Source organism: Ylistrum balloti, unplaced genomic scaffold (assembly GCF_031769215.1).
Source record: "Ylistrum balloti isolate Yb309-2 unplaced genomic scaffold, AGI_CSIRO_Ybal_v1 Utg372514, whole genome shotgun sequence".
NCBI lineage: Eukaryota > Metazoa > Mollusca > Bivalvia > Pectinida > Pectinidae > Ylistrum > Ylistrum balloti.
In genome coordinates this window covers 1-72,089 of record NW_026783116.1, presented here as the reverse complement: position 1 = coordinate 72,089, position 72,089 = coordinate 1, and the positions used below count along the sequence as shown (strand labels likewise).

The 72,089-nt window shown below is 37.5% G+C and overlaps 1 protein-coding gene across 1 annotated transcript; it reads left to right on the top strand.

Moving 5' to 3' along the window:
• Positions 1-19,828: 19,828 nt before the first annotated feature.
• Positions 19,829-61,405, top strand: LOC132564683 (sushi, von Willebrand factor type A, EGF and pentraxin domain-containing protein 1-like; the record flags this gene model as incomplete). The annotated part of the gene is made up of 25 exons (XM_060229317.1): positions 19,829-19,855; positions 19,946-20,201; positions 20,419-20,595; positions 21,354-21,515; positions 21,886-22,065; positions 22,199-22,378; positions 22,698-22,898; positions 23,028-23,276; positions 23,543-23,779; positions 24,378-24,569; positions 24,878-25,002; positions 25,374-25,446; positions 36,898-37,122; positions 37,433-37,594; positions 37,960-38,121; positions 38,609-38,770; positions 38,895-39,053; positions 39,406-39,519; positions 39,702-39,815; positions 40,041-40,242; positions 49,570-49,727; positions 50,601-50,799; positions 51,178-51,350; positions 51,609-51,842; positions 61,151-61,405. Coding segments are annotated over exons 1-25 (4,378 nt in total), but the record flags the coding sequence as incomplete, so codon positions are not given.
• Positions 61,406-72,089: the final 10,684 nt, after the last annotated feature.

Sequence of the window (72,089 nt, the reverse complement as noted above, 5' to 3'; positions counted from 1 at the left end):
GTGAACAACACAAAATGTACATCTCCTGATGTCTAATAAGCTGCACCAAAAGGCCATCTCCTGATGTCTACTAAGCAACACAAAATGTCCATCTCCTGATGTCTACTAAGCTACACAAAATGTCCATCTCCTGCTGTCCACTAACAATACAAGCTGTCAATGTCCTGAGGACTACTAACAACACAAAATGTACATTTCCTTATGTCTACTAAACAACAAAAAATCTCAAATTCCTGATGTCTAATAAAAACACAAAATGTCCAACTCCTAATGACTACTGAGCAAAACAAAATGTTTATCGCCTGGTGTCTACTAACAGCAAAAAATGTCCATCTCCTATTGTCTATTACACAACACAAAATGTCCATCTCCTGATGTCTACTAGACTACACAAAATGTCAATCTCATGATGTTTACTAAAACAAAATATGTCCAACTCTTGATGTGTACTGAACAACACAAACTGTCCATGTCCTGATGTCTACTAAAAACACAAAATGACCAACTCCTTATGTCTACTGAGCAACACGAAATGTTAATCGCCTCATGTCTACTAACAACACAAAATGTACATCTCCTGAGATCTAATCTACAACACAAAATGTACGTCTCCTGATATCTACTAAACAACACAAAATGTCCATCTTCTGATGTCCACAAGACAACAAAAAATGTCAACCACCTGATGTCTACTAAACAATAAAAAATGTCCATCTTCTGATGTCTACAAGACAACAAAAAATGTCAACCACCTGATGTCTACTAAACAATAAAAAATGTCCATCTCCTGATGTCTACTAAACAACATTAAGCGTACAGTACCTGGTGTCTTCTAAACAACAGAAAATGTCCATCTCCCGATATCTACTTAACAACACAAAATTTCCACCTCCTAATGTTTACTAAACAACACAAAATGTACATCTCCTGATGTCTACTAAAACACAATATGTCCAACTCTTGATGTCTACTGAACAACACAAAATGTCCATCTCCTGATGTCTACTAAGCTACACAAAATGTCCATCTTCTGATGTCTACTAAGCTACAAAAAATGGCCATCTCCTGATGTCTACTAAGATAAACAAAATGTCCATCTCCTGATGTCCACTAACAACACCAACTGTCAATATCCTGAGGTCTACTAAAAACACAAAATGACTAACTCCTTATGTCTACAGAACAACACAAAATGTTCATCGCTTCATGTCTACTAACAACACAAAATGTACATCTTGTATCTACTAAACCACACAAAATGTACATCTCCTGATGTCTTCTAAATAACAAGAAATTTCGTCTGCTGATGTCTACAAAACAACAAAAAATGTCCAACTCCTGATGTCTACTTAACAACAAGAGATGTTCGTCTCATCATGTCTATTAAACAACAGAAAATTCCATCGCCAAAGGTCAATTAAACAACACAAAATGTACATATCCTGATGTTTACTAACAACACAAAATGTACATCTCTTGATGTCTACTAAACAACAAAAAATGGCCATCTCCTGATGTCTACTAAGATAAACAAAATGTCCATCTCCTGATGTCCACTAACAACACCAACTGTCAATGTCCTGAGGTCTACTAAAAACACAAAATGACTAACTCCTTATGTCTACAGAACAACACGAAATGTTCATCGCCTCATGTCTACTAACAACACAAAATGTACATCTCCTTATATCTACTAAACCACACAAAATGTACATCTCCTGATGTCTTCTAAATAACAAGAAATTTCATCTGCTGATGTCTACAGAACAACAAAAAATGTCCAACTCCTGATGTCTACTTAACAACAAGAGATGTTCGTCTCATCATGTCTATTAAACAACAGAAAATTCCATCGCCAAAGGTCAATTAAACAACACAAAATGTACATATCCTGATGTTAACTAACAACACAAAATGTACATCTCTTGATGTCTACTAAACAACAAAAGATGTCCAACTCCTGATGTTTACTAAACAACTCAAAAGGAACATTTCCTGGTGTCTACTAAACCACACAAAATGTACATCTCCTGATGTCTTCTAAATAACAAAAAATTTCATCTGCTGATGTCTACAGAACAACAAAAAATGTCCAACTCCTGATGTCTACTTAACAACACGAGATGTTCGTCTCATCATGTCTACTAAACAACAGAAAATTCCATCGCCAAAGGTCAATTAAACAACACAAAATGTCCATCTCCTGATGTCTACTAACATCACAAAATGTACATCTCCTGATGTCTACTAAAACACAATATGTCCAACTCTTGATGTCTACTGAACAACACAAAATGTCCATCTCCTGATGTCTACTAAGCTACACAAAATGTCCATCTTCTGATGTCTACTAAGCCACAAAAAATGGCCATCTGCTGATGTCTACTAAGATAAACAAAATGTCCATCTCCTGATGTCCACTAACAACACCAACTGTCAATGTCCTGAGGTCTACTAAAAACACAAAATGACTAACTCCTTATGTCTACGGAGCAACACAAAATGTTCATCGCCTCATGTCTACTAACAACACAAAATGTACATCTCCTTATATCTACTAAACCACACAAAATGTACATCTCCTGATGTCTTCTAAATAACAAGAAATGTTCGTCTCATCATGTCTATTAAACAACAGAAAATTCCATCGCCAAAGGTCAATTAAACAACACAAAATGTACATATCCTGATGTCTACTAACAACACAAAATGTACATCTCTTGATGTCTACTAAACAACAAAAGATGTCCAACTCCTGATGTTTACTAAACAACTCAAAAGGAACATTTCCTGGTGTCTACTAAACCACACAAAATGTACATCTCCTGATGTCTTCTAAATAACAAGAAATTTCATCTGCTGATGTCTAGAGGAACAACAAAAAATGGCCATCTCCCGATGTCTACTAAGATAAACAAAATGTCCATCTTCTGATGTCCACTAACAACACAAACTGTCCATGTCCTGTGGTCTACTAAAAACACAAAATGACTAACTCCTTTTGTCTACTGAGCGACACAAAATGTTCATCGCCTCATGTCTACTAACAACACAAAATGTACATCTCCTTATATCTACTAAACCACACAAAATGTCCAACTCCTGATGTCTACTAAACTACACAAAATATCCATCTCCTGAGGTCTACTAGACAACACAAAATGTACATCTCCTGATGTCATCTAAACAATACAAAATGTCCATCTCCTCAGGTCTACTAAACAACAGAAAATGTCCATCTCCCGATGTCTACTAAACAACATCAAAATGTACATCTCATGACGTCTACTAAACAATACAAAATGTCCACCTCCTGCTGTCTACTAACAACACAAAATATACATTTTCTTATGTCTACTAAACTACACACAATTCCATCTCCAAAGGTCTACTCAACAACAAAAAATTTTACTTTCATGATTTCTTCTGAACAACACAAAATTCGTCCTTTCATGTCTACTTAAAACTACACAATATGTACATTTTTGATGTTGTTTCAAACAACGGATATGTACATTTCTGTGTAGTTTACTATCCTTACAACACAAAATGAACATCTCCTGATGTCTACTAAACAATACAAAATGTACACCTCCTGATGTCTACTAAAAATAGAAGAATGTCCATCTCCTGATGTCCACTCATAACAAAAAATGTCCAAATCCTTATATCTACAAAGCAAAACAAAATGTTCATTTCCTGTTGTCTACAAACATCACAACATGTACATCTTATGATGTCTAGTAAAACAGGAATATGATAACTTTTGATGTCTATTGAACAACACAAAATGTACATCTTTTGATGTCTAATAACATCAAAAAGGCCATCTGTGTTGTTTAGTAAGCAACACAAAATGACATTTTGTGATGTCTACTAGAAGACATCACAAAATGTCCATCTCCTGCTGTCCACTAACAATACAAGCTGTCAATGTCCTGAGGACTACTTACAACACAAAATGTACATTTCCTGATGTCTACTAAACAACAAAAAATCTCAAATTCCTGTTGTCTAGTAGACAACACAAAATGTCCATTTTGTAATGACTACTGAGCATTAAACAGGTGGAATGTTTGTCGTGGTGTCTACTAACATCAAAAAATGTCCATTTTTTAATGTCTATTACACAACACAAAATTTACATTTTTTGTTATCTACTAAACAACATAAAACGTACAGTGTGTTGTTTCTAAACAACACAAAATGTCCATTTTGTGTTGTTTAACACAAAATGTCCATCTTCTGATGTCTACAAGACAACAAAAAATGTCAACCACCTGTTGTCTACTAAACATCAAAAAATGTCATTCCTGATGTCTGTTTAGTAGACATTAGGTGCGTACAGTTTTTGGTGTCTTCTAAACATCAGAAGATGTCCATTTTGTGTTGTTTAGTAACAACACAAAATGTCCATTTTGTGTTGTTTACTAAACAACACAAAATGTACATTTTGATGTTGTTTAGTAAAACACAATATGTCATTTTTGTTGTCTACTAGACAACACAAAATGTCCATTTCCTGATGTCTATAAAGCTACACAAAATGTCCATTTCTGATTTTACTAAGCTACAAAAAATGGCCATCTTGATGTCTACTAACATAAACAAAATGTCCATCTCCTGATGTCCACTAACATCACCAACTGTCAATTCCTGTGTTGTTTAGTCTACTAAAAACACAAAATGACTAACTCCTTATGTCTACAGAACAACACAAAATGTTCATCGCCTCATGTCTACTAAAAACACAAAATGTACATCTCCTTATATCTACTAAACCACACAAAATGTCCAACTCCTGATGTCTTCTAAATAACAAGAAATTTCATCTGCTGATGTCTACAGAACAACAAAAAATGTCCAACATTTTGTGTTACTTAACAACAAGAGATGTTCATTTTGTGTCATGTCTATTAAACAACAGAAAATTCCATCGCCAAAGGTCAATTAAACAACACAAAATGTACATATCCTGATGTTTACTAACAACAAAAAATGTACATCTCTTGATGTCTACTAAACAACAAAAGATGTCCAACTCCTAAGGTCTACTAAACAACACAAAATGTCCATCTCCTGATTTCTACTAAACAACACAAAATGAACATTTTGTGTTATCTAGTAAACATTAGGAGGTGGACATTTTGTGTTACTAAGTAACATCAAAATGTACATTTTGTGTTGTTCTGTGCAACTCAAAATGTCCTTCTCCTGATGTTTACTTAACTACACGAAATTCGATCTTCTGCTGTTTACTCAACAATATCAAATGTAAATCTCCTGATTTCTTCTAAACAATAAAAATATCCATCTCCTAATGTCTACTCAACAATACAAAATTCCATCTCCTAATGTCTACTTAACAACAAAATACATTTTTTGATGTCGTAAAAAACATCAGAAATGTCCATTTCCTGATATCTACTTAAGACACAAAAGGACATTTTGTGTTGTTCTAAACAACAAAAAACTGTACATTTTATGTTGTCTACTACATCAATGCTAATGTACATTTTTAATGTTAGTAAAATACAAAATGTTCATTTTGAGTGTTGTCTTAGTAGACATAAAATGGACATTTTTTGTTGTTTAGTAGACAAAAATTTTTTGTCCATCTCCTGATATCTTGTAAACAACACATTATGTTGTTCTACTGAAGTAGACATCAGGAAAAAATGTCAAACTCATTTTGTGTTGTTCTCCTAACAACACAAAATGTCCATCATTTTATGTGTCTTCTAAACATCAAATGTCCACATTTTGTGTTGTTAGTAGACAGCAGGTGGTTGACATTTTGATGTTTTCTAAACTAGACACAAAATGGACATTTTGTGTTGTTACTAGAACACAGGAAATGTACATTGTGTGTTGTTTATTAGACATCCTGATGTCATTTTAACAATACAAAATGTCCATCTTCAGGTAGAAACAACAGAAAATGTCCATCTCCCGACATAAAGAATTTTGTGTTTTTACAACATCAAAATGTACATGTGTGGTTTAGTAGACATGATTAGTTGGACTTTTTTGTGTTAGTAGACATCAGGAGATGTACATTATGTGTTGTATAGTAGACCTCGAGAGAAGTAATTTTGTGTTGTTATGAATACATCAGGAGATGTACATTTTGTGTTGTTTAGTAAACATTTGGAGGTGGATATTTTGTGTTGTTAAGTAGATATCTGGAGATGGACATTTTGTGTTATTTAGAAGACATCAGGAGCTGTGCGTTTTATGTTGTTTAGTAGACATCAGGAACTGGACATTTTGTGTTATTTAGTAGGCCTTAGGAGATGGAATTTTCTGTTGTTTAGAGACATCATGAGATGAACATTTTTTGTTGTTTAGAAGACATCATCAGATTGACAGGTTGTGTAGTCTAGTAGACATCAGGAAATGGACATTTTGTGTTACTCAGTAGACATAAGCAGTTTGTCATTTTGTGTTTTTAGTAGACCTCAGGATATGGACATTTTGTGTAGCTTAGTAGACATCAGGAGATGGACATTTTGTGTTGTTTAGAAGACATCAGGAGCTGTACGTTTTATGATGTTGAGTAAGAATAAGGAGATTGATATTTTTTGTTTGTTTATTAGACACCAGGTTTAGACACCATCAGGGTGACATTTTTTGTTGTCTTGTAGACATCAAAAGATGGACATTGTGTGTTGTTTAGTAGATATCAGGAGATGGACATTTTGTGTTGTTTAGAAGACATCAGGAGATGTACTTTTTGTGTTGTTTAGTAGACATCAGGAGATGGACATTTTTTATTGTTTAGTAGACATCAGGTGGTTGACATTTTGTGTTGTTTAGAAGACATCAGGAGATGGATATTTTGTGTTGTGTAGTAGACATAAAGAGATGGACATTTTGTGTTGTTTAGTAAACATTAGGAGGTGGACATTTTGTGTTGTTAAGTAGACATCATGAGATGGAATTTTTTGTTGTGTTGTAGACATCAGGTGGTTGACATTTTTTGTTGTCTTGTAGACATCAAAAGATGGACATTGTGTGTTGTTTAGTAGATATCAGGAGATGGACATTTTGTGTTGTTTAGAAGACATCAGGTACTGTACGCTTAATGTTGTTTAGTAGACATCAGGAGATGAACATTTTTGTTGTTTAGTAGACATCAGGTGGTTGACATTTTTGTTGTTTAGTATCATGTAGACATCAGTGTTGTGTAGATGGACATTTTGTGTTGTTTAGTAGAACATCAGGAGATGGACATTTTGTGTTGTTTAGAAGACATCAGGAGTGTGTACGTTTTATGTTTGTTTAGTAGACATCAGGAGATGGACATTTTTTGTTGTTTAGTAGACATCAGGAGATGTTCATTTTGTGTTGTTTAGTAGACATCAGGAGATGGACATTTTGTGTTGTTTAGTAGACATCAGGTGATGGACATTTTTTGTTGTTTAGTAGACATCAGGAGATGTTCATTTTGAGTGTTTTAGGACATCAGGAGATGTTTTTTTATTTTTAGTAGACATCAGTTTGACATTTTTTGTTTTCTTGTAGACATCAGACATTTTGTGTTGTTAAGTAGATATCAGGAGATGGACATTTTGTGTTGTTTAGAAGACATCCGGAGCAGTACGTTTTATGTTGTTTAGTAGACATCAGGAGATGGACATTTTTTATTGTTTAGTAGACATCAGGTGGTTGACATTTTTTGTTTTCTTGTAGACATCAGAAGGTGGACATTTTGTGTTATTTAGTAGACATCAGGAAATGTACATTGTGTGTTGTTTATTAGACATCAGGGGATGTACATTTTATGTTGATTAGTAGACATCAGGAGATGAACATTTTGTATTGCTCAGAAGACATAAAGAGTTGGGCATTTTGTGTTTTTAGTGGACATCAGGAGATGGAAGCTTGTGTGGTTTAGTAGACATGATTAGTTGGACATTTTTGGTGTTAGTAGACATCAGGAGATGTACATTATGTGTTGTATAGTAGACCTCGAGAGAAGTAATTTTGTGTTGTTATGAATACATCAGGAGATGTACATTTTGTGTTGTTTAGTAAACATTTGGAGGTGGATATTTTGTGTTGTTAAGTAGATATCTGGAGATGGACATTTTGTGTTATTTAGAAGACATCAGGAGCTGTGCGTTTTATGTTGTTTAGTAGACATCAGGAACTGGACATTTTGTGTTATTTAGTAGGCCTTAGGAGATGGAATTTTCTGTTGTTTAGTAGACATCATGAGATGAACATTTTTTGTTGTTTAGAAGACATCATCAGATTGACAGGTTGTGTAGTCTAGTAGACATCAGGAAATGGACATTTTGTGTTACTCAGTAGACATAAGGAGTTTGTCATTTTGTGTTTTTAGTAGACCTCAGGATATGGACAGTTTGTGTTGTTAGTGGACAGTAGGAGATGGACATTTTGTGTAGCTTAGTAGACATCAGGAGATGGACATTTTGTGTTGTTTAGAAGACATCAGGAGCTGTACGTTTTATGATGTTGAGTAAGAATAAGGAGATTGATATTTTTTGTTTGTTTATTAGACACCAGGTGGTTGACATTTTTTTTTGTCTAGTAGAAATCAGAAGATGAAAATATTGTGTTGTTTAGTCGACATCAGGAGATGTACATTTTGTGTTGTTTAGTAAACATCAGGAGATGTACATTTGATGTTGATTAGTAGACATCAGGAGATGAACATTCTTTGTTGTTAGTAGACATCAGGAGATGGACATTTAGTGCTGTTTAGTAGACATCAGGAGATGGAAGCTTGTGTGGTTTAGTAGACATGATAAGTTGGACATTTTGTGTTGTTTAGAAGACATCCGGATATGTACATTTTGTGTTGTTGAGTTGATCTTTGGAGATGGAATTTTGTGTTGTTTAGTAGACATCATGATATGAACATCTCTTGTTGTTTAGAAGACATCAGGAGATGTACATTTTGTGTTGTTTGAAGACATCAGCAGATGTAAATTCTGTGTTGTTTGTTTAGTAGACCTTAGGAGATGTAAATTTTGTGTGGTTTAGTAGACCTCAAGAGATGTTCATTTTGTGTTGTTACTAGACATCAGGCGATTAACATTTTGTGTTGCTCAGTAGACATAAGAAGTTGGTCATTTTGTGTTTTTATTAGACATCAGGAGATGTACATTTTGTGTTGTTTAGTAGACATCAGGAGATGGAAGCTTGTGTGGTTTAGTACACATGATTAGTTGGACATTTTGTGTTGTTATGAATACATCAGGAGATGTATATTCTGTGTTGTTTAGTAGACCTTGGGAACAGGAAATTTGTGCTGTTTAGAATACATCAGGAGATGTACATTTTGTGTTGTTTAGTTGACCTTAGGAGATGGAATTTTGTGTTGTTTAGTAGACATCATGAGATGAACATCTCTTGTTGTTTAGTAGACATCAGGAGATGGACATTTTCTGTTGCTTAGTAGACATCAGGAACTGAACATTTTGTGTTATTTAGTAGGCCTAAGTGGATGGAATTTTCTGTTGTTTAGTAGACATCATGAGATGAACATTTTTTGTTGTTTAGAAGACATCATCAGATTGACAGGTTGTGTAGTCTAGTAGACATCAGGAGATGGACATTTTGTGTTGTTAGTAGACATGAGGCGATGAACATTTTGTGTTACTCAGTAGACATAAGGAGTTGGTCATTTTGTGTTTTTAGTAGACCTCAGGATATGGACAGTTTGTGTTGTTAGTGGACAGTAGGAGATGGACATTTTGTGTAGCTTTGTAGACATCAGGAGATGGACATTTTGTGTAGCTTAGTAGACATCAGGAGATGGACATGTGTGCAGCTTAGTAGACATCAGGAGATGGACATTTTGTGTTGTTCAGTAGACATCAAGAGATGAACATTTTGTTTTGCTCTATAGACATAAGGAGTTGGACATTTTTTGTGATTAGTGGACATCAGGAGATGGACATTCTTCTATCTTTAGTAGACATCGAGAGATGTACATTTTGTATTGTTTAGTAGACACCTGGAAATGTTCATTTTGAGTTGTTTAGTAAACATTAGGAGCTGGACATTTTGTGTTGTTAAGCAGATATCAGGAGATGGACATTTTGTGTTGTTATGAATACATCAGGAGATGTATATTCTGTGTTGTTTAGTAGACCTTGGACATTTTGTGTTGTTTAGAATACATCAGGAGATGTACATTTTGTGTTGTTTAGTTGACCTTAGGAGATGGAATTTTATGTTGTTTAGTAGACATCAGGAGATTTTTCTATTGCTTAGTAGACATCAGGAGTTGGACTTTTTTTGTTGTTAGTAGACATCAGCAGATGGAGTTATTTAGAAGACATCAGGACATGAACATTTTGTGTTGTTTAGTAGGCATCAGGAGATGTACATTCTTTGTTGTTTAGTAGACATCAGACATTTTGTATTGCTCTGAAGACATAAAGAGTTGGGCATTTTATGTTGATTAGTAGACTCAGGAGATGTACATTTTTTGTTGTTAGTAGGCATCAGGTGATGAACATTTTGTATTGCTCAGAAGACATAAAGAGTTCGGCATTTTGTGTTGTTTAGTAGACATCAGGAGATGGAAGCTTGTGTGGTTTAGTAGACATGATTAGTTGGACATTTTGTGTTGTTATGAATACATCAGGAGATGTATATTTTGTGTTGTTTAGTAGACCTTGAACAGGAATTTTGTGCAGGTTTAGACATGTACATTTTGTGTTGTTTAGTTGACCTTAGGAGATGGAATTTTGTGTTGTTCAGTTCATGAGATGAACATCTCTTGTTGTTTAGTAGACATCAGGAGATGGACATTTTCTGTTGAGTAGACATCAGGACATTTTGTGTTATTTAGTAGGCCTTATCATGAGATGAACATTTTTTGTTGTTTAGAAGACATCATCAGATTGACAGGTTGTGTAGTCTAGTAGACATCAGGAGATGGACATTTTGTGTTGTTAGTAGACATTGAACATTTTGTGTTAGTAGACATAGACATAAGGAGTTGGTCATTTTGTGTTTTTAGTAGACCTCAGGATATGGACAGTTTGTGTTGTTAGTGGACAGTAGGAGATGGACATTTTGTGTAGTCTAGTAGACATCAGGAGATGGACATTTTCTGTTGCTTAGTAGACATCAGGAGTTGGACATTTTGTGCAGTAAGTAAACATCAGGAGATGGACATTTTCTGTTGCTTAGTAGACATCAGGAGATGAACATTTTGTTTTGCTCTATAGACATAAGGAGTTGGACATTTTTTGTGATTAGTGGACATCAGGAGATGGACATTCTTCTAAGTAGACATCAGAGATGTACATTTTGTATTGTTTAGTAGACACCTGGAAATGTTCATTTTGAGTTGTTTAGTAAACATTAGGAGCTGGACATTTTGTGTTGTTAAGCAGATATCAGGAGATGGACATTTTGTGTTGTTATGAATACATCAGGAGATGTATATTCTGTGTTGTTTAGTAGACCTTGGGAACAGGAATTTTGTGTTGTTTAGAATGGAATGTACATTTTGTGTTGTTTAGTTGACTTAGGAGATGGAATTTTATGTTGTTTAGTAGACATCAGGAGATGGACATTTTCTATTGCATTCAGGAGTTGGACTTTTTTTGTTGTTAGTAGACATCAGCAGATGGAATTTCTTGTTATTTAGAAGACATCAGGACATGAACAGTTTGTGTTGTTTAGTAGGCATCAGGAGATGTACATTCTTTGTTGTTTAGTAGACATCAGGTGATGAACATTTTGTATTGCTCTGAAGACATAAAGAGTTGGGCATTTTATGTTGATTAGTAGACTTCAGGAGATGTACATTTTTTGTTGTTAGTAGGCATCAGGTGATGAACATTTTGTATTGCTCAGAAGACATAAAGAGTTCGGCATTTTGTGTTGTTTAGTAGACATCAGGAGATGGAAGCTTGTGTGGTTTAGTAGACATGATTAGTTGGACATTTTGTGTTGTTATGAATACATCAGGAGATGTATATTCTGTGTTGTTTAGTAGACCTTGGGAACAGGAATTTTGTGTTGTTTAGAATACATCAGGAGATGTACATTTTGTGTTGTTTAGTTGACCTTAGGAGATGGAATTTTGTGTTGTTCAGTAGACATCATGAGATGAACATCTCTTGTTGTTTAGTAGACATCTGGAGATGGACATTTTCTGTTGTTAGTAGACATCAGCAGATGGAATTTCGTTTTATTTAGAAGACATCAGGACATGAACAGTTTGTGTTGTTCAGTAGACATCTAGAGTTGGACATATTTTGTTTTAGTAGACATCATGAGATTGACATTTTGTGTAGTCTAGTAGACATCAGGAGATGGACATTTTGTGCAGCTTAGCAGACATCAGGAGATGGACATTTTGTGTTGTTATGAATACATCAGGAGATGTATATTCTGTGTTGTTTAGTAGACCTTGGGAACAGGAATTTTGTGTTGTTTAGAATACATCAGGAGATGTACATTTTGTGTTGTTTAGTTGACCTTAGGAGATGGAATTTTATGTTGTTTAGTAGACATCAGGAGATGGACATTTTCTATTGCTTAGTAGACATCAGGAGTTGGACTTTTTTTGTTGTTAGTAGACATCAGCAGATGGAATTTCTTGTTATTTAGAAGACATCAGGACATGAACAGTTTGTGTTGTTTAGTAGGCATCAGGAGATGTACATTCTTTGTTGTTTAGTAGACATCAGGTGATGAACATTTTGTATTGCTCTGAAGACATAAAGAGTTGGGCATTTTATGTTGATTAGTAGACTTCAGGAGATGTACATTTTTTGTTGTTAGTAGGCATCAGGTGATGAACATTTTGTATTGCTCAGAAGACATAAAGAGTTCGGCATTTTGTGTTGTTTAGTAGACATCAGGAGATGGAAGCTTGTGTGGTTTAGTAGACATGATTAGTTGGACATTTTTGGTGTTAGTAGACATCAGGAGATGTACATTATGTGTTGTATAGTAGACCTCGAGAGAAGTTATTTTGTGTTGTTATGAATACATCAGGAGATGTACATTTTGTGTTGTTTAGTAAACATTTGGAGGTGGATATTTTGTGTTGTTAAGTAGATATCTGGAGATGGACATTTTGTGTTATTTAGAAGACATCAGGAGCTGTGCGTTTTATGTTGTTTAGTAGACATCAGGAACTGGACATTTTGTGTTATTTAGTAGGCCTTAGGAGATGGAATTTTCTGTTGTTTAGTAGACATCATGAGATGAACATTTTTTGTTGTTTAGAAGACATCATCAGATTGACAGGTTGTGTAGTCTAGTAGACATCAGGAAATGGACATTTTGTGTTACTCAGTAGACATAAGGAGTTTGTCATTTTGTGTTTTTAGTAGACCTCAGGATATGGACAGTTTGTGTTGTTAGTGGACAGTAGGAGATGGACATTTTGTGTAGCTTAGTAGACATCAGGAGATGGACATTTTGTGTTGTTTAGAAGACATCAGGAGCTGTACGTTTTATGATGTTGAGTAAGAATAAGGAGATTGATATTTTTTGTTTGTTTATTAGACACCAGGTGGTTGACATTTTTTGTTGTCTAGTAGAAATCAGAAGATGAAAATATTGTGTTGTTTAGTCGACATCAGGAGATGTACATTTTGTGTTGTTTAGTAAACATCAGGAGATGTACATTTGATGTTGATTAGTAGACATCAGGAGATGAACATTCTTTGTTGTTAGTAGACATCAGGAGATGGACATTTAGTGCTGTTTAGTAGACATCAGGAGATGGAAGCTTGTGTGGTTTAGTAGACATGATAAGTTGGACATTTTGTGTTGTTTAGAAGACATCCGGATATGTACATTTTGTGTTGTTGAGTTGATCTTTGGAGATGGAATTTTGTGTTGTTTAGTAGACATCATGATATGAACATCTCTTGTTGTTTAGAAGACATCAGGAGATGTACATTTTGTGTTGTTTGAAGACATCAGCAGATGTAAATTCTGTGTTGTTTGTTTAGTAGACCTTAGGAGATGTAAATTTTGTGTGGTTTAGTAGACCTCAAGAGATGTTCATTTTGTGTTGTTACTAGACATCAGGCGATTAACATTTTGTGTTGCTCAGTAGACATAAGAAGTTGGTCATTTTGTGTTTTTATTAGACATCAGGAGATGTACATTTTGTGTTGTTTAGTAGACATCAGGAGATGGAAGCTTGTGTGGTTTAGTACACATGATTAGTTGGACATTTTGTGTTGTTATGAATACATCAGGAGATGTATATTCTGTGTTGTTTAGTAGACCTTGGGAACAGGAAATTTGTGCTGTTTAGAATACATCAGGAGATGTACATTTTGTGTTGTTTAGTTGACCTTAGGAGATGGAATTTTGTGTTGTTTAGTAGACATCATGAGATGAACATCTCTTGTTGTTTAGTAGACATCAGGAGATGGACATTTTCTGTTGCTTAGTAGACATCAGGAACTGAACATTTTGTGTTATTTAGTAGGCCTAAGTGGATGGAATTTTCTGTTGTTTAGTAGACATCATGAGATGAACATTTTTTGTTGTTTAGAAGACATCATCAGATTGACAGGTTGTGTTGTTAGTAGACATGAGGCGATGAACATTTTGTGTTACTCAGTAGACATAAGGAGTTGGTCATTTTGTGTTTTTAGTAGACCTCAGGATATGGACAGTTTGTGTTGTTAGTGGACAGTAGGAGATGGACATTTTGTGTAGCTTTGTAGACATCAGGAGATGGACATTTTGTGTAGCTTAGTAGACATCAGGAGATGGACATGTGTGCAGCTTAGTAGACATCAGGAGATGGACATTTAGTGCTGTTTAGTAGACATCAGGAGATGGAAGCTTGTGTGGTTTAGTAGACATGATAAGTTGGACATTTTGTGTTGTTTAGAAGACATCCGGATATGTACATTTGTGTTGTTGAGTTGATCTTTGGAGATGGAATTTTGTGTTGTTTAGTAGACATCATGATATGAACATCTCTTGTTGTTTAGAAGACATCAGGAGATGTACATTTTGTGTTGTTTGAAGACATCAGCAGATGTAAATTCTGTGTTGTTTGTTTAGTAGACCTTAGGAGATGTAAATTTTGTGTGGTTTAGTAGACCTCAAGAGATGTTCATTTTGTGTTGTTACTAGACATCAGGCGATTAACATTTTGTGTTGCTCAGTAGACATAAGAAGTTGGTCATTTTGTGTTTTTATTAGACATCAGGAGATGTACATTTTGTGTTGTTTAGTAGACATCAGGAGATGGAAGCTTGTGTGGTTTAGTACACATGATTAGTTGGACATTTTGTGTTGTTATGAATACATCAGGAGATGTATATTCTGTGTTGTTTAGTAGACCTTGGGAACAGGAAATTTGTGCTGTTTAGAATACATCAGGAGATGTACATTTTGTGTTGTTTAGTTGACCTTAGGAGATGGAATTTTGTGTTGTTTAGTAGACATCATGAGATGAACATCTCTTGTTGTTTAGTAGACATCAGGAGATGGACATTTTCTGTTGCTTAGTAGACATCAGGAACTGAACATTTTGTGTTATTTAGTAGGCCTAAGTGGATGGAATTTTCTGTTGTTTAGTAGACATCATGAGATGAACATTTTTTGTTGTTTAGAAGACATCATCAGATTGACAGGTTGTGTTGTTAGTAGACATGAGTAGACATGAGGCGATGAACATTTTGTGTTACTCAGTAGACATAAGGAGTTGGTCATTTTGTGTTTTTAGTAGACCTCAGGATATGGACAGTTTGTGTTGTTAGTGGACAGTAGGAGATGGACATTTTGTGTAGCTTTGTAGACATCAGGAGATGGACATTTTGTGTAGCTTAGTAGACATCAGGAGATGGACATGTGTGCAGCTTAGTAGACATCAGGAGATGGACATTTTGTGTTGTTCAGTAGACATCAAGAGATGAACATTTTGTTTTGCTCTATAGACATAAGGAGTTGGACATTTTTTGTGATTAGTGGACATCAGGAGATGGACATTCTTCTATCTTTAGTAGACATCGAGAGATGTACATTTTGTATTGTTTAGTAGACACCTGGAAATGTTCATTTTGAGTTGTTTAGTAAACATTAGGAGCTGGACATTTTGTGTTGTTAAGTAGATATCAGGAGATGGACATTTTGTGTTGTTATGAATACATCAGGAGATGTATATTCTGTGTTGTTTAGTAGACCTTGGGAACAGGAATTTTGTGTTGTTTAGAATACATCAGGAGATGTACATTTTGTGTTGTTTAGTTGACCTTAGGAGATGGAATTTTGTGTTGTTCAGTAGACATCATGAGATGAACATCTCTTGTTGTTTAGTAGACATCTGGAGATGGACATTTTCTGTTGTTAGTAGACATCAGCAGATGGAATTTCGTTTTATTTAGAAGACATCAGGACATGAACAGTTTGTGTTGTTCAGTAGACATCTAGAGTTGGACATATTTTGTTTTAGTAGACATCATGAGATTGACATTTTGTGTAGTCTAGTAGACATCAGGAGATGGACATTTTGTGCAGCTTAGCAGACATCAGGAGATGGACATTTTGTGTTGTTATGAATACATCAGGAGTTGTATATTCTGTATTGTTTAGTAGACCTTGGGAACAGGAATTTTGTGTTGTTTAGAATACATCAGGAGATGTACATTTTGTGTTGTTTAGTTGACCTTAGGAGATGGAATTTTATGTTGTTTAGTAGACATCAGGAGATGGACATTTTCTATTGCTTAGTAGACATCAGGAGTTGGACTTTTTTTGTTGTTAGTAGACATCAGCAGATGGAATTTCTTGTTATTTAGAAGACATCAGGACATGAACAGTTTGTGTTGTTTAGTAGGCATCAGGAGATGTACATTCTTTGTTGTTTAGTAGACATCAGGTGATGAACATTTTGTATTGCTCTGAAGACATAAAGAGTTGGGCATTTTATGTTGATTAGTAGACTTCAGGAGATGTACATTTTTTGTTGTTAGTAGGCATCAGGTGATGAACATTTTGTATTGCTCAGAAGACATAAAGAGTTCGGCATTTTGTGTTGTTTAGTAGACATCAGGAGATGGAAGCTTGTGTGGTTTAGTAGACATGATTAGTTGGACATTTTGTGTTGTTATGAATACATCAGGAGATGTATATTCTGTGTTGTTTAGTAGACCTTGGGAACAGGAATTTTGTGTTGTTTAGAATACATCAGGAGATGTACATTTTGTGTTGTTTAGTTGACCTTAGGAGATGGAATTTTGTGTTGTTCAGTAGACATCATGAGATGAACATCTCTTGTTGTTTAGTAGACATCTGGAGATGGACATTTTCTGTTGTTAGTAGACATCAGCAGATGGAATTTCGTTTTATTTAGAAGACATCAGGACATGAACAGTTTGTGTTGTTCAGTAGACATCTAGAGTTGGACATATTTTGTTTTAGTAGACATCATGAGATTGACATTTTGTGTAGTCTAGTAGACATCAGGAGATGGACATTTTGTGCAGCTTAGCAGACATCAGGAAATGTACATTTTGTGTTGTTCAGTAGACATCAAGAGTTGGACATATTTTGTTTTAGTAGACATCAGGAGATGTACATTTTGTATTGTTTAGTAGACACCAGCAGATGTTCATTTTGAGTTGTTTAGTAAACATTAGGAGGTGGACATTTTGTGTTGTTAAGTAGATATCAGGAGATGGACATTTTGTGTTGTTTAGTAGACATCAGGTGGTTAACATGTTTTATGTCTAGTAGACATCAGATGATTGACATTTTGTGTTGTTAAGTAGATATCAGGAGATGGACATTCTTTGTTGTTTAGTAGACATCAGGTGATGAACATTTTGTATTGCTCAGAAGACATCAAGAGTTGGGCATTTTGTGTTTTTAGTGGACATCAGGACATGGACATTTGGTGTTGTTTAGTAGATATCAGGATATGTTCATTTTGTGTTGTAAGTAAACATCAGGAGATGAACATTTTGTATTGCTCAGAAGACATAAAGAGTTGGGCATTTTGTGTTGTTTAGTAGACATCAGGAGATGGACATTTTGTGTGGTTTAGTAGACATCAAGAAATGTACATATTCTGATGTTTAATAGACATCAGAAGATAAATATTTTGTTTTGTTTAGAAGAGATCAGGAGATGGACATTTTGTGTTGTTAGTAGACATCAGCAGATGGAATTTCTTGTTATTTAGAAGACATCAGGACATGAACAGTTTGTGTTGTTCAGTAGACATCTAGAGTTGGACATATTTTGTTTTAGTAGAGATTGACATTTTGTGTAGTCTAGTAGACATCAGGAGATGGACATTTTGTGTAGCTTAGCAGACATCAGGAGATGGACATTTTGTGCAGCTTAGCAGACATCAGGAAATGTACATTTTGTGTTGTTCAGTAGACATCAAGAGTTGGACATATTTTGTTTTAGTAGACATCAGGAGATGTACATTTTGTGATGTTAGTAGACATCAGGAGATGGACATTTTGTGTTATCTAGTAGACCTTAAGAGATGGACTTTTGTTTTGCTCTGTAGACATAAGGATTTGGACATTTTTTGTTATTTGTAGACATTAGGAGATGTACATTTTGTATTGTTTAGTAGACACCAGGAGAGGTTCATTTTGAGTTGTTTAGAAGACATCAGGAGCTGTACGTTTTATGTTGTTTAGTAGACATCAGGAGATGGATATTTTTTGTTGTTTAGTAGACATCAGGTGGTTAACATTTTCTGTTGTCTAGTAGACATCAGATGATTGACATTTTGTGGTGTTTAGTAGACATCAGGAGATGTACATTTTGTGTTGTTTAGTAGACATCAGGAGATGTACATTTTGTATTGTTTATTAGAAACCAGGAGATGTTCATTTTTAGTTGTTTAGTAAACATTAGGAGGTGGACATTTTTTGTTGTTAAGTAGATATCAGGAGATGGACATTCTTTGTTGTTTAGTAGACATCAGGTGATGAACATTTTGTGTGGTTTTGTAGACATCAAGAAATGTACATATTCTTTTGTTTAATAGACATCAGGAGATAAATATTTTGTTTTGTTTAGAAGAGATCAGGAGATGGACATTTTGTGTTGTTAAGTTATATTTATTATTGTTAGTGCTTAAAATAAACCAACTTCATGTATATATGTTTGATGAATATCTGATTAATGATTGATGTTATCTATGTGATATAATGATAAAATAAATTTGCATGTAAACGTGTGTATATATGATGATTGAATATCTGATTGATGATTGATGTCATTTATGTGATATAATGATAATGTGCATGTAAAGGTGTGTGTAAATGTGTATGTATGTGGTATATGAGTACATAATTCTTATAACTGGAATAAATAAAATAGCATCAAACAACAAAATAGTTATATTTATATTCATTATTTTTCTTCTGATGAAGGGGGCTGTTGTGTATTTACAACATGAACATGACAGCATGACACGGAGACCGCCATTACTTCGAAACAATTTATTCAATAACCCACAATACTTTGCGCGGCATAGACTAATACTCAAACAAAAGGATCCGGAACGCGGTCCGGAAATTATTAAACAGTTACAATTATAACAGGGGCGACTTGTCTTGATGTAGGGGGCGACCTGTCTTGAGATAATAGGGGGCGACTTGTCTTGGGGGCGACTGTACAGTATACACAATTACAATATAATCTATATCGCTCTGTTATGAAAATAAAGCCATATACATTGTGAACGGATCCTACTATTTTATCACAAGCCACCATGTTATCAACGGAAATAACACACATGACTTAGCGGAGTTGTGATTGACTGATGTTTCGTTTCATCGTTTACGTTGTGATAACTGTATGTCGTCATTTATGCAATATGACGTCACCAAAGGAAGATGTATATGTAAATAAACCAAAAAATAATCTATGCCGTCGTGTATATCTTACACACTGATTCTTGCTCAATGAATATTTTGTATTATTTTGTATACAGGACATTCTCAGTCACTCCCGCCCCGATTCTAAAAAAGCTGTCTTCCTCATCACTGACGGTTTCTCCAATGGCGGCGATCCCAGACCCCAAGCTCGCTTTTTACGTAAACACGGAGTAAAAATTTTCACATTTGGAATTAGAAATGGACATGTCCAGGAACTGTATGACATGGCCTCGGAACCAAAAAATGAAAGCTGTTACATCTTGGACACGTTTGAGGAGTTTGAGTCCTTAGCACGCCGAGCATTACACGAAGGTCAGTTTTCAAAATGATTTCCAGAAGTAATATGGTCGACATATGATCGTCCCTCATGTGAATGATATTCATACTACAAACAACTTACTTTGATTTATTAAGATAGCTAAAAGACACGAAGAAACGCTTATTCAAGAATATGTTGTAAACTCCTCAAAATTAATACTTAGTGCATAAAGTGAAACAATTTTGTAATCTTTGAGAAAATTTTCTGTAGATCTCAGTATGGGGACCTTCATGGAACAGCCAATGGACCGCTGTTCCCATTTATGTCATGGAATAAGCACATGCTGTGACCCTCAAGCAACGTGCGGGTGTGGAACTCAGGTGGGTCAGTTCCTGTGCGTCTGTCAGAATGGCCACTATGGCACCGGACTCCCAGGGGAGTGTTTCCGTAAGTACTCATTGTACCCTGGTGAAGCTACGGATTGTTTGACTTTTGGGGTATCATTTCTAAGTTAAACACGCTGTAACATATTTTTGATACCAATAACTTTAGGATAGAAAAAGTTGTGAATAAAGTATTATTTGTAGACTGTCCAGTAAACTTCTTGTACACAACTTTGTTTCAGCTAATAATGTGTCCCTTTTTATCAGGAGAGTCATTCCAAACAAGACATCGAGACTCCTATATGAAAGCTTAGAAAAAACTTTAATTTTAGTCTAAGGGGTGTGAATATGACCATAATTGCAATACAAAGTAATTATATTTTAACGCAAAACCTGATTTCTGCTTGATATTAAATTGATTCATCGAAGTGAATGTATTGTACGGGGACTGTGTATCCGACACGTGGGTCCCGAATTCTTCCTCAGTTGAACCTCAAGTGCACCGCCGTTCGGACCAACAGTAGTGAATATAAAACAATAGAACTAGACTAATGTTCACTAGCTTTGATCTTATTCAATCTGAAATCAGTCATATTCAAGTGCATTCAGCATGGAAGTTACATCAATATTGGAACGGAAATTTAACTGATTCTAAGGCAACTTTGCTTTTTAACGTAAATAAATATTCGAAGATAACATTGTTGAAAAGCGATCATGCATTACGAAAGAATGTACCGGTTATACTAATTTTAGAATCAGTCCACACTTAAGGAGACATATATAAAACGATATTCTTCAAATGTTGCTGTCTACTTCATATAGCCTGCCCGCCGGGAACTTACAAGGAAAGTAGAGGACCTGGTGATGTCACTTCCTGTACTGCATGTCCAGACATCAACCATACAACAGAGCCAGGTGCTACATCATCATCACAGTGTTTCTGCAAAATAGGGTTTAGGAGCTTCAACGAAACCGGATGTTCCGGTATGAGTATTCTTAAACAGTTTCAATTATTTTAACAGTCTTTATAAACAATCAAACCAGATGATGAATTCGACTGATGATACTGCTTATATGTACATTCTATGTAATTAATGAGTGCGACAGACCCATTGGGCATCTTGTTTGTTCAATATGAATGTTCAAACTATTGCATAGAAATGGTTATTATACAACGATACAACGGTTTTTTAAAATTATCTCTACATGATTTCAGTTAATTTAACCCATCGCATGATATTAGGCGCAGGTCTGTATCTGTTGAATGTTTCCCAGTACCTATTGTTTCAATAAAGCATCTGCTATACTGTGACCCTGTGTGTTAACTGTCCTACATTCTCCTTTGTGTTATTAGCGTTGACCTGTCCTCAGATGACCCCGCCCAAACATGGCTACTTTGTAAACGACAAGTGTAACAATGTCTTCAATGCTGCATGTGGGATGAAGTGTAAACCCGGGTACGAGTTGCGTGGAAGCAGTTTGCGAATCTGCCAGGAGGAAGGAGGCTGGTCAGGCACGCCAACAAAATGCATAAGTAATGCTATTTACTGTCTTAATTTGTTCCTCAATAAAAGGGTCGCAAATATGTGATCTTGTCGTAATTCTTTGTTCAGATTCACATGGTTCGATATAAATATTCACCCGATATGTCGCTTCGTTTTCCACAGTGAAGACCTGTCCCGCCCTGCCCAGACCTAAGAACGGTAATATGATTTGTAGTAATGACGATTTCACATTTTCCACCATGTGCCGCTTCACCTGTGATACTGGCTATAAGTTGGTAGGATCTCGTAAACGTCAGTGCCTTGCGAACGCACTGTGGACCGGTATCCCGACTAGGTGTCGAGGTAAGTAACAAGTGAATGTAAAACAAGAAAACAAGGTTTGTATGAGTTTTTGAAAACTTTTTATTTTTGCACGATTGCAGTGATGTTGATCTTGAGCCAACGTACCTCATTCTTTGATATGTGAATCAAGACATTATTACCTCGCAGAAACCGCCGGTAGAATATTGGAAAACAGCAGGTCCTATATTGTCTCAGCAGATTGAAACCAGTTTAAACGACAATATTTCATGGATCCCATACCACATGCTCCCTAGTCTTGTCATATCCAATGCTATAAATTATTGTTTGACACCATTGAGACATATTGTGAACATTTCAGAAATAACATGCCAACCCCTTCCTTCTGTTCGTGATGGAAATGTGTTTCCTGCCATGTGTAATCTTGGAGAAGTTTCCTTCGGGACCACTTGCCAAATATCTTGCTATGCAGGCTATAGTCTTATCGGGCCTAGCCGGAAGCAGTGTACACCAGACGGGATGTGGGCCCCGGCTATGGATGGAGAAATGAGTAGATGTGAAGGTAGGGTTGTCTATCATTACACCTATACAACTGTCCATGTACAACATATTCCACCATAAGTATTCCAGTAGTTCTTTTTTGATATTTTAGATTTATGACTAACAACACCATCTATTTCTGTCATTGTAGATACGGAGGCACCTCTTCTACACTGTCCTTTCGATATTGAAGTTGTGGCTGATGACACTGAAGACAGTGCTGAAGTAGACTGGATCGTGCCACTAGCCCTGGATAATTCCGGCTATCGACCTTCGGTTAAGGTGGTGCCCGCCGTCCAGCCTCCCAAACGGTTCCCAATCGGTCTGACAGCAGTCAAATACATTGCAGAGGATCACCAGGGCAACCTGGCAAAGTGTCATTTTAGTGTCATAATCAGAGGTAAATACTTATATAGGATTCCCGCTTCAAATGTACGAAACTTTTTCATTCTTGAAATACGGGTCAAGGTCACCATGCCATATCAAACAAAATTTTCCTGAAAATCCTAAATAGGCGGAGTTACAGCTGATGATCGAATGATTATCTAAGCACTTGTATAATCAAATATTTGTTATGAAGGAAGCATTAAAAGATACAAGCAGTAAAACTCTCGAATACAACCTGGTTATCACTGTTTTGAACCCTGACTTTGACACTTGTTGCAGATGTGACTCCTCCAACCATTGATCAATGTTACTCACCTCTTCCATTTATATCTGCGGAGCGATATGCAAATATAACTTGGGATGAACCACAGTTTAGTGACAACTCCGGTGAGAAGGTCAGAATTGAAAGGTCACATGAACCGGGTTTGTTTCCACAGGGAATAACATCTGTTCGATACACTGCCTTTGATGAGAGTGGAAACAACAGTACATGTAATGTGGATATATCTGTAATACGTGAGTACAGTTTCATCATTCTTATCTCCCAGATACTGCCCTTCGTTCACTCTGTCAGTTCAGTCTGTCAGTATAGCGATAAGTTTGACAGTCGATGGTTGCCAAGAATGCTTTTACATCAGCAGCCTATATTACGAAGTTGTCTCAATTGTAGACATAATTGTATTTGTGTAGATCATTCAGCATTTGCATTTACCGCTAAAATACATCTTATTATGCTCCTCGAAGAATGAGCATGTAGTCGTTTCTTTGTCTATTCGTCCATCATATTTTTGTTTGGTGCATATCTCAAAAAAAAACTATAAGAGGTATCAACATGAAACTTCATAAGTAGATAGATCTTGATAAAGAATAGTGCAGTATACAAGAACCATGTCACTCTTTTGCATAATTTAGGAGTTATTGAAACTTTGTGTTTACATTGGTCATACGATGAGAGTGTGCAGTAAACAGGGTCTGCAACTTCGTATTTACAAAAGTAGATAAATAAGTTTTGTGTACAATAGTCTTTTCGGGGAGCATTCATCAGTTTCACTGACACTCTGGTTAATATATAATTAACCACTATAATGGTGTGAAATTCGATTTGCCTTCCCAGCACACCCCTGTCAGTACCCAGACGCCCCACTAAGTGGAACTAGGGAGTGTAGAGAAGAAGAAGAGGGTGTGTACTGCCATGTCACGTGTAATGAAGGGTACGCGTTTGCCATAGAACCAGCTAAGGAGTATTTCTGTGCGTACGACAACATATGGAGACCAATGGACAAGTTACCGATCCCAGACTGTTCTGGTTAGTTATTCATATACACAGAATGAATCTGTACTTAATAACGTCAATCAAAGATTTTGTTTTCATCTATAAAATTCTTAATTTTATACGATCAAATTTATATTTTTACAATGATTGTAATGTAGTCATATTTTGAGAGCATATTACAAATACCTTCAACTATATGTTGTTCTTTAATGGTATTTCTTTTTCCGCCACAAGATAGTCAGTATAATCAAATAATTTTGTCCACATTAAGACACATTTTCGTCTGTACATTGTAACACTCAAAAGCCTCGGTAAAGACGACGTGTATTTCATGTTGATAGCCAAGTCAGCGTCTGATGCCATTACACAGCCAGCATCCATTACGTACCTGGCTAGTGTGCCGTGTACCGACCACAACATCCTCAACGAAATACAGTTGACGTTCGAGAGAAATGTCAAAGAGAAGGTAACAAAACATGTTGTTTGGTAAGACTTTATTTTCAATAAGGCTAGTCGTCAAGGTAACGCCGACAAAACATGTTCTGTGGTAAGACTTTATATTCCATTAGATTTGTCATTAAGGTCACGCCGACAAAAATGTTCTGTTTTAAGACTTTATGTTTCATTAGATTTGTCGTCAAGGTAACGCCGACAAAACATATTCTGTAGTAAGACTTTATGTTTCATTAGATTTGTCGTCAAGGTAACGCCGACAAAACATTTTCTGTGTTAAGACTTTATTTGCATTTAGATTTGTCGCCATGGTAACGCTGACGTTTAAGTAGTGACGACAAAACCTGTTCTTTAATGCAAGTTATTTTTCTTATTTTTTCCTAGGTGAACACCTTGTGCACTGAAAGTTTCCAGTGTACAGTGGAGAACTTTGAGACGACATGTGAACAGTCAGAAGGTAGGAATAAAGACACGGAAATTAGTTTAAACGTTTAGTTAACTGTTTTAAACATTAACATTGGCATATCAGATTTATTAGAGCTTTGGTTATCTATTCTACTGGAAACTTTGCGTTGTGTCTGTCAGTTCACAAGAATTTGATACTTAGTGTATAGGTTCACCTTGGTGAGGGTTTGTGTAATGTTTCATAAGTATATTACTCTTACCTAAAATTCATCGATTAATCAAATGTACCATAATGCTATTTATATAACGAAACAGGTCATATAAATGTGATATAAGAAATGCGACATATATTCCAATGCAACTTTCCAGTGTATACTACAAATATTCTTGATATCAGCAGATTGTGTTTGTGTTACCATTAGGATTTTGTCCGGTCCTATATATCCTTATTATTGGCAGACTACAATACCATCAGGGTTGTGTTCGGTCCTATATATCCTTCTGATTGGCAGACAACAATATCATCAGAGTTGTGTTCGGTCCTATATTTTCTTTTATTGGCAGACTACAATATCATAAGGGTTGTATTCGGTCCTATATATCCTTCTTATTGGCAGACTACAATATCATCAGGGTTGTGTTCGGTCCTATATATCCTTCTTATTGGCAGACTACAATATCATCAGGGTTGTGTTCGGTCCTATATTTTCTTGTATTGGCAGAATACAATATCATCAGGGTTGTGTTCGGTCCTATATATCCTTCTTATTGGCAGACTACAATATCATCAGGGTTGTATTCGGTCCTATATATCCTTCTTATTGGCAGACTACAATATCATCAGGGTTGTGTTCGGTCCTATATATCCTTCTTATTGGCAGACTACAATATCATCAGGGTTGTGTTCGGTCCTATATTTTCTTGTATTGGCAGACTACAATATCATCAGGGTTGTATTCGGTCCTATATATCCTTCTTATTGGCAGACTACAATATCATCAGTGTTGTGTTCGGTCCTATATTTTCTTGTATTGGCAGACTACAATATCATCAGGGTTGTATTCGGTCCTATATATCCTTCTTATTGGCAGACTACAATATCATCAGGGTTGTGTTCGGTCCAATATTTTCTTGCATTGGCAGAATACAATATCATCAGGGTTGTATTCGGTCCTATATATCCTTCTTATTGGCAGACTACAATATCTTCAGTGTTGTGTTCGGTCCTATAAATCCTTATTATTGGCAGACTACAATATCATCAGGGTTGTATTCGGTCCTATATATCCTTCTTATTGGCAGACTACAATATCATCAGGGTTGTGTTCGGTCCTATATATCCTTCTTATTGGCAGACTACAATATCATCAGGGTTGTGTTCGGTCCTATATATCCTTCTTATTGGCAGACTACAATTCTTGTTGGCAGACTACAATATCATCAGGGTTGTGTTCGGTCCTATATATCCTTCTCTTATTGGCAGACTACAATATCATCAGAGTTGTGTTCGGTCCTATATATCCTTCTTATTGGCAGACTACAATATTATCAGGGTTGTGTTCGGTCCTGTATATTCTTGTTATTGGCAGACTACAATATCATCAGGGTTGTGTTCGGTCCTATATATCCTTCTTATTGGCAGACTACAATATCATCAGGGTTGTGTTCGGTCCTATATATCCTTCTTATTGGCAGACTACAATACCATCAGTGTTGTGTTCGGTCCTATATATCCTTCTTATTGGTAGACTACATTATCATCAGAGTTGTGTTTGGTCCTATATTTTCTTTTATTGGCAGACTACAATATCATAAGGGTTGTATTCGGTCCTATATATCCTTCTTATTGGCAGACTACAATATCATCAGGTTGTGTTCGGTCATATTTTCTATATATTTATCTTGTTATTGGCAGACTACAATATCATCAGGGTTGTTTTCGGTCCTATATATCCTTCTTATTGGCAGACTACAATATCATCAGGGTTGTGTTCGGTCCTATATATCCTTCTTATTGGCAGACTACAATATCATCAGGGTTGTATTCGGTCCTATATATCCTTGTTATTGGCAGACTACAATACCATCAGGGTTGTGTTCGGTCCTAGATATCCTTCTTATTGGCAGACTACAATATCATCAGAGTTGTGTTCGGTCCTATATTTTCTATAATTCCTTCTTATTGGCAGACTGCAAGACCATCAGTGTTGTTTTCGGTTATATATGTTCTTGTTATTGGCAGACTACAATATTATCAGGGTTGTGTTCGGTTCTGTATATTCTTCTTATTGGCAGATTTCAATACCATCAGGGTTGTGTTCCGTCATATATTTTCTTGTATTGGCAGACTACAATATCATAAGGGTTGTGTTCGGTCCTATATATTCTTGTTATCGCTATACTACAATACCGTCAGGGTTGTTTTCGGTCCCATTATCCTTCTTATTGGCAGACTAAAATACCATCAGTGTTGTGTTCGGTCCTATATGTTCTTGTTATTGGCAGACTACAATATCATCAGGGTTGTGTTCGGTCCTGTTAATTCTTGTTATTGGCAGATTTCAATATCGTCAGGGTTGTATTCGGTCCTATATATCCTTCTTATTGGCAGACTACAATATCATAAGGGTTGTGTTCGGTCCTATATATCCTTCTTATTGGCAGACTACAATATCATCAGTGTTGTGTTCGGGTCTATATATTCTTGGATTGGCAGACTACAATATCATCAGGGTTTTGTTCGTTCGTGTATATTCTTGTTATTGGCAGATTACAATATCATCAGGTTGTGTTCGGTATCATCAGGGTTGTGTTCCTATCTATATATCCTTCTTATTGGCAGACTACAATATCTTCAGTGTTGTGTTCGGTCCTATATATCCTTCTTATTGGCAGACTACAATCCCATCAGTGTTGTGTTCGGTCATATATATCCTTCTTATTGACAGACTACAATATCATCAGGGTTGTGTTCGGTCCTATATATCCTTCTTATTGGCAGACTACAATATCATCAGGGTTGTGTTCGGTCCTATATATCCTTCTTATTGGCAGACTACAATATCATCAGGGTTGTGTTCGGTCCTATATTTTCTTGTATTGGCAGAATATAATATCATCAGGGTTGTGTTCGGTCCTATATTTTCTTGTATTGGCCGACTAGAAACCATCAGGGTTGTATTCGGTCCTATATATCCTTCTTATTGGCAGACTACAATATCATCAGTGTTGTGTTCGGTCCTATATTTTCTTGTATTGGCAGAATACAATATCATCAGGGTTGTGTTCGGTCCTATATATTTCTTTCTTATTGTTGTATCATTTGTGTTCTATATATATCCTTCTTATTGGCAGACTACAATATCATCAGGGTTGTGTTGTGTACTTTAAATCCTTGTTCTCGTCAGACTATAATATCATCAGGGTTGTGTTTGGTCCTATCTATAATTGTTATTGTCAGACTACTATAGGATCAGGGTTGTGTTGTGTCCTGTATATTCAGGGTTGTATTGGCAGATATATCCTTCTATTGGCAATATATCAGGGTTGTGTTCGGTCCTATATATTGGCCTTCTTTGTGTTGGCAGATCTACAATATACCATCAGGGTTGTGTTCAGTCCTATATATCCTTCTTATTGGCAGATTACAATACCATCAGTGTTGTGTTCGGTCCTATATTTTCTTGTATTAGCAGACTGCAATATCATCAGGGTTGTGTTCGGTCCTGTATATTCTTGTTATTGGCAGATTTCAATACCATCAGGGTTGTGTTCGGTCCTATATATCCTTCTTATTGGCAGACTACAATCCCATCAGTGTTGTGTTCGGTCATATATATCCTTCTTATTGGCAGACTACAATATCATCAGGGTTGTGTTCGGTCCTATATATCCTTCTTATTTGCAGACTACAATACCGTCAGTGTTGTGTTCGGTCATATATGTTCTTGTTATTGGCAGATTTCAATACCATCAGGGTTGTGTTCGGTCCTATATATCCTTCTTATTGGCAGACTACAATATCATCAGGGTTGTGTTCGTTCGTGTATATTCTTGTTATTGGCAGATTACAATACTATCAGGGATTTGTTCGGTCCTATATATCCTTCTTATTGGCAGACTACAATATCATCAGGGTTGTATTCGGTCCGATATATCCTTCTTATTGGCAGACTACAATATCATCAGGGTTGTGTTCGATACTGTATATACTTGTTATTGGAAGATTTCAATACCATCAGGGTTGTGTTCGGTCCTATATATCCTTCTTATTGGCAGACGTCATATATTTTCTTGTATTGGCAGACTACAATATCATAAGGGTTGTATTCGGTCCTATATATCCTTCTTATTGGCAGACTACAATATCATCAGGGTTGTGTTCGGTCCAATATATCCTTCTTATTGGCAGACTACAATATCTTCAGTGTTGTGTTCGGTCCTATATATCCTTCTTATTGGCAGACTACAATATCATTAGGGTTGTGTTCGGGGCTATATATCCTTCTTATTGGCAGACTACAATATCATCAGGGTTGTGTTCGGTCCTATATATCCTTCTTATTGGCAGACTACAATATCATCAGGGTTGTGTTCGGTCCTGTATATTCTTGTTATTGGCAGACTACAATACCATCAGGGTTGTGTTCGGTCCTATATATCCTTCTTATTGGCAGACTACAATATCATCAGTGTTGTGTTCGGTCCTATATTTTCTTGTATTGGCAGACTACAATATCATAAGGGTTGTGTTCGGTCCTATATATCCTTCTTATTGGCAGACTACAATATCATCAGGGTTGTGTTCGGTCCTATATTTTCTTGTATTGGCAGAATATAATATCATCAGGGTTGTGTTCGGTCCTATATATCCTTCTTATTGGCAGACTACAATATCATCAGTGTTGTGTTCGGTCCTATATTCTCTTGTATTGGCAGACTACAATATCATAAGGGTTGTGTTCGGTCCTATATATCCTTCTTATTGGCAGACTACAATATCATCAGTGTTGTGTTCTATATCGGCAGACTACAATATATATCCTATATATCCTTCTTATTGGCAGACTACAATATCTTCAGGGTTGTGTTCGGTCCTATATATCCTTCTTATTGGCAGACTACAATATCATCAGGGTTGTATTCGGTCCTATATATCCTTCTTATTGGCAGACTACAATATCATCAGGGTTGTGTTCGGTCCTATATATCCTTCTTATTGGCAGACTACAATATCATCAGGGTTGTGTTCGGTCCTATATATTCTTCTTATTGGCAGACTACATTATCATCAGGGTTGTGTTCGGTCCTGTAAATGTTCTTCTTATTGGCAGACTACAATACCATCAGGGTTGTGTTCGGTCCTATATCATACAATATCATAAGGGTTGTGTTCGGTCCTATATATCCTTCTTATTGGCAGTCTACAATATCATCAGTGTTGTGTTCGGGTCTATATATTCATGGATTGGCAGACTACAATATCATCAGGGTTGTGTTCGTTCGTGTATATTCTTTCTTATTGGCAGACTACAATATCATCAGGGTTTTGTTCGGTCCTATATATCCTTCTTATTGGCATATTACAATATCATTAGGGTTGTGTTCGGTCATATATATCCTTCTTGTTGGCAGACTACAATACCATCAGGGTTGTCTTCGTTCCTATACATTCTTGGTATTGGCAAACTACAATATCATCAGGGCTGTGTTCTGTCTTATATATTTCTTGGCAGACTATATCATCAGGCAGACTATATCTTCTTATTGGCAATACAATCATCAGGGTTGTGTTCGGTCCTATATATTCTTCTTATTGGCAGACTACAATATCATCAGGGTTGTATTCGGTCCTATATATCCTTCTTATTGGCAGACTACAATATCATCAGGGTTGTGTTCGGTCCTATATATCCTTCTTATTGGCAGACTACAATATCATCAGAGTTGTGTTCGGTCCTATATTTTCTTGTATTGGCAGAATACAATATCATCAGGGTTGTATTCGGTCCTATATATCCTTCTTATTGGCAGACTACAATATCATCAGGGTTGTGTTCGGTCCTATATATCCTTCTTATTGGCAGACTACAATATCATCAGGGTTGTGTTCGGTCCTATATATCCTTCTTATTGACAGACTACAATATCATCAGGGTTGTGTTCGGTCCTATATATCCTTCTTATTGGCAGACTATTATCCCATCAGGGTTGTGTTCGGTCCTATATTTTCTTGTATTGGCAGAATATAATATCATCGGGGTTGTGTTCGGTCCTATATATCCTTCTGATTGGCAGACAACAATATCATCAGGGTTGTGTTCGGTCCTATATATTCTTCTTATTGGCAGACTACAATATCACTAGAGTTGTGTTCGGGGCTATATATCCTTCTTATTGGCAGACTACAATATCATCAGGGTTGTGTTCGGTCCTATATTTTCTTGTATTGGCAGAATACAATATCATCAGGGTTGTGTTCGGTCCTATATATCCTTCTTATTGGCAGACTACAATATCATCAGGGTTGTGTTCGGTCCTATATATCCTTCTTATTGGCAGACTACAATATCATCAGGGTTGTGTTCGGTCCTATATTTTCTTGTATTGGCAGACTACAATATCATCAGGGTTGTGTTCGGTCCTATATATCCTTCTTATTGGCAGACTACAATATCATCAGTGTTGTGTTCGGTCCTATATTCTCTTGTATTGGCAGACTACAATATCATAAGGGTTGTGTTTGGTTCCATATATCCTTCTTATTGGCAGACTACAATATCATCAGGGTTGTGTTCGGATCTATATTTTCTTGTATTGGCAGACTATAATATCATCAGGGTTGTATTCGGTCCTATATATCCTTATTATTGGCAGACTACAATACCATCAGGGTTGTGTTCGGTCCTATATATCCTTCTTATTGGCAGACTACAATATCATCAGAGTTGTGTTCGGTCCTATATTTTCTATATATCCTTCTTATTGGCAGACTACAATATCATCAGGGTTGTGTTCGGTCCTATATTTTCTATATATCCTTCTTATTAGAAGACTGCAAGATCATTAGTGTTGTTTTCGGTTATATATATTCTTGTTATTGGCAGACTACAATATCATCAGGGTTGTGTTCGGTCATATATGTTCTTGTTATTGGCAGATTTCAATACCATCAGGGTTGTGTTCGGTCCTATATATCCTTCTTATTGGCAGACTACAATATCATCAGGGTTGTGTTCGGTCCTGTATATTCTTGTTATTGGCAGACTACAATACCATCAGGGTTGTGTTCGGTCCTATATGTTCTTGTTATTGGCAGACTACAATATCATCAGGGTTGTGTTCGGTCCTGTATATTCTTCTTATTGGCAGACTACAATATCATCAGGGTTGTGTTGGGTCCTTTATATCATTGTTATTGGCAGACTACAATATCATCAGGGTTGTGTTGGGTCCTTTATATCATTGTTATTGGCAGACTACAATATCATCAGGGTTGTGTTTGGTCCTATATATCCTTCTTATTGGCAGACTACAATATCATCAGGGTTGTGTTCGGTCCTATATATTCTTGTATTGGCAGACTACAATATCATCAGGGTTGTGTTCGGTCCTATATTTTCTTGTATTGGCAGACTACAATATCAGAAGGGTTGTGTTCGGTCCTGTATTTTCTTGTATTGGCAGACTACAATATCATCAGGGTTGTGTTCGGTCCTATATTTTCTTGTATTGGCAGACTACAATATCATCAGGGTTGTATTCGGTCCTATATATCCTTCTTATTGGCAGACTACAATATCATCAGGGTTGTGTTCGGTCCTGTATATTCTTGTTACTGGCAGACTACAATATCATAAGGGTTGTATTCGGTCCTATATATCCTTCTGATTGGCAGACTACAATATCATCAGGGTTATGTTCTGTCCTGTATATTCTTGTTATTGGCAGATTTCAATACCATCAGGGTTGTGTTCGGTCCTATATATCCTTCTTATTGGCAGACTACAATATCATCAGGGTTGTGTTCGGTCCTATATATATATTTCCTATATAGGGTTGTGTTCGGTCTTATATATACTTCTTATCGGCAGACTACAATATCATCAGGGTTGTGTTCGGTCCTGTATATTCTTCTTATTGGCAGATTTCAATACCATCAGTGTTGTGTTTGGGTCTATATATTCTTGGATTGGCAGACTACAATATCATAAGGGTTGTGTTCGGTCCTATATATCCTTCCTATTTGCAGACTACAATATCATCAGTGTTGTGTTCGGTCCTATATATCCTTCTTATTGGCAGACTACAATATCATCAGGGTTGTGTTCGGTCCTATATATCCTTCTTATTGGCAGACTACAATATCATCAGGGTTGTGTTCGGTCCTGTATATTCTTCTTATTGGCAGACTACAATATCATCAGGGTTGTGTTCGGTCCTATATATCCTTCTTATTGGCAAAACACAAAATCATCAAGGTTGTGTTCGGTCCTATATATCTTTCTTATTGGCAGACTACAATATCATCAGTGTTGTGTTCGGTCCTATATTTTCTTGTATTGGCAGAATACAATATCATCAGGGTTGTGTTCGGTCCTATATTTTCTTGTATTGGCAGACTACAATATCATCAGGGTTGTATTCGGTCCTATATATCCTTCTTATTGGCAGACTACAATATCATCAGGGTTGTGTTCGGTCCTGTATATTCTTGTTATTGGCAGATTTCAATACCATCAGGGTTGTGTTCGGTCCTATATATCCTTCTTATTGGCAGACTACAATAACATCAGATTTGTGTTCGGTCCTATATTTTCTTGTATTGGCAGAATACAATATCATCAGGGTTGTGTTCGGTCCTATATATCCTTCTTATTGGCAGACTACAATATCATCAGGGTTGTGTTCGGTCCTATATATCCTTCTTATTGGCAGACTACAATATCATCAGGGTTGTGTTCGGTCCTATATATCCTTCTTATTGGCAGACTACAATATCATCAGGGTTGTATTCGGTCCGATATATTTTTGTCATTGGCAGACTACAATGCCATCAGGATTGTGTTCGGTCCTATATATTGGCATAATATCCTTGTGTTCTTATATTGGCAGACTACAATATCATCAGGGTTATGTTCTGTCCTATATATCCTTCTTATTGGCAGACTACAATATCATCAGGGTTGTGTTCGGTCCTATATATCCTTCTTATTGGCAGACTACAATATCATCAGGGTTGTGTTCGGTCCTATATTTTCTTGTATTGGCAGACTACAATATCATCAGGGTTGTATTCGGTCCTATATATCCTTCTTATTGGCAGACTACAATATCATCAGGGTTGTGTTCGGTCCTATATATCATTCTTATTCTTGCCAGATTTCAATATCATCAGGGTTGTGTTCGGTCCTATATATCCTTCTTATTGGCAGACTACAATATCATCAGGGTTGTGTTCGGTCCTATATATCCTTCTTATTGGCAGACTACAATATCATCAGGGTTGTGTTCGGTCCTATATATCCTTCTTATTGGCAGACTACAATATCATCAGGGTTGTGTTCGGTCCTGTATATTCTTGTTATTGGCAGATTTCAATACCATCAGGGTTGTGTTCGGTCCTATATATCCTTCTTATTGGCAGACTACAATATCATCAGGGTTGTGTTCGGTCCTATATATCCTTCTTATTGGCAGACTACAATATCATCAGGGTTGTATTCGCTCCTATATATCCTTCTTATTGGCAGACTACACTATCATCAGGGTTGTGTTCGATCCTGTATATTCTTGTTATTGGCAGATTTCAAAACCATCAGGGTTGTGTTCGGTCCTAGATATCCTTCTTATTGGCAGACTACAATATCATCAGGGTTGTGTTCGGTCCTATATATCATTCTTATTGGCAGACTACAATACCATCAGTGTTGTGTTCGGTCCTGTATATCCTTCTTATTGGCAGACTACAATAACATCAGAGTTGTGTTCGGTCCTATATTTTCTATATATCCTTCTTATTGGCAGACTACAATATCATCAGAATTGTGTTCTGTACTTAATATTCTTGTTATTGGCAGACTACGAAGCATTAGGGTTGTGTTCGGCCCTATATATTTTTGTTATTGGCAGACTACAATACCATCAGGGTTGTGTTCAGTCCTATATATCCTTCTTATTGGCAGATTACAATATCATCAGGGTTGTGTTCGGTCCTATATTTTCTTGTATTGGCAGACTACAATATCATCAGGGTTGTGTTCGGTCCTATATTTTCTTGTATTGGCAGAATACAATATCATCAGGGTTGTGTTCGGTCCTATATTTTGTTGTATTGGCAGACTCCAAACCATCAGGGTAGTATTCGGTCCTATATATCCTTCTTATTGGCAGACTACAATACCGTCAGTGTTGTGTTCGGTCCTATATTTTCTTGTATTGGCCTTCTTATATCCTTCTTATTGGCAGACTACAATATCATCAGGGTTGTGTTCGATCCTGTATATACTTGTTATTGGAAGATTTCAATACCATCAGGGTTGTGTTCGGTCCTGTTAATTCTTGTTATTGGCAGATTGCAATATCATCAGGGTTGTGTTCGGTCCTATATATCCTTCTTATTGGCAGACTACAATATCATCAGGGTTGTGTTCGGTCCTATATATTCTTCTTATTGGCAGATTTCAATATCATCAGGGTTGTGTTCGGTCCTATATATTCTTCTTATTGGCAGACTACAATACCATCAGGGTTGTGTTCGGTCCTATATATCCTTGTTATTGGCAGACTACAATATCATCAGGGTTGTGTTCGGTCCTGTATATTCTTGTTATTGGCAGACTACAATATCATCAGGGTTGTGTTCGGTCCTATATTTTCTTGTATTGGCAGACTACAATATCATCAGGGTTGTATTCGGTCCTATATATCCTTGTATTGGCAGACTACAATATCATCAGGGTTGTATTCGGTCCTATATATCCTTCTTATTGACACACTATAATATCATCAGGGTTGTGTTCGGTCCTATATATCCTTCTTATTGGCAGACTACAATATCATCAGGATTGTGTTCGGTACTTTATATTCTTTTTATTGGCAGACTACAAAGAATTAGGGTTGTGTTCGGCCCTATATATTTTTGTTATTGGTAGACTACAACACCATCAGGGTTGTGTTCAGTCCTATATATCCTTCTTATTGGCAGATTACAATACCATCAGTGTTGTGTTCGGTCCTATATATCATTCTTGTATTGGCAGGTAGATATGCCTTTGATATATATCATGTATTCTTATATATTTACATTACTTATATATCTTTTATCAGGGTTGTTTTCGGTCCTATATATCCTTCTTATTGGCAGACTACAATAACATCAGAGTTGTGTTCGGTCCTATATTTTATTGACTTAACTGCATATGATATAAGAAACTGGAAGATTTTTTTTTCTTTCAATTAAAAGAACTTTAACTAAAACCTGTTCCAACTGCTTTTTAAACAGGTGTGGCTACAAAAACAGGAAATATTACTGTAGACGTTAATCAACAGAAGGAACTGACAAAAAGCCTGACCAATGTTCTCAACAAGCTAGAAAAGAAAGCCACACAAGGAGAATTGGACCTAGAGATGAGCGGAACACGAATGCACTTTGCCAACATGACGTACGATACTAAAGGGCCACGGTCGAACTGCAATCCTGGCAGGGTTCCTGTCAACGGCCTGTGTGGTAAGGACGAGTTTTATATTTCCTTTACAGAAACGATTTCAATTGTCAAATAAAAATGGAACAAGACCATCTGTTACTAATTCATCAATTAATCTGGTTGTCACTCACCAGTGACATTACTTAATACTTCACCAAGTTCATTTGGAATTGTAGAACTGTGTGTTTCATGAATGATTTAAAATGTTCCTTGTTTACGTTACTTAACTAATAACTATTAGTTTTAGTATTTGCGGTATGCTGGGTATCGATTATAAGAACATACAGTACTATGTCATCTCTACATTTCCTTACTTGGTTTAAATGGTTTCAGTTCCTTGCCCTGCTGGAACATTCTTCAATGTTGTAACTAAGGAATGTGATGCCTGTCAGACTGGAAGTTTCCAGCCCCAGGAAGGAGAGATCACATGTGTAGTTTGTCCTTCAAACACCTCTACTCACGGAAATTATTCTAAGTCGGAAAGTGAATGTAAAGGTAGGAAAACAATAAGAAAATACCAACATCTTAACATAATCATAATTCAAACTAAAACTCGATAAAACTATGGCAAAATACGAACAAAAGAAAGGATACAACTGAAAAAGTACAAGTAATGGCACGTTCACAAACGAGAAATGTATACAACAACTAAACATACAGACAAACCAACGAGGATGAAACACGTCTAGCTTCATGTCACACAAAAATACTTTTTTTTTCAATTAGATCACAATGACAATTATAAGATGTCTTCCTATGTTGAATATGAGTTAAAACTCACTTATATTCATTTGTATTGTATTCTTTCTGTTTTCTATCTATTTGTCATATGTAATGTCTTGTTGTACTCTTTCGTAAAGCGCTGTGTCTACCTGGTACTGTTTCTACTGACGGCCTTGAACGGTGCTCCACCTGCCCTATCGGAACCTATCAAACCCTGTATGGGAAGACGTCATGTATCCTTTGTCCCAATAACCAAACAACCGTACGGCGAGGTTCCAGAGGAGTATCTCACTGTAAAAGTAAGACACCCAGAAACCGCGTTAAAAATAGGTGACATGAATTGAAAGTGGAACGGTTTTTATTGCAAAAATATCCCTAACATATGATTTCTCTTGAAATAACCAGAGGCAACCCTCGTTTAAGCCGTGGCAATATCAATACATTTCGCGAGAAATGAATGGTGCTGATGCTATCTTCTTCAACGTTTTAGTATATGCGGACATTTTATCAAACCATGTGACAAGAAAGGAAATCATTATTTTATTTATTTATTCATTTTTTTTTTTTTTTGTATGAAAAATATAACTTCAGGTCGAGTCATTTCAGCATCAAAGAAGCGACTGGGTAATCTTTTGTTGCTTTTCCGTTCGCTTTTTAAAAAAAAATATGCAGACGTTTTGTTTTTGTTGTCAATTATTTTGTATGTAGTCATTTTTGTCTACTGTTTAATCACCTGATACAAAAGAATTATATTATGTCACAAAAATGTTTTATCGTCCTTTTCAGACAGATGTGGCCTAGGACACGTCTCTAAGAATGGTCTCGAACCCTGTTATTCATGTCCAAGAGGTACCTATCAACCGGAAGTGGCCATGTCCTCCTGCTTCCGATGTCCAGGGGAAGGCACTACGGCCGAGCGCGCATCAACAAATTTATCAGACTGTCAAGGTAATTCTGTGAAACGCGCCCGACTATGCAAAATATCATTCATGAACTGAAAGATGTCATATCGACATTTGGAATTACAAGTTCATGCACAGAATACAGATACATATTCTGAACATATTTACAGGCGGATGGGACACTCAAATGCAGGCAGACGTACCCCCAGGAGAAACATTGGAGCAGTCTATACCGGTCAATGATTGCTTCGTCGACCGGTGTCAAAATGGAGGGTCATGTACCACTCGAGATTTTGGATTCCATTGTGAATGCTTACCAGGTTTTGAAGGTATGGACAAGGGATTGGTAAAAATGACCGATCTCACATTTCTATTTATTTTCTGAGATGAACCCTTACCGAACAAATGTGTTTCAATAGTGTTTGACTGTGATAGAATTTTAAATGTTTCCAAAAAGTGTTCGTATGGCAAAATTTTCAGTAAACATAATAAACCAAAGTTTTGTGAGACTTATGATACAAGGATACGAAAATATACGTTTCTCATGACAAGCACGTGCCTGTGTATGAAAATTGGGGATGGAAGATTGTTCGAAGGACACACAAGTGAATAGGGCGTAGTATATGGGTAGTTAATATATATAGGCTTGTAAGTGTAAACATTTAGGAATATGTTTTATAGGTATTCATTGTGAGACCGTCACAAATGAGTGCGAGGGAAACCCTTGTCTTAACTCTGGCGTGTGTGTTGATCAAAAGGCCGATTTCTCCTGCCAATGTGAACCTGGATATACAGGTGAGTAATAAATATCTTAATGAAACAGGAAGAGAAAAGTAGACGTCACTGAATAATTTGGCATTATTACTACATCTGCTAACGATAGAATAACTAAGACCGTTACTTACATACAAATGAATACTGTAATCCATTCGAATTGGATTGTTCAACTCTGACTAATAAACTTTGCTTGTGTTCAGGGAAAAAGTGTGAGGTCGATATTGACGATTGTATTACGTCACCTTGTCAGAACAACGGCACGTGCGTGGACGAGGTGAACGCGTACGTGTGCTCTTGTGCTACTGGTTACCAAGGTAGGTCAGTCACTTGAAATTGTGAAAATTCATAGAGAAAAAATGTAGTGGCAAATACATCACAAATGAAATTAAGACAAAGTATTTCAAGGCACATTATTATTACATCATTTTATCGTGAATGGGGGGATAAATATTATAATATCTAATATGTTGTGTTGATCATTCCTGGTAAATGTAGTGTCATGAGTTGTTATATTGACGTTCACATTTATCTGAACGAAGGTGATTCCTGTGAACGTCTTGTCGACGATTGTCACACTAACCCATGTGTGAACGGAGGGTCATGCGAGAATGTTCTAGAGGGGTACACATGTACCTGTACGACAGGTTATGAGGGAGCAGATTGTGAGATAAACACGGACGAGTGTGAAAGCTCGCCTTGTGAAAATGGTGCTGAATGCGTCGATGGTATCGGGGCATTTGGGTAAGGCAGTTATTGTTTTGATATTCAACAAATCGTTTTAATTGACATGTGCAAAATATGATAAGTACTTGATGGATATGATTTATGTTGTGTGTAAAATCTGGTTGACTGAAAGGCCAAAGAACTAAATAATTTGAATTTGAATCATTAAAAACTTTACTACCATTCAGGATGATGAACTCTACAGCTGGAACATAGCATCTATCCCTGGATGAATACATAGTATTTTCATTCGCCTACTAGGTTTCATCATTTTTTAGGTTCAAAGTGTCACTAGTGAGTATATAACGGACGAAACACCTATATGATCACTCAATTGTTTGGTTCTACTGTATCTAATTCTTAATTTTTATTGGAAGTTGTTATTCACTTGTATGGCTTTTGTACCTTGTTCAAGATTGAAGGTGCTAAACGTTGTTGTCCCCAGTCTTTGCCGTAACCTGCATGCCACGTTTTAATGAATACACATCAATTGTATGAAAATAAGAAAAAATATTGAAGTAGGAGCTAGCATACCTTCCAATCTACATGTTAACATTTCTTTCAATCATTTTTTTCATTTTCCTCAGTAATCTCCTTAGATTTCGACATTTTTGTCCCAATCATCACTGGCGAGTCTTTGGAAGACGAAACGGTTGTATGATGAAGTTTAGTTAATTATTTATTAATACTGTACATATTCTTAATGTATTTGGATACCAGGACATGAGCAGATAATTTTGTAAGCAACCTCATATTGACATGGTTTATTATTGCTTCCTCTGTTTGTCACTAACTTCATTGTTACCTGTCAGTTACTTCCCTATTACCTGTCACTTACTTCAATGTTACCGGTCACTTATTTCCCAGATACCTGTCACTTACTTCCCTGTTATCTGTCTCTTACTTCCCTATTATCTGTCTCTTACTTTCCTGTTACCTGACTCTTACTTCCCTTTTACCTGTCTCTTACTTCCCTGTAGCCTGTCACTTACTTTACTGTTACCTCTCTCTTACTTCCCTGTTACCTGTCTCTTACTTCCTTGTTATCCTATCTTACTTCCCTGTTATCTCTCACTTACTTCCCTGTCACTTACTTCCCTGTTACCTGTCAGTTACTTCCCTGTTACCTGTCTCTTACTTCCCTGTTACCGATCTCTTACTTCCCTGTTACCTGTCATTTACTTCCCTGTTACCTGTCACTTACTTCCTTGTTACCGATCTCTTACTTCCCTGTTACCTGTCATTTACTTCCCTGTTACCTGTCTCTTACTTCCTTGTTATCCTCTCTTACTTCCCTGTTATCTCTCACTTACTTCCCTGTCACTTACTTCCCTGTTACCTGTCACTTACTTCCCTGTTACCTGTCTCTTACTTCCCTGTTACCGATCTCTTACTTCCCTGTTACCTTTCATTTACTTCCCTGTTACCTGTCACTTACTTCCCTGTTACCTGTCTCTTACTTCCCTGTTACCGATCTCTTACTTCCCTGTTACCTGTCTCTTACTTCCCTGTTACCTGTCTCTTCCTTGCCTTCTTCCTGTTACTTACCGACCTGTTTTCTGTTACTAACCTGCCTGATATCTGCCTTCCTGTTACTTACTTACCTACCTATTACCTGTCACTGACATCTCTGTTTCCTGTTATTTACCTATGTGTTTTCTGTCACTTATCAACCTGTTACTTATTTACCTATTACTTACCTGTTAACTATCACTTATCTACCTGTTACTTATTTAACTATTACTTACCTCTTAACTATCACTTATCTACCTGCTACTTATTTACCTATTACTTACCTGTTACCTATCATTTATATACCTGCTACTTATTTACCTATTACTTATCTGTTTCCTGTCACTTATCAACCTGTTACTTATTTACATATTACTTACCTGTTACCTATCATTTATATACCTGCTACTTATTTACCTATTACTTACCTGTTACCTATCACTTATCTACCTGCTACTTATTTACCTATTATTTACCTGCTACCTATCACTTATCAACCTGTTACTTATTTACCTATTACTAACCTGTTACCTATCACTTATCTACCTGCTATTTATTTACCTATTACTTAACTGTTACCTATCATTTATCTACCTGTTACTTATTTAACTATTACTTACCTGTTACCTAACTTATCTTCCTGCTACTTATTTACCTATTACTTACCTGTTACCTATCACTTATCTACCTGCTACTTATTTACCTATTACTTACCTGTTACCTATCATTTATCTACCTGCATCTTATTTACCTATTACTTACCTGTTACCTAACTTATCTTCCTGCTACTTATTTACCTATTACTTACCTGTTACTTAACTTATCTTCCTGCTACTTATTTACCTATTACTTACCTGTTACCTATCACTTATCAACCTGTTACTTATTTACCTATTACTTACCTGTTACCTATCACTTATCAACCTGTTACTTATTTACCTATTACTTACCTGTTACCTATCACTTTTCAACCTGTTACTTATTTACCTATTACTTACCTGTTACCTATCACTTATCAAACTGTTACTTATTTACCTATTACTTACCTGTTACCTATCACTTATCTACCTGCTTCTTATTTACCTATTACTTACCTGTTACTTAACTTATCTTCCTGCTACTTATTTACCTATTACTTACCTGTTACCTATCACTTATCAACCTGTTACTAATTTACCTATTACTTACCTGTTACCTATCGCTTATCTACCTGCTACTTATTTATCTATTACTTACCTGTTACCTATCACTTATCAACCTGTTACTTATTTACCTATTACTTACCTGTTACCTATCACTTATCTACCTGTTACTTATTTACCTATTACTTACCTGTTACCTATCACTTATCTACCTGTTACTTATTTACCTATTACTTACCTGTTACCTATCACTTATCAACCTGTTACTTATTTACCTATTACTTACCTGTTACCTATCACTTATCACTGTATTATTTACATTACCTGTTACTTATTTACCTATTACTTACCTGTTACCTATCACTTATCTACCTGTTACTTATTTACCTATTACTTACCTGTTACCTATCACTTATCAACCTGTTACTTATTTACCTATTACTTACCTGTTACCTATCACTTATCAACCTGTTACTTATTTACCTATTACTTACCTGTTACCTATCACTTATCTACCTGCTACTTATTTACCTATTACTTACCTGTTACCTATCACTTATCAACCTGTTACTTATTTACCTATTACTTACCTGTTACCTATCACTTATCTACCTGTTACTTATTTACCTATTACTTACCTGTTACCTATCACTTATCTACCTGCTATTTATTTACCTATTACTTACCTGTTACCTATCATTTATGTACCTGTTACTTATTAACTATTACTTACCTGTTACCTATCACTTATCAACCTGTTACTTATTTACCTATTACTTACCTGTTACCTATCACTTATCAACCTGTTACTTATTTACCTATTACTTACCTGTTACCTATCACTTATCTACCTGTTACTTATTTACCTATTACTTACCTGTTACCTATCACTTATCTACCTGTTACTTATTTACCTATTACTTACCTGTTACCTATCACTTATCAACCTGTTACTTATTTACCTATTACTTACCTGTTACCTATCACTTATCTACCTGTTACTTATTTACCTATTACTTACCTGTTACCTATCACTTATCTACCTGTTACTTATTAACTATTACTTACCTGTTACCTATCACTTATCTACCTGCTACTTATTTATCTATTACTTACCTGTTACCTATCACTTATCAACCTGTTACTTATTTAACTATTACTTACCTGTTACCTATCACTTATCTACCTGTTACTTATTTACCTATTACTTACCTATTACCTATCACTAATCTACCTGTTACTTATTTACCTATTACTTACCTGTTATATACTTATCCTGTTACTTATTTACCTATTTTATGTTACCTATCACTTATCAACCTGTTACTTATTTACCCATTACTTACCTGTTACCTATCACTTATCAACCTGTTACTTATTTACCTATTACTTACCTGTTACCTATCACTTATCTACCTGTTACTTATTTACCTATTACTTACCTGTTACCTATCGCTTATCTACCTGCTACTTATTTATCTATTACTTACCTGTTACCTATCACTTATCTACCTGTTACTTATTTACCTATTACTTACCTGTTAACTATCACTTATCTACCTGCTACTTATTACTTACCTGTTACCTATCACTTATCAACCTGTTACTTACTTACCTATTACTTACCTGTTACCTATCACTTATCCACCTGTTACTTATTTACCTATTACTTACCTGTTACCTATCACTTATCTACCTGCTACTTATTTACCTATTACTTACCTGTTACCTATCACTTATCTACCTGTTACTTATTTACCTATTACTTACCTGTTACCTATCACTTATCTACCTGCTACTTATTTACCTATTACTTACCTGTTACCTATCATTTATCTACATGCTTCTTATTTACCTATTACTTACCTGTTACCTATCACTTATCTACCTGCTACTTATTTACCTATTATTTACCTGCTACCTATCACTTATCAACCTGTTACTTATTTACCTATTACTAACCTGTTCTATCACTTATCAACCTGTTACTTATTTACCTATTACTTACCTGTTACCTATCACTTATCTGTTACCTGCTTACCTACTTATTTACCTATTACTTACCTGTTACCTATCACTTATCTACCTGTTACTTATTTACCTATTACTTACCTGTTACCTATCACTTATCTACCTGTTACTTATTTACCTATTACTTACCTGTTACCTATCACTTATCTACCTGCTTATTTACTATTATTTGTTACCTATCACTTATCTACCTGTTACTTATTTACCTATTACTTACCTGTTACCTATCGCTTATCCTATTACTTACCTGTTACCTATCGCTTATCTACCTGCTACTTATTTATCTATTACTTACCTGTTACCTATCACTTATCTACCTGTTACTTATTTACCTATTACTTACCTGTTACCTATCACTTATCTGTTGTTACCTACTTATTTACCTATTACTTACCTGTTACCTATCACTTATCTACCTGTTACTTATTTACCTATTACTTACCTGTTACCTATCACTGTTACTTATTTACCTATTACTTACCTGTTACCTATCACTTATCTACCTGTTACTTATTTACCTATTACTTACCTGTTACCTATCACTTATCTAACTGTTACTTATTTACCTATTACTTACCTGTTACCTATCACTTATCTACCTGTTACTACTTATTTACCTATTACTTACCTGTTACCTATCACTTATCTACCTGCTACTTATTTACCTATTACTTACCTGTTACCTATCACTTATCAACCTGTTACTTATTTACCTATTACTTACCTGTTACCTATCACTTATCAACCTGTTACTTATTTACCTATTACTTACCTGTTACCTATCACTTATCTACCTGCTACTTATTTACCTATTACTTACCTGTTACCTATCACTTATCAACCTGTTACTTATTTACCTATTACTTACCTGTTACCTATCACTTATCTACCTGTTACTTATTTACCTATTACTTACCTGTTAACTATCACTTATCTACCTGCTACTTATTTACCTATTACTTACCTGTTACCTATTTACTATCACACTTATCTACCTGTTACTTATTTACCTATTACTTACCTGTTACCTATCACTTATCTACCTGCTATTTATTTACCTATTACTTACCTGTTACCTATCACTTATCTACCTGTTACTTATTTACCTATTACTTACCTGTTACCTATCACTTATCTACCTGCTACTTATTTACCTATTACTTACCTGTTACCTATCATTTATCTACCTGCTTCTAATTTACCTATTACTTACCTGTTACCTAACTTATCTTCCTGCTACTTATTTACCTATTACTTACCTGTTACCTAACTTATCTTCCTGCTACTTATTTACCTATTACTTACCTGTTACCTATCACTTATCAACCTGTTACTTATTTACCTATTACTTACCTGTTACCTATCACTTATCTACCTGTTACTTATTTACCTATTACTTACCTGTTACCTATCACTTATCAACCTGTTACTTATTTACCTATTACTTACCTGTTACCTATCACTTATCAACCTGTTACTTATTTACCTATTACTTACCTGTTACCTATCACTTATCCACCTGTTACTTATTTACCTATTACTTACCTGTTACCTATCACTTATCAACCTGTTACATATTTACCTATTACTTACCTGTTACCTATCACTTATCCACCTGTTACTTATTTACCTATTACTTACCTGTTACCTATCACTTATCTACCTGCTACTTATTTACCTATTACTTACCTGTTACCTATCACTTATCTACCTGCTACTTATTTACCTATTACTTACCTGTTACCTATCACTTATCTACCTGCTATTTATTTACCTATTACTTACCTGTTACCTATCACTTATCTACCTGTTACTTATTTACCTATTACTTACCTGTTACCTATCACTTATCAACCTGTTACTTATTTATTACTATTACTTATCACCTGTTACCTATTACTTACCTGTTACCTATCACTTATCTTGTTACTTATTTACCTATTACTTACCTGTTACCTATCATCTTATCCTACCTGTTACTTATTTACCTATTACTTACCTGTTACCTATCACTTATCTACCTGTTACTTATTTACCTATTACTTACCTGTTACCTATCACTTATCTACCTGTTACTCACTTTATCACTTACCTGTTACTTATTTACCTATTACTTACCTGTTACCTATCACTTATCTACCTGCTACTTATTTACCTATTACTTACCTGTTACCTATCACTTATCTACCTGTTACTTATTTACCTATTACTTACCTGTTACCTATCACTTATCTGTTACTTATTTACTATTACTTACCTGTTACTACTTATTATACCTATTACTTACCTGTTACCTGTTACCTATCACCTTTATCTACCTGTTACTTATTTACTATTACTTACCTGTTACCTATCACTTATCTAACCTATTACTTACCTGTTACCTAACTTATCTTTCTGCTACTTATTTACCTATTACTTACCTGTTACCTATCACTTATCTACCTGCTACTTATTTACCTATTACTTACCTGTTACCTATCACTTATCTACCTGCTACTTATTTACCTATTATTTACCTGCTACCTATCACTTATCAACCTGTTACTTATTTACCTATTACTTACCTGTTACCTATCACTTATCTACCTGTTACTTATTTACCTATTACTTACCTGTTACCTATCACTTATCATTTACCTGTTACTTATTTACCTATTACTTACCTGTTACCTATCACTTATCAACCTGTTACTTATTTACCTATTACTTACCTGTTACCTATCACCTGTTACTTATTTACCTGTTACTTATTTACCTATTACTTACCTGTTACCTATCACTTATCTACCTGTTACTTATTTACCTATTACCTATTACTTACCTGTTAACTATCACTTATCAACCTGTTACTTATTTACCTATTACTTACCTGTTAACTATCACTTATCTACCTGCTACTTATTTACCTATTACTTACCTGTTACCTATCATTTATCTACCTGTTACTTATTTACCTATTACTTACCTGTTAACTATCACTTATCTACCTGCTACTTATTTACCTATTACTTACCTGTTACCTAACTTATCTTCCTGCTACTTATTTACCTATTACTTACCTGTTACCTATAACTTATCAACCTGTTACTTATTTACCTATTACTTACCTGTTACCTAACTTATCTACCTGCTACTTATTTACCTATTACTTACCTGTTACCTATCACTTATCAACCTGTTACTTATTTACCTATTACTTACCTGTTACCTATCACTTATCAACCTGTTACTTATTTACCTATTACTTACCTGTTACCTATCACTTATCAACCTGTTACTTATTTACCTATTACTTACCTGTTACCTATCACTTATCTACCTGTTACTTATTAACTATTACTTACCTGTTACCTATCACTTATCAACCTGTTACTTATTTACCTATTACTTACCTGTTACCTATCACTTATCTACCTGCTACTTATTTACCTATTACTTACCTGTTACCTATCACTTATCTACCTGCTACTTATTTACCTATTACTTACCTGTTACCTATCACTTATCAACCTGTTACTTATTTACCTATTACTTACCTGTTAACTATCACTTATCTACCTGCCACCTATTACTTACCTGTTAACTATCACTTATCTACCTGCCACTTATTTACCTATTACTTACCTGTTACCTATCACTTATCAACCTGTTACTTATTTACCTATTACTTACCTGTTACCTATCACTTATCTCCCTGTTACTTATTAACTATTACTTACCTGTTACCTATCACTTATCAACCTGTTACTTATTTACCTATTACTTACCTGTTACCTATCACTTATCTACCTGCTACTTATTTACCTATTACTTACCTGTTACCTATCACTTATCTACCTGCTACTTATTTACCTATTACTTACCTGTTACCTATCACTTATCAACCTGCTACTTATTTACCTATTACTTACCTGTTACCTATCACTTATCAACCTGTTACTTATTTACCTATTACTTATCTACCTGTTACCTATCACTTATCTACCTGTTACTTATTAACTATTACTTACCTGTTACCTATCACTTATCAACCCGCTACTTATTTACCTATTACTTACCTGTTACCTATCACTTATCAACCTGCTACTTATTTCCCTATTACTTACCTGTTACCTATCACTTATCTACCTGCTACTTATTTACCTATTACTTAACTGTTACCTATCACTTATCAACCTGTTACTTATTTACCTATTACTTACCTGTTACCTAACTTATCTACCTGCTACTTATTTACCTATTACTTACCTGTTACCTATCACTTATCAACCTGTTACTTATTTACCTATTACTAACCTGTTACCTGTCAACTCCTTACCTACTTGATACCTGCCACTTACCTTCCTGTTACTTATTATGTGGTAATGACTCGCCTTTCACCTAGCCGTCCGGGGTTCGATTCCCGGAATGGATGTGAAAAGATATGAGGTCACCTACCCGACCACGTGGGTTTCCTCACGCAGTAAGACCCCTCGTGCTCTTCCATGCGGGACTACAAGAGCGATTTTTATAAACTAGAAAAACTTATTTCGCAACTATTGTAAGATAAATAAGATCTATTAATAAACGGGCTACTTGTTACTTACCTACCTTTGATTTGACCGTTACTTACCTTGCATATTTGCAACCGATCTTACCTAAATTTATATTTCTCTAGTTGTCGGTGTCGGCCTGGATTTACAGGAAAGACGTGTGACGTGGATGTCGACGATTGCGCATTAACTCCCTGTTCACCACTATCTACATGTGAGGATCTGGTCAACGGCTACGAGTGTCATTGTCCCTCTGGCTTCACTGGATCCAAGTGTGAATCAGGTATTATTTACCTATTACTTACCTGTTATGTCTATAAGTCTTAATACACAATCATACATATCTATGGAAACAAAATGAATATTGGATACATCAATGTAAACTTAAATATAAGATATCTGCCAGCATCTAGAAAGGTTATTCACATCATACACATTACACATTGTTTATTTTTTATTCATAAGCGTTGGTGTCTTGGCCACATTTCTCAAAGTCTTCAGGTGTACAAGACACAAATTTAGAAGAAGCATATGAAATAACACGAATGTTATCCTTGCGATCGCCTTTTGTCCCTCGTCGTGCGTCGTGCGTCGTATACAATTTACATTTTAATGGGAATGCACAATATCCTGATACTGAAACTGTTGCATGCTGAAATGAAGGTCTACCACGTTTGTTCAAATTAATGACATTGACTGACTTTCACTGGTGTCAAATGTGTGAAAATCTTCAAACGACTTCTTTTCAGTGATCGAAAGACCCAGAGGTCTGATAATGGACCTGTAGGATGGTGGGATGAAGGGCTACCAAGTTTGTTAAAGGGAATGACTTTGACCCATTTTCGAGGTCACAGGGGTCAAATGTTTGAGTATTTTTATAAATATATATATTTTTTTCAGTTGGAATTACAAAACACGTTGTAATTTCGTTGTCAAGGAAGTTCAAGTTTTTGACAACTTCAGTGCAGGGCCCTAAGAGTTGGATTTCAAATCCACAATTGCTACAAACACTACTCAGCAGACTTTAATCTGTATGGTAGATATTGGATAAATAAGGCAGTTTTGTTAAGTTTGTGCTGGTCGTTTGTTAAAAACAAAAAATCAACTCATATGCCCGTTAAGGTCTATGGACCTCTTATTTTTGTTGTTGTTGCAGAGCTAACGGATAATTACATGTTGGTGTTTCCATCGTCTGGCGTGATAAACTACACTACTACTACCATCGCGTCTGACCTTACCGCTCTGACAGTCTCGTTCTGGATGAAGACGGATGACGATACCAATCAAGGGACACCGTTTTCTTATGCTTCGTCTAGCGCTATGGATAACGCTTTCACCTTAACCAATTATGAAGGGTTTGGAATTTTTCGTACATTTAATTTTTTGTCGATTGAGCCATAGCCATTTGTCCTACTGTCGCTAGTTTTACAATAATAAATCACTTGAGCACGTTACGATAAAGATTGAATGAATGCTGCGCCAAAATTATTCAAAGTTGAATAGTGTTGAATTATTTTTACTCTCTGCAGTCCAGCCTCTTCCACGGAAATACCTTTTCAACTCTCGGCAAAATGCTTTAAATTTGGTGATGTGTTATCACATAGACGAATTAAAGTATTTTGAATTTGAAAATTGAAACTTGTGGCTAATGAGTTTAATGAATGCGTGTGTTGTTAACGACGATCCTGCTATCTTGTTAGAATGTGATGTGTAATTTTCTGTCTCGTCCGTAGGTTTGTAATAAGTGTAAACAACCACCAGCAGGTAACGGATGTGTACGCAAATGACGGAGTATGGCATCACATCATAGTCACATGGGCTTCGAATCGAGGCTCCTGGAAGATCTACAAGGATGGCATTGTCTGGGATTCCGGCTATGATCTAGCGGCAGGAGAAGTAATTGCAGGTAAGCCAACACATCATCAGTTTATTTCATGAGGTATACCACAAGGAATCACAGATTTTTAACAGCATCAGTCAAGAATAAATTGTCATTACATACTTTATGCATCTACAACTGCCCATTGTTATGTATACAAAAAAATAGTGATGAGAAAAAAGCATACACTGTATATAAGTCTTCTGTAGTTTTGAGGAATTGGATGAACATGTTTAACACAAACAAAGATATTTCTTAGTCTTTTGTCTTATTTGACATTTTAAGGTGGTGGTACTTTCGTTGTGGGTCAGGAACAGGATCCGGATGGCTTTAGCAGTAGTGAATCCTATATAGGACAGCTAACAAGACTGAATATATGGTCTAGTGAACTGCCCCTTACAACTATAGATGAAATGAGGATATCGTGTGATGTTGAACAGGGTGATGTTATAGCTTGGGCGGACATTCAGTCGGGCATGCGTGGGACATTAAGTGCAGAACCGGCCAATTTTTGTCGAGGTAAAGGATGATATTTGACTTACTCTTTCTAAAACGCCATCTGCGCATGCGTTTCCTGCGGATGTCAATAACGGCTTATCTGCTTCGTTTGTACGTGCTTCCTTTTGTTTGGATAAATACCAACGCCATCTGCGCATGCGTCTCCTGTGGATGTCAATAACGGCTTTTCTGCTTCTTCTGTAGGTGCTTCCATTTGTTTGGATAAATACCTATCGCAGCACCTAATGCTTCCATCAACTTCCCACTTACCACTGAATTGAGCAAAGACGTATTACGCACAGTAAAGGGATTAGCCCTTTCAATGAATAATGCTTTGAGGAAATTATCCCGGTTTTGTCTTGAGAGGTCAATTCTTGAAAATTTTACAGCTGTTTCCTATCGCAACTTCGAACTAAGCACTACAACGTACTATGGTTCTAATGAACATTTTGTATCATGAGAATATCATAACTTGTATTGATTTTAAAATTTTCGTTTTTATTTCAAATTCAAGAAAACTTAATAAAATGAACATTGATCTTGACATAACCTGCGTTTCCTCTTGTAACTTACTATTTTACTGTGATAACCTGTATACTAGTATTGTATACCTCTGTAGACTGAACATGAAAGTGTTGTGGAAAGCCTGACATCCGAATAGGAATGAAACATACGATTACTGCTTAAATGTGAATACCGTGCGTTTTTTCTAGTGAATCTTACATTCCAACACCTTGTGTAAACTATAGCTTATAGCTCATAGGTCACAAATTTCGGGCTACCGACGAGATGAACAAAATTTATCTGAATGCCATTTATATTTCTTAGTTATCTGATTGTTTACGAGCAAGTGTACAAATAAAATGATTTCTTCATGGTATTTTTGTTACAGTCTTGTATATTTCGACATTTGTTTTCATATAAACAATATCATGTCAAGAAATCAGTGTCATTGCGATATTTTGCTTTGTCGTCGTTATCAATTATTAGGAACGTTATGGAATAGTATGCGATTTATGGGGAAATACTTCATTGGGTCAGAAAAAACAAATGTTTTTAGGAAATAAACGTGACAATGCCGACACTAAAACCCTCTTCTAGGACCACATTAATATTAGTTACAGCTGTGACCATGACGACACTACAACCCACTCCTAGGACCACGTTTACACTAGTTATAGCTGTGACCATGACGACACTACAAGCCTTTCCTACGACCACGTTTACACTTGTTACAGCTATAATCATGACTACACTACAACCCTCCCCAAGGAACACGTTCACACTAGTTATAACTGTAACCATGACGACAATACTACCCTCCCCTAGGACAACGTTTACACTACTTATATCTGTGACAATGACGACACTAAAAGCCTCCCCTAAGACAACGCTAACACTAGTCATAGCTGTGACTATGACGACACTACAAGCCTCCCATATGACAATGTTTACACTAGTTATAGCTGTGACCATAACAATACTAAAAACCTCCCTTAGGACCACGTTTACACTAGTTATAGCTGTCACCATGACGGCATTATAATCCTACTCTAGGACTACGTTTACACTAGTTATAGCTGTGACTATGACGACACCACCAGCACCCCCTCCCCCTTGCCCAACGTTAACACTAGTTATAGCTGTGACTATGACGACACTACAAGCCTCCCCTAGGACTACATTTACACTAGTTATAGCTGTGACCATGACGACACTACAAGCCTCTCCTAGGACAACGTTTACACTAGTTATAGCTGTGACATTGATGACATTATAATCCTTCTCTAGGACTACGTTTACACTAGTTATAGCTGTGACTATGACGACACCACCAGCACCCCCTCCCCCTTGCCCAACGTTAACACTAGTTATAGCTGTGACTATGACGACACTACAAGCCTCCCCTAGGACTACATTTACACTAGTTATAGCTGTGACCATGACGACACTACAAGCCTCTCCTAGGACAACGTTTACACTAGTTATAGCTGTGACAATGACGACACTACAAGCTCGCCCTAGAACCACATTTACACTAGTTATAGCTGTGACCATGACAACACTACAAGCCTCTCCAAGGACAACGTTTACACTAGTTAAAGCTGTGACCATGACGACACTACAAGCCTCCCATAGGACTACATTTACACTAGTTATTGCTATGACCATAACGACACTACAAGCCTCTCCAAGGACAACGTTTACACTAGTTAAAGCTGTGACCATGACGACACTACAAGCCTCCCCTAGGACTACATTTACACTAGTTATTGCTATGACCATAACGACACTACAAGCCTCTCCAAGGACAACGTTTACACTAGTTAAAGCTGTGACCATGACGACACTACAAGCCTCCCCTAGGACTACATTTACACTAGTAATAGCTGTGCCCATAACGACACTACAGGCCTCCCCTAGGACCACGTTTACACTAGTTATAGCTGTGCCCATAACGACACTACAGGCCTCTCCTAGGACCACGTTTACACTAGATATACATATATGATAATGGTGACAGTATAAGCCTCCACTAGGACACATGTTTACACTTGTTATAGCTGTGACCATGTCGACACTACAAGCCTCCATTATGACAATATTTACACTTGTTATAGCTGTGACAATAACTACACTACAAGCATCCCCTGTCACAACGTTTACACTAGTTATTGTTTGGACCATGAAAACACTAAAATCCTCCTCTAGGACAACGTTTACACTAGTTAAAGCTGTGACCATGACGACGCTATAAGCCTCCCCTCAGACCACGTTTACACTAGTTATAGCTGTGACCATAACGACACTACAGGCCTCCCCTAGGACCACGTTTACACTAGATATACATATATGATAATGGTGACAATATAAGCCTCCACTAGGACACATGATCACACATGTTATAGCTGTAACCATGACAACACTACCAACCTATTAAAGGACCACGTTTACAATAGTAATAGCTGTGACCATGACGACACTACAACCCTCTCCTCAGTCCACGTTTACGCTAGTTATAGCTGTGACCATTGCGATACTACAAAACTCCCTTTGCAACACGTTTACTGTAGTTATAACAGTGACTATTACGACACTATAAGCCTACTCAAGGACAACGTTTACGCTAGTTATAGCTTTGACCATAACTACACTACAAGCCTCCCCTACGACAACGTTTACACTAGTTATAGATGTGACCATGACGACACCTCAACCCACTCCTAGGACAATATTTATACTAGTTATATCTGACCATGACGACAGTACAACCCTCTCCTATGACCACGTTTTCACTTGTTATAGCTGTGACGACAAAACAAGTCTCCCCTAGCATCACGATTACACTTGTTATAGCTGTGACCATGACGACACTACAAGTCTCATTTAACACCACGTTTACAATAGTTATAACTGTTACCATGACAACACTACAAGCCACTCGTCACCGCTTTGCACCATGTTTGCACTAGTTATAGCTGTGACCATAACGAGACTAAAAGCCTGACCTAGAACCACATTTAATTTACACCAGTTATAGCTGTGGCCATGACGACACTAGAGCAATATTCTAGGATGTCGTTAACACTAGTTATAGCTGTGACCATGACGACACCTCAACCCACTCTTAGGACTACGTTTACACTAGTTATATCTGTGACCATGACGACAGTACAAGTCTCCATTAGCACCACGTTTCCACTAGTTATAGCTGTTACCATGACAACACTACAACCCACTCCTAGGACCACGTTTACACTCGTTATAGATGAGATCATGGCGACACGCAACCTCCATTAGGACAAAGTTTACACTAGTTACAGCTGTTATGATGACAACACTACAAGCCACTCGCCAGCCCCTTGCACCATATTTGTACTAGTTATAGCTGTGACCATGATGACACGACAAGTCTGTCCTAAAATCACATTTACCCTAGTTATAGCTGTGACGATGACGACACTACAAGCCTTCCTTAGTACCGCGTTGACCTTAGTTATAGCTGTGACTATGACGCCACTACAACGCTATCATAGGACAAAGTTGACACTAGTTATAGCTGTGATCATGACGACACTATAAACCTCCCCTAGACCAAGTTTACAATAGTTATTGCCGGGCCATGACGACACTACAAGCCTCCCTTAGTACCGTGTTGACATTAGTTATAGCCACTACAAGGCTCTCATAGGACAAAGTTTACACTAGTTTTATATGTGATAATGGTGACAGTACAAGTCTCCCCTATGATATATGTTTACAATTGTTATAGTTGTAACCATGACGACACTACAAGCCTCCTCTAGGACGACGTTTACACTAGTTATATCTGTGACTATGACAATACTACAAGTCTCCCTTGCTCCACGTTTACACTAGTTATAGATGTGACCAAACGACACTACAAGCATCCCCTAGGACCACGTTAACACTAGTTCCAGTTGGGAGCATGACGACACTACAACCCTCATCTATGACAACGTTTACACTAGTTATAGCTGTGACCATGACGACACTACAAGCCTCCCAATGGACCACGTTTACACTAGTTATAGCTGTGACCATGACAACACTACAACAAATAATTAACCAAGAGAGTGTTTTGACGTCCAAAGCATGTTTTGAGCAAATGCTTTCCCGAGCGAGTATTTTGACGTTTAAAAAATGTTTTGAGCATATGCTTTCCCGAGCGAGTGTTTTAACGTTCAAAACATGATTTGAGGAAATACACAGTACTTAATCAAGCAAGCATTCTGATGTCAAAAACATATTTTGAGCAAATACTTTCCCAAGCGGGTGTTTTAACGTCCAAACATGTTTCGAGCGAATGTTTCGACGTCAATTACATACCACTGTAACGCAGGATGTCCTCGTGGTAACTGTTTTGTTAGCCATATAGTTGATCCAGGCATGTTGTGGTGTATCAAATGAGCACTCAGTGACTGCATGGCTCAAATGTTAACAACTGTTATGTTGTCTGTAATTGATCAAACACACGTATGCCGTTAACATGGCTGCCCCAAAACATCCACCAGAACAAGGCTACGCTGTAGTCTGTTTCATTAAAGTATGTATAACGGATAACATCCCCCTTTGTGGAATATTAACTGGTTCATGTTCTTAACCTTAAAATTATGTTACCTTTAACTACTTGCTATAATTCTGAAAAGTTTTCAACCTTCTTTTTTCAACATTAAACCGAAGCAAAAGTTATAATTTTCCAGTCCAAAATTAAATTTAAAACTATAGCAGTCATGAATCAACTACTTGACTATATCATGACATGACTAACAATAAAGCCAAAAACACATTCGCAGAGTCACAAATTCAATTTCACTGGTGGTTTGGACAATCTACCCGACTTTGTCCTATAATATAATTATCACCACTAGCACTTGGAGTTTGGGACACGGATTTGTCAGAACCAGCATGGTAGACCTAGTGGGTTCATTATGTTGGCAGTCACTTTCAAGCACAGTTTTTGAATCCATGTCCTGATATACATCCTGTTCCTGGTCTCCATTCGACAAGGTAGGTTTTGGCGCACTCACAAGCTGTCGTCGATTTCGACGGACTTTACCAGATGATTTGGACACCCAGTAGGATCTATCATTATTCTCGATGGAAGACGCGACTGTTCCAGGAAATCCACCTCCTTGCTCTTTGACCCATACAGTCTCACAAGGCCTCAATTTTGGGAGGCTCACAGCACGATGGGAAACATCAAAGTTTACCTTCTGTTTTACCTTGCTTTCATCTTCCTTGTGACGTCGTTGATAAGAGTTTCGCAAGTTCAATGTACCACGAGAAATAATCTACGACCACAATGTAGTTTGTGTTTCGCATTTGGCAAATATCCAACTTTCTGCCATGGTCTGGATGCCTGCTAGGCATCAGGGGTTCAGCATGATCATTTCGGTGCTTCACACATGAGCTGCAATTCTTGACAAGGTCCTCGATTCCACAACTTAGACCTGGCCACCACACTGAAGATTTGACCCGTTCTCGACATTTGACTATGCCTTGGTGGCCTTCATGCAACCTTTGTAGAATTTCTGCACGTAACTCAGTAGGTATAACTAGACGATTACCACGAAATAGGAGTCCGTGACATACAGAATGATCCTCTCTTACTTGCCAGTAGGGTCTTGTAGAGACCGTAATCGATGGCTGCTCATACGCAGGCCAACTTTCTTGACAAGTACCTTATAATGACACTGCATACAGCATCTTCGGCAAGCTTTGCTCGTATTTCGGCTAAGCGCGGTCCTGTGGCTGGCGAGCTTTCCAAAATAAGGTGAACATATGATTCTACCTCCTACTGAAGATCTGTATCATGAGGTTGGGTCAATGGCAATGGTGACCTTGATAGTGTATCAGCTGTATAGAGAAGCTTACCTGGTACATAAGATATGTCATACTCGAATCTCATCAGCCTTATTCTGAATCTCTGTATACGAAGAGGGAGGTCACAAATAGACTTTACTCCCAGCAGGGATGCAAGTGGTTTATGGTCAGTCTTAATGAGAAAGTGTGTTCCGATGAGGAAGTCCGCAAATTTCTCTGTCGCCCAGGTAAGAGCTAGCGACTCCTTCTCAACCTGTGCATAGCGCTGTTCCGAATTCCTTGCGCGTGATGCGTATGCCACTGGCTTCCAGATTTCTTTCCCCGAGTCATCATGTTTCGAAGCTTGTAGGAGAACTGCTCCTAATCCGTATGCTGAGGCGTCTGAGGAGACCTTACTCTTAGCGTTGGGGTCATACAAAGATAGTACTGGTGTACAACTAAGCTCCTTCTTAATGGCTTCGAAAGCTTGAACTTAAGGCTCTCCCCAGATCCATGAATTTTCTGTGTGTAACAGATCACGTATTGGCTTTGAGAGCTCGGCGAGATTTGGGGTGAACCGACCTAGCTGGTTGACCATTCCGAGAAACCTGCGCACACCACTAACATTTTCTGGTGCCTCAATGTCGATGATTGCCTGGACCATTTTTATTGTCCGCTCGAATACCGTTCTCAACAATTACATGTCCCACAAATGTAATACTTGACTGGTTGAATTCACATTTGTCGTGGTTTAGGGTTAACCCTGCTTTGGTTATCCGGCTAAGCACTTCCTCCAGATGTGTATTGTGTTCCACCTGGTTAGATCCAAATACTAATATATCTTCCATCTGGCACACTACCCCATCTACGCCTTCCAGAAGCTAAATCATGCGATCCTGAAAATGTTTTGGTGCTGAAGATATTCCAAAGGGCAGTCGATTGAAGTAATATTTCTCAAACGGCGTCATAAATGTCGTCAAGAGTCTGGATGTCTCCTTGAGGGGCACTTGCCAAAATCCTGAGTTCGCGTCGAGCTTTGAAAAAAACTCGAGCTCCAGTTAGTCGATGAAGTGTATCTTCGACACTTGGTAGTTGAATAGTTTCGCGTCGGACTGACTTGTTAAGCTGAGTGAGATCTACACAGAGTCGAACAGCGTTGGTTTTCTTTGGGACTACTACAAGTCCAGAACACCAGTCAGTAGGCTCGTCCACTGGCGAGATCACTCCTAACTTAATCATCCGTGACAATTCCTGTTTCACTTTGTCAAATAAAGATAATGGTACGCGATGCGGAGCATAGGTTTTCGCATCCTCTCGAAGCTTGATTTCGTACTCCCCTTCAATTTTCCCAAGTCCACTGATACCGGATACAGTGAAACTGGGTCAAGTTTGCTGGATTCGTGTATGGCCGCAAAATTTTCAGTAAATTCAACTCATTTATAGCTGGTCTGTCCAACAGTGGTATTTTAAGCGTTTTCAGTACAAACATTTCTACGCAAGCCTCGGTATCGGTACTGAACACACACTTAAACTGAAACTAAGTTGAAAGTTTATTCTGTCCAGGACCATGCAGAACTTTATTCGAGGACTGTAACTTAGGGCAACCAATCTCCCTGTACACAGTTATCGGAATTGCTGTTACGTCCGCTCCAGTATCCAGTTTAAATTCAACTAATATCGTAGTCTTGTTTATCTGTAGCTTGATGAGCCAAGGGTCATTAACATCAATGGTTCCTAGGAAATTCATTTCAAATTCCTGGGTCTATTCGTCAATTTGTGACTTGCATCGTTTTGCAAAGTGGCAAAGTTTTGTTACATTTACGGCACGTTGCTTCGCGAGCTGGACACTTTTCCCTCGCATGATTTGGCTTGAATCCACATCTGGGGCATGAACTTGAATGAGAATTGTTTCCATATGACTGTGGACGAGTCGTCTCGTAACGGTTTCATCGCTTATTACTGTTATGGCTAGTACTGTTAGTACCGTTAACATGGCTGCCCCAAAACATCCACCAGAACGAGGCTACGCTATAGTCTGTTTCATTAAAGTATGTATAACGGATAGCATAACAAAAACCAGAGTTGAATGACATAGTTCTAGATGTGGTTTTATTTCCCAATTACTAAAGCCGAATACATGAACACTTTTAAATCGTTATTGATTTAAAAGTCCAAAATATTAACAAGATTCGAAGATATTTCTACATAAAAATGAGGTAACATCATCCCTAGAATCTATGCAAATAAACGACGGGTATTGAAGGTAATCTTATTAGTAAGCTTTGGAGACAAAATATTACAAAAATGTTTTGGAACATTTTTTGCAGGTAATGGCAATAAAAGAGAGGGTCACAAACTCTCGCACATCTCTGGCCAAGTGTTAAAGAAAGCGTAGTCGAATCGTCTATTGTATATTGTTACCATCTTGTGTAAGTTTAGTAGGTATAGTGCATGCGAAGAAGTCGATTTCGTGCCATCTCGTACACTGAATACGTCACTGCTGTTACGCTTCGCGCTGGTCATCGAAACGTCGCACTTACATATTCTACAGGTTGTGTTATAACAACTTCTTTTTTGTTACGATAATATAGTGAATTCGCACAAAATAGAGAAGGGTGTCTCAGGGGATTCTACGACGACCAATGCGGCGAACTCATTGCGTTTTAGTGGTTATTTATCGATTGTTGCTAGATTACTGATGAAGACTTAACTACTGATGGAAGTCCTGCTATAGCAGAGGAGTTATACAGTGGTAAAGCTATCTACTGATACACCCCATAGTTACTATGTATAATGCACCATTCAATGACGGTGAAAAACATAGGCTGTCTTCTGTCTCTCTGACATATTGTTGCGCTTAGTTCTTTGTATGTTTGTGTTGACATTTTAATATTCATTCTACTGACTATCCCTATCTTTATATCAGGCGGTTACTAGATACAATGTACCATGCGTCTGAGTATCGTGACCTTTTCTGATAAAAAAGAAATTTTGTTGTTAAGACTGTCCTGTCCCGGTAACGCCAACCTACGGTACCATCGAGTACAGTGGCACTTCATCTGGCTCCCTTGTGACGTACGCCTGTCTGCGAGGTTTCAACGTGGCAGGAAGGGACAGACGACAGTGCATGGTAACTGGAGACTGGGAAGGGGAGAGTGTTAACGTAATGTCTTCAGTTATGACAATAGAGTGCGCTATACTTGCTATAAAAATCATCGACTTGTTGGCAAGGTTATGTTGGACACCTACCTGTGAACGTAAGTCTATAACTCCAAAGTATTGTGGAAGGTTGGACACTTATATGTTAACGTAAGTCTGTAACTCCAAAGTATCCTGGAAGGCTGGACACCTACCTGTGAACGTAAGTCTATAACTCCAAAGTAACCTGGAAGGCTGGTTACTTATCTGTGAACGTAAGTTTGTAACTCCAAAGTATCCTGGAAGGTTGGACACCTACCTGTGAACGTAAGTCTATAACTCCAAAGTATCCTGGAAGGTTGGACACTTATCTGTTAACGTAAGTCTGTAACTCCAAAGTATCCTGGAAGGTTGGACACCTACCTGTGAACGTAAGTCTATAACTCCAAAGTATCCTGGAAGGTTGGACACTTATCTGTGAACGTAAGTCTGTAACTCCAAAGAATCCTGGAAGGTTGGATACTTACCTGTGAACGTAAGTCTATAACTCCAAAGTATCGTGAAAGGTTGGACACTTATCTGTGAACGTAAGTCTGTAACTCCAAAGTATCCTGGAAGGTTGGACACTTATCTGTGAACGTAAGTCTGTAACTCCAAAGTATCCTGGAAGGTTGGACACCTACCTGTGAACGTAAGTCTATAACTCCAAAGTATCCTGGAAGGCTGGACACTTATCTGTTAACGTAAGTCTGTAACTCCAAAGTATCCTGAAAGGTTGGACACTTATCTGTGAACGTAAGTCTATAACTCCAAAGTATCCTGGAAGGTTGGACACTTATCTGTGAACGTAAGTCTGTAACTCCAAAGTATCCTGGAAGGTTGGACACTTATCTGTGAACGTAAGTCTTTAACTCCAAAGTATCTTGGAAGGTTGGACACTTATCTGTGAACGTAAGTCTATAACTCCAAAGTATCGTGGAAGGTTGGACACTTATCTGTTAACGTAAGTCTATAACTCCAAAGTATCCTGGAAGGCTGGACACCTACCTCTGAACGTATCTCTATAACTCCAAAGTATCCTGGAAGGCTGGACACTTATCTGTGAACATCAGTCTGTAACTCCAAAGTATCCTGGAAGGTTGGACACTTATCTGTGAACATAAGTCTATAACTCCAAAGTATCCTGGAAGGTTGGACAATTATCTGAGACCGTAAGTCTGTAACTCCAAAGTATCCTGGAAGGTTGGACACTTATCTGTGAACATAAGTCTGTAACTCCAAAGTATCCTGAAAGGCTGGACACTTATCTGTTAACGTAAGTCTATAACTCCAAAGTATCCTGGAAGGTTGGACACTTATCTGTGAACGTAAGTCTGTAACTCTAAAGTATCCTGGAAAGTTGGACATTTATCTGTGAACGTAAGTCTGTAACTCCAAATTATCCTGGAAGGTTGGACACCTACCTCTGAGCGTAAGTCTATAACTCCAAAGTATCCTGGAAGGTTGGACACTTATCTGTGAACATAAGTCTGTAACTCCAAAGTATCCTGGAAGGTTGGACACTTATCTGTTAACGTAAGTCTGTAACTCCAAAGTATCCTGGAAGGTTGGACACCTATCTGTGAACGTAAGTCTATAACTCCAAAGTATCGTGGAAGGTTGGACACTTATCTGTTAACGTAAGTCTGTAACTCCAAAGTATCCTGGAAGGCTGGACACCTACCCGTGAACGTAAGTCTATAACTCCAAAGTATCCTGGAAGGTTGGACACATATCTGAGAACGTAAGTCTGTAACTCCAAAGTATCCTGGAAGGTTGGACACCTATCTGTGAACGTAAGTCTATAACTCCAAAGTATCGTGGAAGGTTGGACACTTATCTGTGAACATAAGTCTGTAACTCCAAAGTATCCTGGAAGGCTGAACACGTACCTGTGAACGTAAGTCTATAACTCCAAAGTATACTGGAAGGTTGGACACTTATCTGTGAACGTAAGTGTAAAACTCCAAAGTATCCTGGAAGGTTGAACAATTATCTGAGAACGTAAGTCTCTAACTCCAAAGTATCCTGGAAGGCTGACACTTACCTGTGAACGGAAGTCTATAACTCCAAAGTATTGTGGAAGTCTGGACACTTATCTGTTAATGTAAGTCTGTAACTCCAAAGTATACTGGAAGGTTTGACACTGATCTGTGAACGTAAGTCTATAACTCCAAAGTATCCTGGAAGTCTGGTCACTTTTCTGTGAACGTAAGTCTATAACTCCAAAGTATCCTGGAAGGTTGGACACTTATCTGTGAACGTAAGTCTGTAACTCCAAAGTATCCTGGAAGGTTGGACACTTATCTGTGAACATCAGTCTGTAACTCCAAAGTATCCTGGAAGGTTGGACACTTATCTGTGAACGTAAGTCTGTAACTCCAAAGTATCCTGGAAGGCTGGACACCTACCCGTGAACGTAAGTCTATAACTCCAAAGTATCCTGGAAGATTGAATACATATCTGAGAACGTAAGTCTGTAACTCCAAAGTATCCTGGAAGGCTGGACACCTACCTGTGAACGTAAGTCTGTAACTCCAAAGTATACTGAAAGGTTGGACACTTATCTGTTAACGTAAGTCTGTAATTCTAAAGTATCCTGAAAGGTTGGACACTTATCTGAGAACGTAAGTCTGTAACTCCAAAGTATCCTGGAAGGTTGGACACCTACCTGTGAACGGAAGTCTATAACTCCAAAGTATTGTGGAAGGTTGGACAATTATCTGTTAACGTAAGTCTGTAACTCCAAAGTATCCCGGAAGGCTGGACACCTACCTGTAAACGTAAATCTATAACTCCAAAGTATCCTGGAAGGTTGGACACTTATCTGTGAACGTAAGTCTATAACTCCAAAGTATCCTGGAAGATTGAATACATATCTGAGAACGTAAGTCTGTAACTCCAAAGTATCCTGGAAGGCTGGGCACTTATCTGTGAACGTAAGTCTGTAACTCCAAAGTATACTGGAAGGTTGGACACCTACCTGCGAACGGAAATCTATAACTCCAAAGTTTCGTGGAAGGCTGGACACCTACCTGTGAACGTAAGTCCATAACTCCAAAGTATACTGGAAGGTTGGACACTTATCTGTGAACGTAAGTGTAAAACTCCAAAGTATCCTGGAAGGTTGAACAATTATCTGAGAACGTAAGTCTCTAACTCCAAAGTATCCTGGAGGGTTGGACACTTATCTATGAACGTAAGTCTGTAACTCCAAAGTATCCTGGAAGGTTGGACACTTATCTGTGAACATAAGTCTATAACTCCAAAGTATCCTGGAAGGTTGGACACTTATCTGTTAACGTAAGTCTATAACTCCAAAGTATCCTGGAAGGTTGGACACTTATCTGTGAACGTAAGTCTATAACTCCAAAGTATCCTGGAAGGTTGGACACTTATCTGTTAACGTAAGTCTGTAACTCCAAAGTATCCTGGAAGGTGTGAACACTTCTAAAGTATCCTGAAAGGTTGGACACTTATCTGAGAACATAAGTCTGTAACTCCAAAGTATCCTGGAAGGTTGGACACTTATCTGTGAACGTAAGTTTGTAACTCCAAAGTATCCTGGAAGGTTGGACACTTATCTGTGAACGTAAGTCTGTAACTCCAAAGTATCCTCGAAGGCTGACACTTATCTGTGAACGTAATTCTGTAACTCCAAAGTATCCTGGAAGGTGGAACAATTATCTGTGAACGTAAGTTTGTAACTCCAAAGTATCCTGGAAGGTTGGACACTTATCTGTGAACGTAAGTCTGTAACTCCAAAGTATCCTGGAAGGTTGGACACTTATCTGTTAACGTAAGTCTGTAACTCCAAAGTATCCTGGAAGGTTGGACACCTACCTCTGAACGTAAGTCTATAACTCTAAAGTATCCTGGAAGGTTGGACACTTATCTGAGAAAGTAAGTCTGTAACTCCAAAGTATCCTGGAAGGTTGGACACGTATCTGTTAACCTAAGTCTGTAACTCCAAAGTATCCAGGAAGACTGGACACCTACCTGTGAACGTAAGTCTGTAACTCCAAAGTATCCAGGAAGGTTGGACACTTATCTGTGAACGTAAGTCTGTAACTCCAAAGTATCCTGGAAGGCTGGAAACCTACCTGTGAACGTTAAGTCTGTAACTCCAAAGTATCCTGGAAGGTTGGACAATTATCTGAGAATGTAAGTCTGTAACTCCAAAGTATCCAGGAAGACTGGACACCTACCTGTGAACGTAAGTCTGTAACTCCAAAGTATCCAGGAAGGTTGGACACTTATCTGTTAACGTAAGTCTGTAACTCCAAAGTATCCTTGAAGGCTGGGCACTTATCTGTGAACGTAAGTCTGTAACTCCAAAGTATCCTGGAAGGTTGAACAATTATCTGTGAACGTAAGTCTGTAACTCCAAAGTGTCCTGGAAGGTTGGACACGTATCTGTTAACCTAAGTCTGTAACTCCAAAGTATCCAGGAAGACTGGACACCTACCTGTGAACGTACAGGATACTTTGGAGTTATAGACTTACGTTCACAGATAAGTGTCCAACCTTCCAGGATACTTTGGAGTTATAGACTTATGTTCACAGGTACGTGTCCAGCCTTCCACGATACTTTGGAGTTATAGACTTACGTTCACAGGTAGGTGTCCACCCTTCCAGGATACTTTGGAGTGATAAACTTACGTTATACAGATAAGTGTCCAACCTTTCAGGATATTTTGGAGTTATAAACTTACGTTCACAGATAAGTTTCCAACCTTCCAGGATACTTTGGAGTTACAGACTTACGTTCACAGATAAGTGTCCAGCCTTCCAGGATACTTTGGAGTTACAGACTTACGTTCACAGATAAGTGTCCAACCTTCCAGGATACTTTGGAGTTACAAACTTACGTTCACCAGGTAGGTGTCCAACCTTCCAGGATACTTTGGAGTTACAGACTTACGTTCACAGGTAGGTGTCCAGCCTTCCAGGATACTTTGGAGTTACAGACTTACGTTCACAGATACGTGTCCAACCTTTCAGGATACTTTGGAGTTACAGACTTACGTTCACAGATAAGTGTCCAACCTTGCAGGATACTTTGGAGTTACAGACTTACGTTCACAGATACGTGTCCAACCTTTCAGGATACTTTGGAGTTATAGACTTACGTTCACGGGTAGGTGTCCAGCCTTCCAGGATACTTTGGAGTTACAGACTTACGTTAACATATAAGTGTCCAGCCTTCCAGGATACTTTGGAGTTATAGACTTACGTTCACAGATAAGTGTCCAACCTTCCAGGATACTTTGGAGTTATAGACTTACGTTCACAGGTAGGTGTCCAGCCTTCCAGGATACTTTGGAGTTATAGACTTACGTTCACAGATAAGTGTCCAACCTTCCAGGATACTTTGGAGTTATAGACTTACGTTCACAGGTACGTGTCCAGCCTTCCACGATACTTTGGAGTTATAGACTTACTTCACAGTTATTCCAGATACTTTGGAGTTATAGACTTACGTTCACAGATAAGTGTGAGCCTTCCAGGATACTTTGGAGTTACAGACTTACGTTCACAGATAAGTGTCCAGCCTTCCAGGATACTTTGGAGTTATAGACTTACGTTCACAGGTAAGTATCCAACCTTCCAGGATTCTTTGGAGTTACAGATTTACGTTAACAGATAAGTGTCCAGTCTTCCAGGATACTTTGGAGTTACAGACTTATGTTCACAGATAATTGTTCACCCTTCCAGGATACTTTGGAGTTACAGACTTACGTTCACAGATAAGTGCCCAGTCTTCCAGGATACTTTGGAGTTATAGAGATACGTTCAGAGGTAGGTGTCCAGCCTTCCAGGATACTTTGGAGTTATAGACTTACGTTCACAGATAGGTGCCCAGCCTTCCAGGATACTTTTGAGTTACAGACTTAGGTTCTCAGATAAGTGTCCAACCTTCCAGGATACTTTGGAGTTACAGACTTACGTTAACAGGTAGGTGTCCAACCTTCCAGGATACTTTGGAGTTACAGACTGATGTTCACAGATAAGTGTCCAACCTTCCAGGATACTTTGGAGTTACAGACTTACGTTCACAGATAAGTGCCCAGCCTTCCTGGATACTTTGGAGTTACAGACTTACTTTCTCAGATAAGTGTCCAACCTTCCAGGATACTTTGGAGTTATAGACTTACGTTCAGAGGTTGTTGTCCAGCCTTCCAGGATACTTTGGAGTTACAGACCTACGTTAACAGATAATTGTCCAACCTTCCACGATACTTTGGAGTTATAGACTTACGTTGTCACAGAGTAAGACTGTCCAGATACCTTTCCAGGATACTTTGGAGTTACAGACTTACGTTAACAGATAAGTGTCCAACCTTCCAGGATACTTTGGAGTTATAGACTTCCGTTAACAGATCAGTGTCCAGACTTCCAGGATATTTCGGAGTTATAGACTTACGTTAAAGAGATAAGTGTCCAACCTTCCAGGATACTTTGGAGTTACAGACTTACGTTCTCAGATAATTGTTCAACCTTCCAGGATACTTTGGAGTTTTACACTTACGTTCACAGATAAGTGTCCAACCTTCCAGTATACTTTGGAGTTATAGACTTACGTTCACAGGTAGGTGTCCAGCCTTCCACGATACTTTGGAGTTATAGAGATACGTTCAGAGGTAGGTGTCCAGCCTTCCAGGATACTTTGGAGTTACAGACTTACGTTAACAGATAAGTGTCCAACCTTCCACGATACTTTGGAGTTATAGACTTACGTTCACAGCTTGCAGGATACTTTGGAGTTACAGACTTACGTTCATCGATAAGTGCCCAGCCTTCCAGGATACTTTGGAGTTATAGACTTACGTTCACAGATAAGTGTCCAACCTTTCAGTATACGTTGGAGTTATAGACTTACGTTCACAGGTACGTGTTCAGCCTTCCAGGATACTTTGGAGTTATAGACTTACGTTCACAGATAAGTGTCCAACCTTCCAGGATACTTTGGAGTTATAGACTTACGTTCACAGGTAGGTGTCCAGCCTTCCAGGATACTTTGGAGTTATAGACTTACGTTCACAGGTAGGTGTCCAGCCTTCCACAATACTTTGGAGTTATAGACTTACGTTAACAGATCAGTGTCCAGCCTTCCAGGATATTTCGGAGTTATAGACTTACGTTCTCAGATATGTATTCAATCTTCCAGGATACTTTGGAGTTATAGACTTACGTTCACAGGTAGGTGTCCAGCCTTCCAGGATACTTTGGAGTTATATAGTTACGTTCACAGATAAGTGTCCAGCCTTCCAGGATCCTTTGGAGTTATAGACTTACGTTCCCAGGTAGGTGTCCAACCTTCCAGGATACTTTGGAGTTACAAACTTACGTTCACAGATAAGTGTCCAACTTTCCAGGATACTTTGGAGTTACAGACTTACGTTCACAGATAAGTGTCCAACCTTCCAGGATACTTTGGAGTTACAGACTTACGTTCTCAGATAAGTGTCCAACCTTCCAGGATACTTTGGAGTTATAGACTTACGTTCACAGATAAGTGTCCAGCCTTCCAGGATACTTTGGAGTTATAGACTTACGTTCACAGGTAAGTATCCAACCTTCCAGGATTCTTTGGAGTTACAGACTTACGTTCACAGATAAGTGCCCAGCCTTCCAGGATACTTTGGAGTTACAGACTTACGTTCACAGGTAGGTGTCCAACCTTCCAGGATACTTTGGAGTTACTACGTTCACAGATAAGTGTCCAACTTCCAGGATACTTTGTTACAGACTTACAGATAAGTGTCCAACCTTCCAGGATACTTTGGAGTTACAGACTTACGTTCACAGATAAGTGTCCAATCTTCCGGGATAATTTGGAGTTACAGACTTACGTTCACATATAATTGTTCAACCTTGCAGGGTACTTTGGAGTTACAGACTTACGTTCACAGATAAATGTCCAACCTTCCAGGATACTTTAGAGTTACAGACTTACGTTCACAGATAAGTGCCCAGCCTTCAAGGATACTTTGGAGTTACAGACTTACATTAACAGATAAGTGTCCAGACTTCCAGGATACTTTGGAGTTTTACACTTACGTTCACAGATAAGTGTCCAACCTTCCAGTATACTTTGGAGTTATAGACTTACGTTCACAGGTACGGATGTTACAGCTTACGTTCCAGATAATTGTTCAACCTTCCAGGATACTTTGGAGTTATAGACTTACGTTCACCGATAAGTGCCCAGCCTTCCAGGATACTTTGGAGTTACAGACTTACATTAACAGATAAGTGTCCAGACTTCCAGGATACTTTGGAGTTATAGACTTATGTTCTCAGATAAGTGTCCAACCTTCCAGGATACTTTGGAGTTATAGACTTATGTTCACAGATAAGTGTCCAACCTTCCAGGATACTTTGGAGTTACAGACTGATGTTCACAGATAAGTGTCCAACCTTCCAGGATACTTTGGAGTTACAGACTTACGTTCACAGATAAGTGTCCAACCTTCCAGGATACTTTGGAGTTATAGACTTACGTTCACAGGTAGGTGTCCAGCCTTCCAGGATACTTTGGAGTTACAGACTTACGTTCACAGATAAGTGTCCAACCTTCCAGGATACTTTGGAGTTACAGACTTACGTTAACAGATAAGTGTCCAACCTTCCACGATACTTTGGAGTTATAGACTTACGTTCACAGATAGGTGCCCAGCCTTCCAGGATACTTTCCAGTTACAGACTTACGTTCACAGATAAGTGCCCAGCCTTCCAGGATTCTTTGGAGTTACAAACTTACGTTCACAGATAAGTACCCAGTCTTCAAGGATACTTTGGACTTACAGACTTATGTTCTCAGATAAGTGTCCAACCTTCCAGGATACTTTGGAGTTATAGACTTACGTTCACAGGTAGGTGTCCAACCTTCCAGGATACTTTGGAGTTACAGACTTACGTTCACAGATAATTGTTCACCCTTGCAGGATACTTTGGAGTTACAGACTTACGTTCATCGATAAGTGCCCAGCCTTCCAGGATACTTTGGAGTTACAGACTTACGTTCTGAGATATGTGTCCAACCTTCCAGGATACTTTGGAGTTATAGAGTTACGTTAACAGGTAGGTGTCCAGCCTTCCAGGATACTTTGGAGTTACAGACTTACGTTCTCATATAAGTGTGCAACCTTCCAAGATACTTTGGAGTTATAGACTTACGCTCAGAGGTAGGTGTCCAGCCTTCCAGGATACTTTGGAGTTACAGACTTACGGTCTCAGATAATTGTCCAACCTTCCAGGATACTTTGGAGTTATAGACTTATGTTCACAGATAAGTGTCCAACCTTCCAGGATACTTTGGAGTTATAGACTTACGTTCACAGGTAGGTGTCCAGCCTTCCAGGATACTTTGGAGTTACAGACTTACGTTCACAGATAAGTGCCCAGCCTTCCAGTATACTTTTGAGTTTCAGACTTACGTTCTCAGAAAAGTGTCCAACCTTCCAGGATACTTTCGGAGTTATAGACTTACGTTCACAGGTAGGTGTACAACCTTCCAGGATACTTTGGAGTTACAGACTTACGTTAACAGGTAGGTGTCCAGCCTTCCAGGATACTTTGGAGTTATAGACTTACGTTCACAGATAAGTTTCCAGGATACTTTGGAGTTATAGACTTACGTTCACAGATAGTGTCCAACCTTCCAGGATACTTTGGAGTTATAGACTTACGTTCACAGATAAGTGTCCAGCCTTCCAGGATACTTTGGAGTTATAGACTTACGTTCACAGATAAGTGTCCAACCTTCCAGGATACTTTGGAGTTATAGACTTACGTTCACAGATAAGTGTCCAACCTTCCAGGATACTTTGGAGTTACAGACTTACGTTCACAGATAAGTGTCCAACCTTCCAGGATACTTTGGAGTTATAGACTTACGTTCAGAGGTTGTTGTCCAGCCTTCCAGGATACTTTGGAGTTACAGACCTACGTTAACAGATAATTGTCCAACCTTCCACGATACTTTGGAGTTATAGACTTACGTTAACAGATAAGTGTCCAGCCTTCCAGGATACTTTGGAGTTACAGACTTACGTTAACAGACCTTCCAGGATACTTTGGAGTTACAGACTTACGTTCACAGATAAGTGTCCAACCTTCCAGGATACTTTGGAGTTATAGACTTACGTTCACAGGTAGGTGTCCAACCTTCCAGGATACTTTGGAGTTACAGACTTACGTTCACAGATAAGTGTCCAACCTTCCAGGATACTTTGGAGTTACAGACTTACGTTCACAGGTAGGTGTCCAACCTTCCAGGATACTTTGGAATTACAGACTTACGTTCACAGATAAGTGTCCAACTTTCCAGGATACTTTGGAGTTACAGACTTACGTTCACAGATAATTGTCCAACCCTCTAGGATACTTTGGAGTTATAGACTTACGTTCACAGGTAGGTGTCCAGCCTTCCAGGATACTTTGGAGTTACAGACTTACGTTCGTAGATAAGTGTCCAACCCTCCAAGATACTTTGGAGTTACAGACTTACGTTCTCAGATAATTGTCCAACCTTCCAGGATACTTTGAAGTTACAGACTTACGTTCACAGATAAGTGTCCAGCCTTCCAGGATACTTTGGAGTTATAGACTTACGTTCACAGATAAGTGTCCAACCTTCCAGTATACGTTGGAGTTATAGACTTACGTTCACAGGTACGTGTTCAGCCTTCCAGGATACTTTGGAGTTACAGACTTACATAACAGATAAGTGTCCAACCTTCCACAATACTTTGGAGT